At 43.5% G+C, this 72089-nt stretch overlaps 2 non-coding genes across 2 annotated transcripts; both read left to right on the top strand.

Moving 5' to 3' along the window:
• The first annotated feature begins 2547 nt into the window (after positions 1-2547).
• LOC114811898 lies at positions 2548-2685 on the top strand. The gene has a single exon (XR_003759594.1). It is a non-coding gene; the product is annotated as a small nucleolar RNA SNORA7 (small nucleolar RNA).
• A 36591-nt stretch (positions 2686-39276) lies between these two features.
• LOC114811553 lies at positions 39277-39414 on the top strand. The gene has a single exon (XR_003759249.1). It is a non-coding gene; the product is annotated as a small nucleolar RNA SNORA7 (small nucleolar RNA).
• The last annotated feature ends 32675 nt before the right edge of the window (positions 39415-72089 follow it).

Here is a 72089-nt window from a genome sequence, read left to right on the forward strand (position 1 = left end):
GCGTTTACTGTGCAGAGCACTGTACTAAGCCCTTGGGAGAGTACTCTAGGCTGAAAGCGCACTGTGGGTTGGGAAGATGCTTGCCAGCTCAACTGTGTCATACTCTCCCAAATGCTTAGTACAGCGCTCTACACATAGTAAGGGCTCGGTAAATCCCATCGATTGATTGATTGACGGATGACAATATGATAGAGTTGGTAGGTACATTCTCTGTCCACAACGAGCTTACAGTCTAGGGTAAAATAGGAAAAGGTTTCCACTCTGTTGTCCGGGAAGTGAACAGACCATGGGTATGCAAGTAAGAACTGTCCTACTTTCATGGGTCAGTGTGCAACAGGAACTGAGCTGAATGTGATGATTATCAGACCTACTTTTGCTAACTTTCTGTGCTCAACCTTATCAATCAATCAGAAGTACCTGGTTTATGCAGAGCACTGGACTAATGCCCTGGGGAAGTCTAACAGAGGTAAAATACACAATCCCTGTCCTAAAAGAATTTCCAATTCAATGGGGGAGACAGACACAAAAAGATTTACAGTTGGGAGGGAAAATAGCCTGGAAAGATGGGCAAGTGAATAAGTGCTTCAGAAAGAAAGTATGTAAATTGATATGTACATGGTGATGATGATGGTATTTGTTAAGTGCTTACTATGTGCCAAGCACTGTTTTAAGCGCTGGGGTAAATACAAGGTAATCAAGTTGTCCCACTTGGGGCTCACAGTCTTAATCTCCATTTGACAGATGAGGGAACTGAGACACAGAGAATTTAAATGACTTGCCCAAAGTCACATAGCTGACAAGGGGGGGAGCTGGGATTAGAACCCAGGTCCTTCTGACTCCAAGGCTCATGTTCTATCCACTGGGGAAGCCTGCTTCTGGGAGCAAGAGTACAAGTCCCAACAGCATGGGCCGGGCGGGGGGACAGAAGCCCCAGGAGACAGAAGTGGGAACTCCACAGTCGTGGTGTGGGTAGAGGCAACGGCAGAGATGACGGAAGTAGATCTGAGCAGTGTGTCTGTTCCACATCTCTCTGTTCAGGAGGTTTCATGCAGAAATGCCAGCACAAGTTGGAAATCCACCAGAAAAGAGTGATTAGCTGACTAAACATCTGATGGTAAACCTGTTCCAATCCTGATCGGGAGGTACAAATGGGATAAACTGAACATCGATGGGCTATGCAGGGGGGTCGATCAGATATACGTCTAGTGTCCATTTTATTCAAGGATGACATTGCTGAGTGTGGTCAATCAATCAAACGTTCAGTGATATTTACTCAGTGCTTACTGTTGCTAAGAACCTGGGAGAGTACAATCCAATGGAGTTGGTAAACACAATTCTTTCCCATAAAGAGCTTACACTCAATAGGAGGGAGACAGACATTAAAATAAATTGCACACAGGGGAAATAGTAGAATATAATAATAATGATGGCATTTGTTAAGCGCTTACTATGTGCAAAGCACTGTTCTAAGCTTTGGGGAGGATACAAGGTGATCTGGTTGTCCCAAGTGGGGCTCACAGTCTTAATCCCCATTTTACAGGTGAGGTAACTGAGGCACAGAGAACTTAGGTGACTTGCCCAAAGTCACACAGCTGACAAGTGGAGAAGCTGGGATTTGAACCCATTACCTCTGACTCCCAGGTTGGTGGTTTTTTCACTGAGCCATGCTGCTTCTCTATATCTTACTACCTATATATCCTACCTATATAATGTTCTCTAGAATATCCTTCTCTATGGGTATCATCTTATCCATATGTTGTTAATACAGAGAATAGAGCCTTGCTGTGTTAATGGGCTTGACCCTGAGCAGAATCTATCTCTGTTTCTACCCTGCCTATTGGCATCTCAATCCTTGCCAAACCTTTGCTCTGCAAGAACAAGCCTCTCCCAATTATTGTCTTTTCAGATGGTCTGCCCACCAGAGTGGCCTTTCCAGTGTCCACCAATCTGTCTCACTGCTTGAGACCATTCTATACTAAGTCTTGAAATCAAGTATTTTGTCTCACTGTATATAATCCAACCAGTTCCCTACATAATAATAAGAATAATGTTGGTATTTGTTAAGCGCTTACTATGTGCCAAGCACTGTTCTAAGCACTGGGGTAGATACAGGGTAATCAGGTTGTCCCACGTGAAGCTCACAGTCTCAATTTCCATTTTACAGATGAGGTAACTAAGGCACCGAGAAGTTAAATGACTTGCCCAAAGTCACACAGCTGACAGGTGGTGGAGCCGCGATTAGAGCCCATGACCCCCAACTTCTAAACCCGTGCTCTTTCCCCTGAGCCAGGCTAGTTCTCCATATGCCAACTGCTTGGGTACCCTGCTGTCATCCATTCTCCCCTCCACTCCTTGAATCTTGTTTAGTCATTGATTTTCTTTGTGTTAGTGAACCAGAAGATTGAGGTCCATCAGGTGTAGTCTTCTTCTGGTGAGACGATGATTCATGTGCCTTACTAGATTGTTCCCGCATTAAATGGGGCAGATATTGTGCCACCACTCCACTGCATTACTTGAAACTGTATTATATTATACTAAGTCTTTAAACTCCTCCCAGGGTCGTACCTGGAGAGTTTCCAGTATTCCACCAGTCTCAGCTATTGGAGGGAGAGTCAAGCAAAGGCCTACCCATTCCATTCCTAGTTTGGGAATTGGCTAGCGAGTGCAAGACAATCTGCTACAAGGCAAAACTCACCTTTCCTGGGCAGCAGCAGCATGGGAGAGAATCAAGGGTGGAGATTCAAGTTGACTGTGTGGAAGGAGGAAATGGTAAACCACTTCTGTATTTTTACCAAGAAAACTTAATGGATACACTACTAGAATGACTGCAGACACATTTCTGGGAAAGATATGTCCATGGCGTCACTATGGGTTGGAGACAACTCAATAGCATAAGACAAGAAGTCTTTAATTCATTTATTCTGTCCCACTGTATACATCTCATTCATTTCCCTGTACAGTGGCTGCTTGGGCATCCCACTCTCATCCATTCTCCCCTCTTCCCCCCAAATCTTGTTTAGTCACTGATTTTCTTTGTCTTGTCTTATGCTGTCGAGTCATCTCCGACCCATAGTGACGCCATGGACACATCTCTTCCAGAACACTCCACCTCCAATGGCAACAACCATTCTGGCAGTGTCTCCATAGAGTTTTCTTGGTAAAAATATGGAAGTGGTTTACCATTGCCTTGTTCCACGCAGTCAGTTTGAGTCTCTGTCCTTGACTCTCTTCTTTGCTGCTGCTGCCCAGCCCAGGTGAGTTTTGGCTTGTAGCAGATTGCCTTCCACTTGCTAGCCACTGCCCACCCTAAGAATGGAATGGGTAGGCCTCTGCTTGACTCTTCCTCCCATAATCGAGACTGGTAGAGGACTGGGAACTCTCCGGTTGTGACCCTGAGAGGGGCTTGCGTTACAGTACCAGAAGATTAAAGTCCATCAGGTGCAGTCTTCTGCTGATGAGACGATGATTTGTACATCTATATGCACAAACGCTATGCAGATTGCCTCCCTACTAAATTGTTTCCCTCATTAAACTATTAACTCCTTGAGGGCAGGGATTATGACCACCAATTCTGTTGCATTGTACTCTTTCAAATGCTTAGTCCAGTGCTCAGCACACACAGTAAACTCTCAACGAATCCTAATGATTGACCGACACCTTTAGGACCTCTTCAAACAGCATAGGGAATTTCCTGTGATTCTGCTGGAATCATCCGGTATCGTAAAGCCCAGTTTATTCCTCCTATGTATTAGTCACCATAAAGATGTTCATTTATCTGTATCTGCAATGCAGGAATTAATGGGATCAAAATTCTTTGAAAAGTATGTTTTAAAATGCCATCTTCTGTCAACACCTATTTTCAGACATGATTGTTCAGGCTTGACAGAGGGATTAAACAAAATTGCAAAGGTAATTTGATCCTACTGCAGAAAATAAATTTTCTTCCTGGATGGGGTACTTCCACAGTCAAACCAGGATAATAATTTACAATCAGTGCTATAGTTATTCTTCCAGTTTTGACATAACTGCAATGTTATTTCGTTCCCATATTCTTCTATTTCGGTAGCCAAAAGACATATTTCACAGCATTCATTTACCTCTGAAATGATAGGTTTTCTCACCACCACCAGCACCTGGGCCTTTCCTCTAAGATACGTTCTAGAAAGGGCTCTAATGTGATTCATCTATTTTATGATCCAATATGATTGAATCTGAGGTTTTAAAAGATAGTATTTGGGATTTGGATCTACTGCAGAAAGTATGGGGAAAGCAACAGATGTCAGGTTCCTTTGAAGAACAACATTTTGGAGTTCAGATCTCTGATGCTTGGACAGATGAGATAATTCCATGGGACAGATGATCAAGAGAACTAGTGTCTCTAGCTGATTTGTGGGGTGACCTTGAGAGAAGTCAGTATTGTTGCTTTCCAACTGCACAGGAGAGATAATGCCTTCCCTTTCATCATAGGAGCCTCTCTCAAGAAGCTAAAGAGAATGGACCTAGGAGTCAGGGAACCTGGAATAGGAACTGTGCCCAAACTTATTATCTTTCATCTCCCCCAGAGCTCTGTACAATGCCCGGCACATACTAAACACTTAACAGATACTATTAAAAAGATTAAAATTAAAAATGGGTTTTATTGTCATCTCCTTGAAAGCAGCAACCATGTCCACTAGTTTTATGGCACTTTCCCACCCTCCCTCTGCACATGTTTTTGTATTGGTATTTGTTAAGTGCTTATAATAATAGTAATAATAATGGTATTTGTTGAGCACTTACTATGTGCCAGGCACTGTATTAAGCGCTGTGGAGGATACAAGCCAATCGAGTTGGACACAATCCTTGTCCCACGTGGGGCTCACAGTCTCAATCCCCAATTTACAGATGAGGTAACTGAGGCATAGAGAAATGAAGTAATTTCCCCAAGGTCACACGGCAGATAAGTGACAGAGCCAGGATCAGATTTGCTGTTCAAATTCCAGCTTACTCACTGTGCCTCTCTCTCACCTCTCTCTTTTTTATGGTATCCATTAAAGCGCTTGCTATATGTCAAGCCCTCTTAGCACTGGAGTAGATACAAGTTCATAAGGCCAGATACAGTCCCTGTCCCCATGGGCCGCACAGCCTAAGTTTGAAGTAGAACAGATATTGAATCCCCATTTTGCAGTTGAGGAAACTTAGTTCCAGAGATGTTCAATGACCTGACCAAGGTCACATAGCAGGCAAGTGGTGGAGCCAGGATAATAATAATAATAATAATGTTGGCATTTGTTAAGCGCTTACTATGTGCAGAGCACTGTTCTAAGAGCTGGGGTAGACACAAGGGAATCAGGTTGTCCCACCTGGGGCTCACAGTCTTAATCCCCATTTTACAGATGAGGTAACTGAGGCACAGAGAAGTTAAGTGACTTGCCCACAGTCACACAGCTGACAAGTGACAGAGTCGGGATTCGAACTCATGACCTATCACTCTCAAGCCCGGGCTCTTTCCACTAAGCCAAGCTTCTTCTCAGGATTCGAACCCAGGTCCTCTGGCTCCCAGGACAATGCTCTTTTCCCTAGGCCACACTGCTTACTGATCTCTGGCTCACATCCTCCTTCCTGCCTGAAACGCCTTCCCCTTTCACATCTGGCAGACCATTACTGTCCTCATCTTCCAAGGCCTACTAAAATCACATCTCCTCCAGGAAGTCCTCCTTGACTAACCTTTTATCTCACCATCCTATTCCTCCCCAAATTATTCCATCTATGAACTTGAGTCCATTATCATTTAGATATTCACCCTGTCCCCTCTTCCCAAAACACTCAGGTATGACCTTCAAACTTGATCGCTTACCACCACAAATAATGTTGGCATTTGTTAAGTGCTTACTATGTGCAGAGCACTATTCTAATCGCTGGGGAAGATATAGGGTAATCAGGTTGTCCCACGTGAGGATCCCAGTCTTAATCCCCATTTTACAGATGAGGGAACTGAGGCACAGAGAGGTTAAGTGATAATGTCTCTCTCTTCCCCCACTAGTTGATACAATCATGTTTATTAAAGCTATTGAACTCTCCCCAGTGCTTAGTGGAGTGATCTGAACAGAGTGAGCCCTCAATAAATATTATTGATCGATTGGTGATTTCCTGACATTTCCGGTTGAAGACAGAAAGTACAGACAGTCTTCCCCGTGACTCCTGGCTACCAGTAGTCTCTGGGGAAGTTGTGAAGATTGGGATGAGATCTCAGACACTCATCCCTGACTCTTGTACCTGTTCTCATCAAAGGTATCACTCTAGGTCTGGGTTTCATCTCAGGTTTCATCCCCAGAAGGAAGGGGAGCATGTGAAGACAGGAAGTGATACAGGAGGAAGCCTTGGGATAATTACTGCAGCTGGGAAGCAAATTTTGTGAATGCAACATCCTGAAAATGTAGTCGTGGTTGACTACTCATGCTTGATATAATTAGCAAAATTATAGCACGTTTGTTCTCTCTCTCTCGCTCTCCCTTTCAACCTCCTCCTCCCACTCCTTCTCCCTACCTTCTCGCCTGTAAAAAGATTGATTCCAATTATCACAGTCCAAGTTTATGAACTTTTCTCTCCAGACTTAAACAGGAAAATCACATGATCGATTTCATAATTTGGGGGATATTAGAAAAGGGCTGTGATCAGGGACTTGTGCTGATCCTTTTGAAGACTTCTCAAAACCATTCTTGAAAATTCCAGGTGATCTGGAATTGTGCTTTCCCCAATGAGAAGGGATGGCTCCTGCAATAATTCCGAGACAACAGGAGGACTCAGAATGCGGCTTTTCCGAGAGGGAGGGGTTGGGCAGTCAATATACTGTTGCCCCTAAGAATATATTGATTTATGGTTTGCACAAATTGCAATAAATGGTATTTTTGTAATGTGCTGGGTAATAGATTGCCTGGAGTGAATACAAGACTATAATTTACAAGAGGCACAGTGCTGACGCTATGAACTGAGAACATGCAACTTAAGCAGTTGCTGTTGAGAGTGGATTTGGAGATTGCATTCAGTCTGGGGACCATCTATTTTACTGATTAAAAAGAATTAACTTGAGAAATAGAAATAGGATGAAGTGAGAGATTTTAGGGACCTACTCCCCAGATCTTGAGAGAGACTCACTGGTGTATGTAGGACCTGGCAGCTCACGGGGATTGGGCAGGCCCCTTTGATCTATGTCTGACCAGCACCGGCACCCGAGTTTTGGGGAGAGAGTTAAAAATTCTCCTTAATGCCTCATAGTAGTCATTCATCTTTCTCCTGTTTTCAATTAATCCATTAACTAATAGTATTTATTGAACCTCTACTGAATGTGAAGCCCTCTATGAAGCACTTGGGAGAAACAAAGACCAACTCCCTGTCTTCAAGGAACTTACAGTCTAATCAGGGAGACAGGCAAAAGTTGCTTAAAAATAGAGAGAATAGGAGGATGAACAAAGATAAAGCAGGAAATAGTATAACTATATCAGGATGAACTCATTTAATGCGTGACTGAATATCATTTGATATATAAATGAATATGTAAAATAAAATTATATGCACCGTAATTTAAAATATATGTATTTCCTTCTACCTGCAAGGCTGATGCCATCTTCATTTACTCCCTCCTCTCCGGGCAGGAAGCAGCAGACACCCTCATTATTATAATTATCACATTATAATAATAATAATCATGGCATTTGTTAAGCGCTTACTCTGTGTCAAGCACTGTTCACAGCACTGGGGTAGATAATGATAATAATTAGGATATTTGTTAAGCACTTACAAGGTGCCCAGCACACAACTAAGAACTGGAGTGGATACAAGCAAATCAGGTTGGACAGAGCTCTCCCCCATATGGGGCTCATAGTCTTAATCCCCATTTTACAGATGAGGTAACTGGGATACAGAGAAGTGAAGTGACTTACCCCAGGTCACACAGCAGACCAGTGGTGGATCTGGAATTAGAACCCAGATCCTCCTGACCCCTAGGCCTATGCTCTATCCACTAGGACACGCTGCTTCTCGTGATTAATTACTAATTACCAAACTCACTCAACCCCAGGAGGGAGAGGTTTCAGGAGGGACAACGCGTTTTGAGCATTCTGGAAGGGCCAAGAACAAGGTGGCTGCTCAAGAAATGTTAAATGAATCAAAGCTATTGGGAGTTACAGATATTGATAGCAAAAGCCAAATACGATCAAGCACTAGGCTTGCGCTCTACACGGTGTGTGGGATGGCCTTCTTTTTATTAGATTCCATTCCCAGATGGATCCGTTAAGTTGAATTATGTGTCTGCAAATGGCAGTCTGTGTACTTGGGGAGAGATTTTAAATGGGACCCAGGGATTTCTTTTTGAACAGGAGGCATAGAGAAATGGAGCAAGCTTAGTGGTAAAAGGTACCTCAGAAAACCTGGGCTCTGGCCACCTCCAGGGGAAGTTAAGTCCTGAACCTTTCAAGTCCAAGAGTTGCTGAACAGGCAGGCCTGAAAGGACTTTTTCTTCCTATCCTCTGGTTGTAGTGGATAGAGCAAGGGCCTGGGAGTCAGAAGGTCATGGGTTCTAATTCCCGTTCCGCCACTTGTCTGCTGTGTGACCTTGGGAAATTCACTTCACATCCCTATATCTCAGTTACCTCATCTGTAAAAGGGGGATTGAGACTGTGAGCCTGAGACAGGGACTGTGTCCATTTTGATTAGCTTGTATCCACCTCAGCGATTAGTACAGTACCTGGCACATACTAAACACTTATTACTGTTATTATTATTTTATTCAATCTAAAGAAAACTAGAGCCTTAAAGAAGATGAAGGTCACAGAAATCCACAAATAGAAAGACATACATCCAGCAGACACGCTTACTTCAAAGACATTCTTCACTATTTTGGACATCCTATCTTCATCCTCTGATTTCATCTAACCTATTTAAGAAGGGGCTCGTCCACTACAGAAGAGCCTGTCTTTCTTGCCAATGCTAGAGAGGGAAGCTTGGGAAGTCAGCTAAGGTTCCTTCAGTGGAGGGATTCTTTCTGATCCTTTCAGGGCAATTTTTTTCAGAACAAGGTGCCAGAGATCTTGGATACAGGGGTTTTCATCTCCTGGCTAAATTCAATTCTTTTCCACACTTGTAGGTCAAGATGCCCCTTCTGGAAAACACAGAGGAAATACTCTGGTGTCTTCCCCGAGTTTCCCCCCAAACAGCCAGCAGTTATTTCTGCCAGACTGAGCAGGCAGGTGTGAATGATGGCCAGACATGGATTTGTAACAAGAAGCTCTACTGTTCCTGCCCTGAAATACTATATGAGGCCCCCAGAGGAAAATAAACACAGGTAGGGAGCAGGGTTTCCCTTGAAACCTAAGATTATGTAGACCTTTAAGCAGAAATCAGGGCATTCCTGGCCCTTTTGCAGCAAATGATCCCGAGAGATTGGGGAAACTGTGAGCAGATGATTTGGGAATAGGCCATCCCATTATGCACTGTGAAGGGCTCTCTGACCAGTGCTGTCTCATCCCAAACTCTCAAATTCAGCAGGCAGGTGTCACAAATAATTGACACCTTGTTTCTTCATCCTGTCTTAGAGCTTTCTCCTGAGGGCTGAGATCCAAATTTCATAACTCAAAGGAATCCCAGAAAGAACTAATGACCACGGGGTTAATACGTTTAGCACATTATTCTCATCTCTGTGTCTCTATTTTCTCAATGGGAAAATGAGGGTGATGCCTCTTTTCCCTTTCTCTTAGACCAGGAGCCATGTGGGACAAGGTCTGGTTCCATGCTGTTCACACTGCATCTACCCAAGTGCTTAGTACAGCGTGGGCAGAGGATGTTGTTTCTATTCTCCCAAGAGCTTAATACAGTGCTCTGCACAAAGTAAGTGTTCAATAAATAACAGTGATTGATAGATAAAGAGCTTAACACATTTCCCAACTATTATCATTCCCTTCTACTATATCTCTTAATCTTCTAGGCAACTCTCTCCCTCAGTTGAACTGAATTCTCATTTTTTTCTTCACTCATCCAAGTCCTTCACCCTTTCCTAAGCTTCAGGGATGTCAAGATGTCGATCCTAGTTCTGGAAAAGGCACAATCCTTTAGTGAGAAGCAGAGAAAAAGTGTGACCTAGCGGATAGGACATGGACCAGGGAGTCAGAAGGATCTGGGCTCTAATCCCAGCTCCACTTATCTGTGTGTAATCTTGGGCAAGTCACTTCACTTCTCTGGGCCTCAGTTACTGCATCTGTAAAATAGGGATGTAGACAGAGTGCCCCATGTGGCACATGGACTGTGTCCAACCTGATTCACTTGCATCTACCCCAGCATTTAGTTCAGTGTCTGGCACACATAGTAAGCCCTTAACAAATACCTCCCTCAAACTCTCTCTGGGTCCAGTGCTTTCAGGATGGAGCCTCCAGACTTGTGACATCGATCCATCAATAAATCAATCAAAGTTGTTTATTGAGCACTTATCTTATGCAGAGCAGAGTACTCAGCACTTGGAAAAGTACAGTAGAGTAGGTAGGCATGAGCCCTGCCCTAAAGGAACTTAAAATTTCACTGGGGAAACAGACATTGAAATAAATAACATGTTAAGGGAAGCAATAGAGTATAAGGATATTTACTAAATGCTGTTAGGTAGAGGGGGAGAGGTGAGTATCAAAGTGCTGAGGGTGTTTGGATTTAAGTGTGTAAGTGACACAGAAAGGAGCATGAGTAGGATGTGGAGATGAGAGATTAGTCATAGGTGATCCAGAACAAGAGAGTAGAGTAAGGAGTTGCGACGTTAGTTGGAGAAACCTCGCTGGAGGAGATATGATTTTGGTAAAAAAAAAATGGGGAGAGTAAAAATGGGGAGAGTAGAGGACTGTCCAATACGGGGGGGGAGAGTTTTCCAAGCGGGAGGGAGGATGTGAATAAGAGGTTGATGGCAAGAGCCCACTGTGGGCAGGGATTGTCTCTATCTGTTGTTGAATTATACATTCCAAGTGCTTAGAACAGTGCTCTGCCCATAGTAAGTGCTCAATAAATACGATTGAATGAATGAATACAATGCTTGGCACAAAATAAGTGCTTAACAAATACCGTTATTATTACTATTATCATTATCTTTATTACTATTATGGAGAAGTAGCATGGCCTAGGGGGTAGAGCATGGGTCTGAGAGTCAGAAGGACCTGGGTTCCAATCCTGACTCCACTACTTCTGTTTGACCTTGGGCTAGTAGGCACTTGGCTTCTCTGTGCCTCAGTTACCTCAGCTGTAAAAGGGAAATCAAGACTATGAGCCCCATGTGAGACATGGACTGTGTCCAACCTGATCAGCTTGTATCCACTCTACAGCTTAGAACAGTGCCTGGCACATGGTAAGTGCATAACAAATGCCAGAATTATTATTATTATTATAGACTGGACTTGGGATCAGCTTCCCTCCCCTTTTCCTGTGTAAACTTCATCTCCCCATACCAGTACTCAGTTCTGATGAGTTGTTTTTGCATTTGCTAAATAGATATTACCCCTCTCAGAGTCACACCTGGAGACTTTACAGTACTCTACCAGTCTCGGCTATGGGAAGGAGAGTCAAGCAGAGACCTACACACTCCATTCCTAGCTTGGCCAGTGGCTAGCGAGTGGAAGGCAAACTGCTACAAGGCAAAACTCACCTGTGCTGGGCAGCAGCAGGCATGGAAAAACGTCGAGGGTGAAGATTCAAGCTGACTGGATGGAAGGAGGCAATGGTAAACCACTTCTATATTTTTATCAAAAAAATCATTTGGATACACTACAAGAACAATTGCCGATGGAGAGCGGGGCGCTCTGGGAGAGATGTGCCCATGGTGTCGCTATGGGTCGGAAACAACTAGACAGCATAAGACAAGACAAATAGATATTGCTTGTGCGGCATTGATGCACGTATTTATGTGCCTTTGGCAAGCAGAATTATAGCTTTACTTTTCTGCGTCTGTACTCTCGATTCCTCAGACGGTATTTGTCTTTTCTACCTCTTTCTTCTATAATGTCCTTTTCTCTTTTGTTCTTTTGATTTGCAATGTGTTTACCACCCACTAGAAAGCAAGGGACATATTCAGTTAGGAGTGTAATCACAGTTTCAATTATTTACATACGTAAAAAGAAATGTCAGTCAGCTCTGAGGGTTATTTACTCTGCTGTTTTCTTCTGTATGAAGTGCTAAAATATTAGAGCTATTCATTACAAGCTGATTTTGTTAACATGAGCTCTCCTCCCAACTCTCAGTGTCTGAACTCCAATTTATAGCCCGCTAAAGGCCTCATAAGCCTTTTTATGGATTATTTCCTGAAATCTCATTAATCTGGCTCCTTGTTACTTTACACAAATTCTACATAACCACAGAAGAGAGTAACTCAATTCGATCTCTAAGGAATGACTCCACAGAGACTAATGAGGCTAAGTCAACGTCAAACCAACCGCATCTAAGTCAGTCCATCAGTCATTCAGTGGTATTTATTGAACACTTACTGTGTGCCAAAGCACTGTACTGAAGTGCTTGGGAGAGTACAATATAACAGAGTTGGTAGTCATATTTCCTGCCAACAAGGAGCTTAAAGTCTTGAGACTGCTGCCTCATTCAATCGTATTTATTGAGCACTTACTGAATTCAGAGCACTGTACTAAGCACTTAGGAAAGTACAATTCAGTAATAAAGAGGCCTCCTGTCTCCAATTCTCCCAAACAGAGATAGGAGCAGATGGCAGACAGTTTTTGATCCTTGAGTGTTAAGTAGCAATGATAACTAGAGAAGCAATGTGGCTCAGTGGAAAGAGCGCCGGCTTGGGAGTCAGAGGCCATGGGTTCTAATTCTGGCTCCGCCACTTGTCAGCTGTGTAACTTTGGGCAGGTCACTTCACTTCTCACTTCACTTCAAGCAGGATTAGAAGCCATGACCTCTGACTCCCAAGCCCGGGCTCTTGCCACTAAGCCATGCTGCTTCTCCCCCCACCAACACTGTAAGCTCGTTATGGTCAGGGAATATGTTTATCATTCTATGGTACTCTCCTGAGAGCTTGGTACAGTGCTCTGCACACAGTAAGCACTCAATAAATATGATTGAATGAACTGAATGAACAAAGGACCCGCCCTCCTGGACTGTTCCTTGCGCTTTGGGCTGGCGTAGCGCCCTCCTTCCCTCCATTCACCAAGGATCCCTACTCCTGGCGTGCTCCACGTGCTCTGGGCTGGGGTTATAAGCTTCTCTCACATGCACAGACAGCATGAGTCCTCCACAAAACTCTGGGGAGACTAGTGGCTGTGCCTGGGCCCTGAACTCTTAGCCCTGAGGAGCCTGAACTTCTGCTCCTCTAGCTACAGCATCCTGCTGATTGTACTTTTATTTGGGATATTTGCCTGGGTTGGATTTTAATGTACCATCATTACTAATGGATCTTTATCCAGTCCCTTCTCTCCACCTATACACTGAGAGGGTGAGCCACCACAGGGACAGACAAGATCCATGTCTAATTCCCACCTGTGTTTTCTCTCCCAGCTTAGTACAGTGCTCTGCACACAGTAAGCACTTCATAAATATACATGTGGCTTACAGTCTAAGGAGAGAAAATGGGGATTTAATCATTTCCTCATTTACAGATGAGGAAATCGAAGCACTGAGAATTGTGACTTACCCAAGGTCACACGGCAGGAGCACGGCAGAGTCAGAATTAGAACCCAGGCCCACTGACTCTCAGGCCTGTACTCTTGCCACTAGGCCACACGGCTTCTTAGTTAGCTGACACTGCCCGCTTGTTGCTATTTGCAATGGATCGTTACCATTGTCTTTATCTCTCCTTCCCCCACATAGGGCAGGGTTAATTTGTATCCAACCCAGTGCACAGCACAGAGCAAGCACTTCATAAATATCACTGCTAATAAGTAACCGCACTTCACCAGTAACCCAGTGTAAAGCATCTGAGCTATCCGAGGTCTTGGACGGGGGTGAGCCATTGCGGAGAGATCACAGGATGTAGAAGTTGTGCTGAGGCAGCCCCTCTGACAACAGAGTCCGCTGTGATGTATTGCTGCTTCTTGGCACTTGACATTTGTATTTTAAAACTAGAGTCTTTCCCTTGCCAAGAAGCTTCATCCCAAAGAGGACTTGATGTGGTGCCAAATACACTAAGGAGACTCTTACTTAACTTATCAATCAAAGAAGATCAATTTGCTAATCAATGGGGGCGGGGAGAGGGTTTAGAGGCAGGAAGGGTAGCCACCGCCAGGAGGAAAGAAAAGTTGGGTATTGGAGATCAGGCCCAAAGGACAGGAGCATTCACGGAAGCAGTGTAGACTCTCTGCCATTTCTGTGGTTTGCTCAGACATCAGTTTCACAGCAAGAGGCCTCTGACCAAGGCCAATTAATAAATCACAGTGTAAATCAGAGCAACGAGCTCACACACAAAACAAAGGCTGACAAGTATCTGGGGGCAGAACTTCAGGGGTGTTCTTTTAGCAGTTTTTTTTAGAATTAAAAGACAATTATTCGTTCATTCATTCATTCCATAGTATTTATTGAGCACTCACTATGGGCAGAGCACTGTACTAAGCACTGGGAATGTACAATTCGGTAACATATAGAGACGATCCCTGCCCAGTAACGGGCTCACAGTCTAAACGGGGGAGAAAGACAGCAAAGCAAAACAACAAAACAAAATTATAAGTCACAGGAGCTTCTGTCCTTTCTCATGCATTCTGGATAACTCAATTATTCATTCAATCATATTTATTGAGCGCTTACTGTTTGTGGAGCACTGTACTAAGAGTTTGGGAAAGTACAGTTAGTTAAATGTACCTCACTCTAACCATACATTCTGCTCCAGTTATGTCTCAATCATTCTAGTTAGGTCATTCATTGGCACTTACTGAACACCTGGGTACTGAGCACTGTGCTGGGCATCTCCCAAGCACTTAGTACAGTACTCTGTACACAATAAGCATTTAATAAATACGATTGAATAAATGAATCTGCTGTGGGCAGACCACTATACTGGATACCTACTTCGTACGGAACGTGGGCATCTATTGTATACAAAACATGGTGCTGGGCAAGCTATTGTGGGCAGAGCACTTTTGTGGTAACAACTGTATGGAAAACATTATGCCTAGGCCTCCTGTGAGCAAAATGCTATACTAGGAGCTTGGTCACAAACAACAGAAATGGAAGAACCATCTTTTCACCCATGAATTTGCAAATGCAAGGTCATTAAGCTTACCCAGGTAATAGGCGATGGAGGATAATTCTAGGTATAAATGGTAGCAATAAAAGTTTTGGAAAGATAAATAAGTGGAATAAATCAACCCCAGTGAACATAACAAGTAAGGGCAGTTTGACAAAAACTGGGTTAGAGGGAATGAACTGGGGAATGCTTTTTGAGGGAGGATAGATCTTGAGATGAACTTGAGATGGGGGGGTGGGTGTGGACTGGCAGATCAATTAGACTGTGAGCCCATCATTGGGCAGGGACTGGCTCTATCTGTTGCCGAATTGTCCATTCCAAGTGCTTAGTATAGTGCTCTGCACATAGTAAGCGCTCAATAAATACTATTGAATGAATTTGAAGGGGAATGGGATTCCAGACAGTGGCAACCATGCTTGCTTCCCATGACCCTTTGCTTGCCAAAGTTCATGGCAGTCATGCGTTTCTCATATACCTTCCCTTTTCCTCATTCTGAATCCTCAAAGTCTACAATCTTAGGCCTCCCCTAAAGCACAGCCTACTTCACTTACCTGTGAGTTTGGTAACTCATGAGTATAAAGCCCTCTTCTTGTGGAAAATCAGCCTGCTCCTTGAAACACACTCTTCAGCTGAGAAGGCCTTCATTCTAGAAACATCCCAGGACTGTCAAGGAATCTGAACTATTCTTTTCAACATTAGTGGGCTTTCACATCCATAGGGACATCTGTCCCTGTGGGGTGGTCAACAAGAACTTCTTCTGAGTCCCCTCCCACAGCACTTATGTACATGTCTATAGTGCATTTATTTATATTAATGCCTGTCTCCCCCTACCCTCTAGACCATAAATTCGTTGTGGGCAGGGACTGTGTCCATTTACTGTTATATTGTTCTCTCCCAAGCACTTAATACAGTGCTCTGCACACAGTAAGCACTCAATAAATATGATTGACTGGGTGAGGATCATCAACCTCCATGTGACCCGACTCTCTTAATGTACTGAACCCAAACCCTTTGCAGGCCTGGGCTCTCTCCCTGGACTGGCAGATCAATCAATCAGTAAGTAATCATATTTACTGAGCACTTACTGGGTGCAAGCGCTGTACTAGGCACTTGGGAGAGTACAATATAACAGAGTTGGAAGACATGTTCCCTGCCCACAGTGAGCTTACAATCTAAATGGGGCCTACCTCATTCTCCATGACTCCAAGGTACCCTTCCCTTCTGCTATCTGCTTCCTTCAGACCCTGGCATCTGAGTCTCCACTTCCATGGCAAAGGTCGGCTCCTCTTCCAGGGAGTCATTCATTCATTCAATAGTATTTATAGAGCGCTTACTATATGCAGAGCACTGTACTAAGCACTTGGAATGTACAATTTGGCAACAGATAGAGACAATCCCTGCCCATTGACAGGCTTACAGTCTAAGCTGTGTGACTGTGGGCAAGTCACTTCATTTCTCTGTGCCTCAGTTACCTCATCTGGAAAATGGACATTTAGATTGTGAGCCTCACGTGGGACAACCTGATGACCCTGTATCTACCCCAGGGTTTAGAACAGTGCTCTGCACATAGTAAGTGCTTAACAAATACCAACATTATTATTATTATTATTATTATTAATCGGGGGAGACAGATGGACAAAAACAAGACAACTTAATCACAATAAATAGAATCAAAGGGATGTACACTTCATTAACCAAATAAACAGGGATGGCATCACCCTGGCTCGGCCAGTCAGAGAAAGAATGGGTGGCTCCATCAGTAACCACCAGCTAGTCCCGATTAATGTTCCTGACCCAAGGAAATCCCAATAAAAACATTAGTAATTATGGTTTTGTGTTAAGTGTTTAGTGGGGGCTAACCACCACATTAAGTGCTGGAGTAGATACAAGTTAGTCAGATTGGACGCAGTCTTTGTCCCACATGGGGATCACAGTCTAGTTAGGCTGGAGAATGTGCCTGTTTACTGTTATACTGTACTCTCCCAAGTACTTAGCATCATGGCTTAGTAAAAAAAATCTCGGGCTTGGGAGTCAGAGGACGTGGGTTCTAATCCCGGCTCTGCCACTTGTCTGCTGTGTGACCTTGGGCAATCCACTTAACTTCTCTGTGCCTCAGTTACCTCATCAGTAAAATGGAGATTAAGACTGTGAGCCCAAATGGACAACTTGATTACCTTGTATCTACCCCAGCGCTTAGAATAGTGCTTGGCACATTGTAAGCACTTAACAAATACCAACATTATTATTATTATTATTATTAATACAGTAAGTGCTTAATAAATATGATTGTATGAATGAGTGAATGAGAACAGGTAACGAATCTCCAATTTACAGAGGAGGAAACTGAGGCACAGAGAAGTTAAGTGACATGTCCAAGACTTGGATTACAAAGAAGGTGACCTGTCATTGTGGGAAGGAGTTTTAGGAAATGGAAAGGGGTCTGTGGGGGTGTCCGTGTTCTTCCCGTGAATTAGAGCTCTCTATGGAGCGAAAACTGAATCCCAGTAGCATCCTTGAGAGCCCTATCACATCTGCACAGAAACTGGCTGCCCTAGAAAGGAAATCATTTGCATGTTGAATTACTCGTCAGCAAAGCCCTCGGTGTGTGTTTCAGACACAACTGACATAACTATTTTTAGTAAGATGTGCTTGTGGTGTTTGATGTTCTCTTTAATTTCACCTACAGCTCACCTCCCCAGGAAATTTTCAGGACAAAATGAAAAGACAAAATTGTTTGCCAGAGGGTTTTTTTCCCCACGTGCCCAGAAATTTGAAGTTGTCAAGTTATCATCCATTAAACTAATCAAAACATTTCTAATATGAGAAAAGACTATGAGATTGCCTGAAGGATTTGGTGGCAACCAGTTTATTCTAGAGACACCGTGTTTCTTCTAATAGAATGATCTGCGGTTTATCTCGAAATGTGTTAAAAGGATCATCTACAGAGAAGGATTATTGACAGGCTGAGATACTGAGGAGGGGAAACTGAGGTAAATGACTCACCCATAATGAGTCTATTAGCTGAATTAAGGACTGAACTTCAGTCTACTTTCTACAGAGGAGAATAGAAGGTATTTATCCCCAAAACCTGGATTGAATCACAGTGTGATCTGATTCACATATCAGTGGAGTTAAGGATTCCTAAAGTTTCATTCTCCAGGGAACATTCCATCCATCCCATCTCCCCTTACTGATGGCTTCATTCCTCACATTGGCTCTGTGTGCTGCCTTTTTAGTGTTGGCAGTGGGCAAGCTAGTAAAAGTGGCAAAGAGCATCATCTAATAACTGAAAACAGGGCAAATTTATGTCTCTAAAAATGATGAAATATAGTCTAGGAATTTTCAGTAGTTCCTGCAGTAAACAAGGGAGTATCATATCTACTTACACTTTAGCCAGATAATGAATGTTTCCTACACATACTTTCTCTTAGACTCCTTCACCCCACCACACCCAGCTTCCTGTGACTGGCTCCAGGGAGCCGCACCAGCCGATGAAAGAAGACATTTCTGCAGCTTTTTGCCCCCTCAAGATTCATACAGAGGTGGCCGTTGTCCAGCAGATAATACATTTCGTCACCTTGGACCACCGGCCTGCTTCAGTGACTAAATATCCCAGAGAGAAACAATGTCACCCAGGCAGCTGGGAATGAGAGCATCCAGCCAACATTTCAGCAACCTCTGAGAGATTGAGGCCCCTCCCCTGGAATGCTGAATCACCTCCTGATCCAGTCATTTAATCGCTTGGACCAGGGTCAGTGAGAACAAGACCAGTGATGATTATTAACTCGGACTGGTCTCTCGGCCTCTTTTCTTCGCCTTCGAGGATGCCAATCCCAGCCCAACTTTGGGCGTCAACAGGAAGTGAGGACAGCAATCCAAATTTGACACCACCTTACTACCTTGGCATAGACTCCAGCCTTCAATTCTCCACCCAACAACCCAGACAATGTCGCTTTGGATTTCAGCTCTTTCGACTTGGACACATAAATTAGACATTAAAAAGGAAACATGTTTGGATTCTGTAGGGTTCCACCATTTTCTCTTTCCATGGTCTTTTTTTGTTGTTTTAGTTCTGTTTTCTCACGGGGTAAAAAATAACATTTATTTTTAAAAAAACACAGCAAACACCATAGCCAAAAAAAAAAAAAGATAAGAAAAAGATTGAGGCAAATGCATCGTCTACTTTTCAGATGTTTTTTCTCATTACATTGCATTCAGGTGGAAGCCAAATTGAACCTTGGGAGGGCCACGTAGAGAATGATGCAAATAGATTTTGTTTGTAAATTTTCTACCTCTGATTATAATTACAGTCCCATTGATGGATTTATGTTTGGCTATTTCCAATTACTATCATAGTTACAGGAAAAAGATTTTAGAATTGGAAGTTTCCAAATGGAGGGCTTTGCGATGGGCAATAAGAGCTTGCATGTGCTCTTGGGATTCACCAACTGGATTCAACTCGCTCTCTCTCTCTCACCCTTTTGTACCACCCCCCCAAATCCTGCCTATAATCTCCATCTCCCAACCCTAAATGTAGTACAAAGATGTAAAATTTTGGTCATCTGGCCTAGCACTTATCCTACCAATTAGACCTATCCCCAGATAAGTCCAACACACACAAGACAACGCACGTCCCACAACTCTCCAAGTGTGAGACTAAGCAGGACAGTGTGGCTATTCATCTACAAGGAATGCTGGAACTGATTTAGCAAGAATGATAAGGCAAAGGGCTGGGTGACAGAAAGGATTCAATATATTTTTTCCAAATGCAAGTTCCTACTCCTAGTTTTTCCTGAGCCTCAGCATCTCCTCAGTACTCAACCAGGTGCTGGAATGGAAGAACTGAATAACGACCTTTCTCTTTTCTTCAGAGGAAAGGTCTGACACGATCCCTATAATGTGAGAGGTCCAGTCGTGGACATCCTGAATGTCCCCACCCTTGGGGTGGTTCTGAACCTTCCAGGAGATCTGGGCCATCATTCCATGGCTTAAAACCATCAATATCTGGACTTATTCAGTCCTCTAAATCAAAAATCACCTCAATTTTCTGAAGCGTTGCCAGGTCTCCATGAACATTTGAGTACTACAAAGGATAGTCAGGACCAATCAATCACTCAATGATATTTTTTGAGCTCTTACTGTGGACACAGCACTGTATAAGTGTTTCAGGACCTAATAATAATTATGGTACTTGTTAAGTGCTTACTATGTGCCAAGTACTGTACTTAACTCTGGAGTAGATACAAGATCATCAGGTTCCACATGGGGCTCACAGTCAAACTAAGAGGAAGAAGAGTACTGAATACCCATTTTGCAATTGAGGGAACTGAGTCATAGAGAAGGTAAGTGACTTGTCCAAGATCACCCAGCAGGTAAGTGGAGTCAGAAATGGAATCCAGGTCGTTGGACTCCCATTCCCATGCTCTTTCCTCCAGCAACAGAAGAACTGGCAGAGGGATGTAGAGTTCACAAGACAGTCCATGGCCACAACTAGAAAAACAAAACCCAAACTCATATCCTGCAGCCAGGCCCAAACCAAAAAATATCAGATTACGCACTCAGTCACGGAACCACCAGCACAGTCTGACTGGGTTCTAAGTCCATGAGGCGACAGTTACACTTGCAGTCACACTAGGCAGGGAATGTGTCTGCTTATGCTATATTGTACTCTCCCAAGTGCTTAGTACACTGTTCTGCACACAGTAAGCGCTCAATAAGTATGATTGAATGAATCCCCAACTAGACTATAAACTCACTGTGGGAAAGGATGTGTCTATTTTTATATTGTACTCTTCTAAGAGCTTACTACAGTGTTCTGCACAGTAAGTGCTCAATCAATATGTGACTGACTGATCTTCAAATGTAAAGGTAAATGGATTACCTTGATCCTTCCCCAATCTTCTATCTGACTTTCTCCTGACCTGACCTCATGTGGCCACCCTGTTTCTACTCATTCATTCATTCATTCATTCATTCAATCATATTTATTGAGCGCTTACTGTGTGGAGAGCACATTATTAAGCAGTTGGAAAGTACAATTCAGCAATAAAGAGAGACAATCTCTGCCCACATCTCCCTAAAGCAGCACATCAGTTGAGTAGCAAAGGCTATTCTTGGTTGCCGTGCTGAACGAGGATCAGTTCCGGTTCCGCTGCTTGTCTGCTGTGTTACTATGGGCAAGCCACTTAACTTTTCTGTGCCTCAGTTACCTCATCTGTAAAATGGGGATTAAGACTGGGAGCCCATGTGGGACAACCAGGTTACCTTGTATTTAGCCCAGTGCTTAGAACAGTGCTTGACACATAGTAAGCACTTAATAAGTACCTTTCTATTTTCCTTCTCAGGGAACTTTCCCCATTCACACTACAGTTTTTTGCACAAATTCTCACCAAAATTTATTCACTCACTCATTCATTCGTATTTGTTGAGCCCTTGCTGTGTGCAGAGCACTGTATTAAGTGCTTGGAAAGTACAATTCAGCAATAAAGACAGACAATCCCTGGCCACACTGGGTTTACACTTGAACCGTCATTCTGAACCAAAGGTGCATTCAAGGAGATCCACCCTGGAGTAGATTGGAAGCCTTTTAATAATAATAATAATGTTGGTATTTGTTAAGCGCTTAGTATGTGCTGAGCACTGTTCTAAGCGCTGGGGTAGACACGGGGGAATCAGGTAGTCCCACGTGGGGCTCACAGTCTTAATCCCCATTTTACAGATGAGGTAACTGAGGCACCGAGAAGTGAAGTGACTTGCCCAAAGTCACACAGCTGACAAGTGGCCGAGCCAGGATTCGAACCCATGACCTCTAACTCCAAAGCCCAGGCTCTTTCCACTGAGCCACGCTGCTTTTTAAGGGCAGGGATTACGTCTACTTTCTCTAATGTAATGTGCCAAGCATTTAGTACAGCATTTAACATTAAGCGCTCAAAAAAATACCACTGATTGATAATGAGGCATATTGTTTGCATCTGACCCAAAACTGCAGTTGTTGTTTTCTCTCAGTAGCATTTAATGAGCCCCTACTGAATTCAAAGTCCTGTACTGAGGGCTTGGGAGAACACAATTCAGGCATTAATCGATGGCATTTAAGGAGCATTTACTGTGTGCAGAGTATTTGTTAAGTGCTTACTATGTGCCAAGCACTGGATAGATACAAGGTAATCAGGTTGTCCCACCTGGGGCTCACAGTCTTAATCCCCATTTTACAGATGAGGGAACTGAGGCACTGAAAAATGACTTGCCCAAAGTCACACAGCTGATAAGTGGTGGGCTGGGATTAGAACCCACCACCTCTGACTCCTAAACCCAGGCTTTTTCCACTGAGCCACGCTCCTTCTCTAAATAAGTATTAAGACTGTGAGCCCCTTGTGGGACAGGGGCTGTGTCCATCCTGACTACCTTGTATCTACCCCAGCACTTAGAACAGTGCTTGGCACATAGTAAGTGCTTAACCAATACCATAATTATTAATTATTATTCATCATTATAATTTCCCTGGAGACGCTTCACTTTCCACCAAACCTTTGCTGTGCTGCACAGTTACCTGATTTCTCCCAAAGCTCATTGTAATCTGACATTAGATTTCCTTTGAAAAGGCCCAAAGACCTGCATGTGATTCAGCTGGCTTGGAGTTGCAGTATGACTTTCACCTACTTTTACTGAAATGGCGAGTTGTTGAATTGTTTTGTGACACCTATCCAATTTGTGCCAGTCTGCATCACAGATATTGAAACTATAATTGGATTCTTTTTTCATGAAAACTGAATTTGGTGACATGAAAAATGGCTGACATCATGTGAGCCACTTCAGAAACCAGCTAGTTAGAAGCAACTTGGCTCCCTTCGGATCTAACGTATTTCTTCCTTATTAAAGACATATGTGGAGAAACAAGATCCTTGCATTGTCGAAGTTCATCTTTTCCTGCTGTTTGTGCCCCAGCTGAAGGCATTATCCCCTTTTGTCACATCAGAATTGGTTACCCTGCAGATGATTGCACCATCTCAAGTGAAGGATTATGTTGACAATACCACCATTCTCCCTGTCTCAAGAGCCCGCCACCTTGTCACTATCCTCGACTCATCTTTCTTTCAACCCCCGTATCCAAATCTTAATGGTTCCCCCTTCAAAACATCTCCAAAATCTGCCCCTTCCTCAACTCATTCCTAGCACTCCAAATTATTATCATGTTATTTGTTAAGCGCTTACTATGTGCCGAGCGCTGTTCTAAGCACCGGGGTAGACACAAGGCAATCAGGTTGTCCCACGTGGAGCTCACAGTCTTAATCCCCATTTTACAGATGAGGTCACTGAGGCACAGAGAAGTTAAGTGACTTGCCCAAGGTCACACAGCAGACAAATGGTGGATCGGGATTAGAACTCTTGACCCCTGACCCCCAAGCCCATGCTCTTTCTACCGAGCCACGCTCCAAATCATACAAGCCCATCAGAAAACTCACGCAGTGTGCACTTACCCATTTGGAGTACTTTTGCACAAATGCCGCTCGGGTGTAATTTGTACACAGACTTATCTCTGTCTCTCTTATTAGAACGTAAGCTCCTTGTGGGCAGGGAATGTGCTACTTCTGTTTTACACTTAAGAGTAAGAATTGTGTTATTTGCTAAGTGTTTCCTATGTGCTGAGCACTGTATGAAGTGCTGGGGTAGACTCAAGATGATCAGGTCCCACATAAGGTTCACGATCTAAACGATGGGGAGAACAGGCATTTAGCAGAAGAGAAAACTGAGGCACAGAGAAGATAAGTGACCTGTCCAAGGTCACACAGCAGATAAGTGGCAAAGCTGGGATTAGAATCCAGGTCCTCTGACTTCCAGGCCCGTGCTCTTCCCACTGGGCCGCGCTGCTTCCCAAACGTTTAGTTCACTGCACCCAGTGAGAGCTCAATAACTATCATGCTGTGAATACTACCACCGAATGTTCCCATCACTCCTTTCCAGTGCCCCAGCGTAACTCATTCTGAGAACAACACTTCTGCAGCCAACACTTGAAAATGAGAAGGATGTAGGCAATAAACATCCAGAGTTAATGAATCAATCACTGGTATTTACTGAGCACTTACTACGTGCAGAACACTGTATTAGGCCCTTGGGAATAGAGCAGGAAGACACGAACCCTGCCCATAAGGATCTTATTGACTAGAGGAGGAGGCAGACGTTAAAATGTATTGCAGATGAACATGTCCACGTATGTTCCTTTTTCTCAGGTGACTTTCTGAGTCAGTAGTTGAAAGACTGAGGTGGAATCCTTAATGTCTATGATTGTCTTGCTGGGTTGAGGCACACTTGCGTGACCTCAATATGAAAAATGATTCCATGATTTGTCATGTATCACATATGGAAAGGAAGAGGGGAGTCTCTGTCATAATGTTCTCATTGTATCAGTCAATCAAACAATTGCATTTATCGAGCATTACTGTGTGCTTGGGAGAGGACAATATAACAGAGTTGGTAAACTCATTCCCTGTCCACAAGGCGCTTATAGACTAGAGTGGGGAGCCAGATATTAAAATAAATTATGGATACGGACATAAGTGCCGGAGGCTGAGGGGAGGGATGAATACAATCGTATATAATAATATGCATACATAATAACGTTGGTGTTTGTTAAGCGCTTACTATGTGCCGAGCACTGTTCTAAGCACTGGAGTAGATACAGGGTAATCAGGTGGTCCCACATGAGCCTCACAGTCTTAATCCCCATTTTACAGATGAGGTGACTGAGGCACCGAGAAGTGAAGTGACTTGCCCAAAGTCACACACCTGACAGGTGGCAGAGCCGGGATTAGAATTCATGACCTCTGACTACTAAATCTATGCTCTTGCCACTGAGCCATGCTGCTTTATGAATTGTACATATGCAATTCATGGTTGCTTACTTCCCCCAGTTGCTGGACAACTCTTAGAGGCTGGGGATGGATCTTTTATTTTCATTGTTTGCCCCCAAATGCCTAGTTCAGTTCTCAGCACACAGCTGCTCAATAAATATTCATGATGATTACGATGATCCAGGAAGGACATCTGGATGGATGTGACTGCCTGCTTCCCTGAAGCATAGGTACTTAGAAAGCTTGAGAGACACAGAGCATCAGCTGTGCCTCAACTGAAAATTGGCATGGAGCCTTTTTTCTGTCAATACACCTCACTGATCAGTAGTACTTTCTGAGTGCCTCTCAGGTGCAGAGCTTTGTGCTGGGCGCCTCCTAGCTGGAGAGCTCTGTTCCAGGGGCTGAGCTCTGTACTGAGCACCTACTGGGTGCAGAGCACAGTACTTAGTGCTCTAGACTATAAGCTTGTTATGGGCAGGGAATGTGTCTGTTATATTGTTATATGGTACTCCAGAATATTTAGTATAGTGCTCTGCACACAGTAAGTGCTCAATAAATACTGTCTGACTGACTGAGTGCTAGGGAAAGGTATGTGGATGATAATAATAATGGTATTAAGCATTGTGTGCCAAGTTCTGTCCTAACCACTGGGGTAGATACAGGATAATCAAGTTGTTCATAGACTAAAAAGGAAGAAGACCAAGTATTGAATCCCCATTTGACAGATGAGGAAACTGAGGCACAGAGAAATGAAGTGACTTGCTCAAGGTCACACAGCAAAACAAATGGCACAGGCAGGATTAGAACCCAAGACCTCCGACTCCCAAGCTCGTGCTCTTTCCACTACACACAGTGTTCGACACATAGGGAGCACCTAAAAAATACCATAAAAAATTGTCTACGCAGTTGTCCTTTGTATATAAAGAAGGCATCACTGATGGTGAAATTCACTTCTGATTATGTGTGTGGCTGGAGAGACCGAAGGCAGGACCACAGATCCAGCTCACTGGTGCACAAGGAAACACCTCATCGTGTTGTTACGTTTAATGTCTGGAGCAACTGGTGCTGTTTTCTCTTTTTCCTTCTTATTTCTCATTGCTCTAGAAGCTTTTGCTCAGAAGAGCCCGTCCTTTAGTATAGTCTATCCAGTGCACATTAGGGAGAAAGAATGGGAACCTGGTCTTTTATTTTTATGTTATTTGTTAAGCTCTTACTATGGGCCAGGCACTGTTCTAAGTCCCGGGGTAGACACAAGCTAATCAGGTTGGACGTAGTCTATGTTCCACATGAGGGCTCACAATCATTTATTCATTCAATCATTTTTATGGAGCACTTACTGTGCGCAGAGCACTATACTAAGCGCTTGGAACAAATAGAGACAATCCCTACCCAACAACAGGCTCTTAATCCCCATTCTACAGATGAGGTAACCAAGGCCCAGAGAAGTGAAGTGATTCGCCCGAAGCAACAGAGCAGACAGGTGGCGGAGCCAAGATTAGAACCGAGACCTTCTGACTCCCAGGACCGTGCTCTATCCACTCAGCAGAAACGCAGTGGGTAGTACAAAATCCGTACCGTGTTTCCAAAAGGACAATTTGGTCCCTCTATCAGAAGTTGAAGTCCTCAGATTTTCCAGTGTCTGAGAGGAACCAAATGCACAAAGACAATTAAGACATTTTGATCTCCAATAATGAGAAACATGGGATGGCATTCCGACCTGAAACTATTTAACGCAAGTTAATCCTTGAAACAAATCTGGAATGAAACGAGTAAGAAAAAAAAAAAGCCTTATTATGGTCGGCATCAACTAATGGGTTGCATTTCTTTTGTTTCAATTAGAAATGGCAGAGGGATTTTAATTATTTTTCCTTAGCAAGCACATCAAAAAATATCTACACAAAACCAAGTAAATATGTTATAAACTTATTTAAGCCAAAGAGCTCGTCAACACTGTTTGCAATTATGAAATCATTTGGGGATATGGTATTTTTTGGAAAGAATTGTTTTGTTCCTTGATGGAAACCACATCATAACCCATCAGACATAAATCTTTTATTGTATCTTCAAGAGCAAAAATGGGAATTTTGCAACAAGGCGCCATTGATAAAATGTCAGTATCCCCTCAGAGGAATCTGGTTGATTTCATCATTTGTGGAAGATAACAGGGCATGTCATGGTAGGCAGAGCCTCATTTTCTTTTTAAACTGCAGCAGAGAAATGTTATGCATGAATCTTTATAGAAGGAATTATTGGCAATTCTTGGTAGAATGCAGATCATCATAGCCAGAAAAGGAAAAACAAAAACAAACCTTGCTTCTAAACTATATCTTTAGTTCTAAGCTTGACCGTCTCAAACTGAAATTCACAGTTCACCAGATATCTTCCTCCAGTCCTCTCTTTCTTAAGATTCCTTAAAAGGAATAGCTTTTTCTAGCTCTCGGATTATTTACCGTAAGCAGCATGATGTAGTGGGTAGAGCATGGACCTGGGAGTCAGAAGGTCATAGGTTCTAATCCCGACTCCACCACTTGTCTACTAAGTGACCTTGGACAAGTCACATTACTTCCCTGTGCCTCATTTACCTCATTGGTAAAATGGGGATTGCGACTGTGAGCCCCTCGAGCGACAGGGACTGTGTTGAACCCAATTTACTTGTATCCAATCCATTGCTTAGTTCAGTGCCTGGCACATAGTAAGTGCTAAACAAATACCATAATTATTATTATTATGAGGCTTTAAGAAAGTGGATCAGTTATCACCTAATTCAGGTAAACTTAACCTGGGCTTGTGCTATTACTGTGGGTGGGAGAGTCATATATTTGCATATATCTCCATCTATAGACAAGAGAAAGAGGGAGACAAAGAATAATAATAATAATAGAGAAGCAGCGTGGCTCAGTGGAAAGAGCACGGGTTTGGGAGTCAGAGGTCATGGGTTTGACTCTGCCCCTTGTCAGCTGTGTGACTGTGGGAAAGTCACTTCACTTCTCTGTGCCTCAGTTCCCTCATCTGTAAAATGGGGATGAAGATTGTGAGCCTCACGTCAAACAGCCTCATTCCCCTGTATCTACCCAAGCCCTTAGAACAGTGCTCTGCATGTAGTAAGTGCTTAACATATACCAACATTATAATAATGAGGGGAAGAGAGCAAGATAAGGGGGAGAGAGGGACAAAAAGGATAAGGGAAAGAAAGAGAGGGGAAAAAGGAAAAGGGACAGAAAGAAAAAGGGAGAAAGGAAAGAGTGAGGGAGAGAGAAATCAATCAAAGCACTTACTGAGCACCTACTTTGTGCAGAACTCTAATAAGGGATTGAAAGAGTTATTATTAATTATTAAGAGATATTAAAATAATTTACAAACAAAAGAAAGAAGGAGAGGGACTATGTACATGAGCTAATGCCTAAGTAAGAGGGCAAGTAAAATTACTCAGGTGGTACAGAAGTGCTGAAGAGGCTGTTAGGGCCTCTTAGAGGAGATACAATTATAGAACAGCTTTGAAGACAGACATAGCAATGGTCAGTCTGATTTGGAGTAGGGAAGAATTCCAGACAGGGAGAAAGATGTGAGCTAGAGATCAGTAGTGGGAGAAGTGAAGGTGAAGGTGAAGGTGAGGCTAGTTTGAGAGGAACAAGGATTTGCTATTTGGAGAGCAATGGGAGACGAATGGAAAGGTAGCAGGGAGAGACAGCTCAATTAGCTCCTTAAAGTCAATAGACCTGGAGAAGGATGGACAACTATTGGTGATTTTTGAGATGGGGTTGGGTGCAAAATGATGTTTTAGGAAAGTGATCCAGGCAGGAGTGAGGTATAGGTCAGAGAGGGGAGACAGAGAGATTAATAGGCGGCTGGTGCAGTAGTCAAGCTGGCTTTTGATAAATGCTTAAATAATGTGTTGAATGTTTGGATGGAGAGGGAAAGGCAGATTCTGAAAATTTTAAGGGAAAGAAACATAAAGGATTTGGCAACGGACTCAATATAAAGTCAAAGATAACGGGTGGTGAGGTCAACTGTGATGGGAAAGTTAGGTGAAGAAGAGAATTTGGGAGAGAAGATAAAGTGTTCAATTTGGGACATATGGATGCAGATGAGCCAATCATATAGAGGTGTCCTGAAAGCAGGATGAAATGCAAAGTAGCAAGGGGGAGAGATTGGGGCTAACAAGGAAGATTTGGAAGTCATCCAATTAGAAGTTATAGTTGAAGCCCAGGAAGAGACGAACTCACAAAGGTAATTAGTATAAAGTAGGAAGAGAAAGAAACCCAGAAGTGAGCTCTGGAGGAAGTGCCAGCAAAGATAAGAAAAATAAGCCAGAGAGAAAGGAGGAAAACGCAAAGAACACTCTTGTCAGTTGAATTAAGGCTGGATATCACCTGAAGAAGGGGACTCCGGGGGCTGAAGCAGGAGGATGCTAAAGGTCTGGAATAATTGGTGGGGGTAGTGGATGAGGGAGTCAGTGATTGAGAAGTAAAGTTGAATGGAAAAGAGGGCAGAGTTGTAGCAAACAAGGATGGATTTGAAATGACTAAAGTTGGCCTGGGCCCTGGATTTCCACCAATAGCATCTGCATTTTGAGTGCAGAAGCAGAAAAGACACACTTTGCCAAGACTGGGGGTTGGCTGTGACAGACCGACAGAGGAACAATCAGGGTGAAGGAATTAGGTTTGGCACAATTTGAGAGAGACAAAGAGAGAGCAAGAGAGAGATGAGGTGTCATTAGACTGTAAGCTCATTAGGGCAGGGAACATGACTGCCAACTCTGTTGAATTGTAGTCTCCCAAGCACTTAGGACCATGTTCTGCACTTATTAATAACAATAATAGTAATAATGCTATTGTTAAGCACTTACCATGTGCTAGGCTGGGGAGGTTACAAGCAAAAGCAGGTTGGACACAGTCCCTGTCCCACATGGGGCTCACAATCTCAATCCCCATTTTACAGATGAGGTAACTGAGTCACAGAGAAGTGAATTGACTTGCCCAAGGTCACACAGCAGACAAGTGGTGGAGCCAGGATTAGAACCCATGACTTCCTGACTCCCAGGCTTATGCTCCATTCATTACGCCATGCTCCTTTTCATTAGTAAGCGCTCAATAAACACCTCTGATTGACTGATCATGTGTACTTGAAGTTAATTCCACTGACTTTCCAACCAGGTGACTGAGAATGAACTCAGTCTGTATATATTCTCATTACCCTATTTATTTTGTTAATGAATTGTACATCGCCTTGATTCTATTTAGTTGCCATTGTTTTTACGAGATGTTCTTCCCCTTGACTCTATTGCCATTGTTCTTGTCTGTCCATCTCCCCCGATTAGACTGTAAGCCCGTCAAACGGCAGGGACTGTCTCTATCTGTTGCCGACTTGTTCATCCCAAGCGCTTAGTACAGTGCTCTGCACATAGTAAGCGCTCAATAAATACTATTGAATGAATGAATGAATGAATGAATGAAGAGATCTATTTGCACTAGATAATTCTTTCATAGCAAAAAGATTGATTGAATCCCTGTTGTGAGCCAAGCAAATGAAAATGAAAAGACATCATTATTGTTATTATTATTATTACTATTATTATTCTCATATTTGTTAAGCACTTACTATGTGCCAGGCACTGTACTAAGTACTGGGGTGGATACAAGCTAATCACACTTAATACAGTGCTCTGCACACAGTAAGCACTCGATAAATACAATTGAATGAATGAATGAATGAATGAATGAATGTTCAACACAGTCCCTGTCCCACATGGGGCTCACAGTCTCAATCCCCATTTTACAGATGAGGCATAAAGAAGTGAAGTGACTTGCCCAAGGTCACACAGCAGACCAGTGGTGGAGCCAAGAATAGAACTCTGACTCCTAGGTTCTTGCTCTATCCACTCTGCCATGCTGCTTCTACTCAGTGGAAAGAGCCCGGGCTTGGGAGTCAGAGATCATGGGTTCTAATCCCGGCTTCGCCGTTTGTTAGCTGTGTGACTTTGGGCAAGTCACTTAACTTCTCTGTGCCCCAGTTACCTCATCTGCAAAATGGAGATTTAGACTGAGAGCCCCACATGGGACAACTTGATCACCTTTATCCCCCCCAGCGATTAGAACAGTGCTTTGCACATAGTAAGCGTTTAACAGATACCATCATCATTATTACTATTATTATTCCAACCTCGGTACGCCTAAAGACTGTCCTCCATTGTCATGTAGATATTGTCACTTGCAAGTGTCTGTCACTGTTTCTGAAACACTTACGTGATGATGTTTGGGGATGCAGCAAGTAGGGATGGCTTCAGAGGGTCAGCCACTGCTTTCTGGTGCAGTGCCAGAGAGGGCAGTAGGACATACCTCCCCCACACACACAAATTTGGTGGAAGCAGGGACAATATCGCACAATAAAAATTGTGGCATTTGTCAAGCAATTACTATGGGCCAAGATAATCAGGTCCCACATTGGACTCACATTCTAGTAGGAGGGAGCACAAGTATTGAATCCCCATCATGCAGATGAGGAAACTGAGGCACAGAGAAGTAAAGTGACTTGCTCAAGATCACACAGCAAGGAAGTGGCAGAAACAGGATTAGCATCCAGGTCCTCTGTCGTCCTGGCCCGTGCTCTTTCCTCTAGGCCACGTTACTTCCCAAAGCAGCACTTCACAAAGATGGTGGCCTGATGGAGGTAGTCCACTGTCAGAGTCTGAGGCAGGGTTGGAGGGTGTTCAGCTGAGAGGCAACCCTAGGGTGAATGAAATGCTTATCCATAAAAATCTGCATACGACACTGGCATTTTGGTTGAGCACTTACGATGTGCTAGGGACTGTACTAATCATAGGGGTGGATACAAGCAAATCGGGTTAAGACACAGTCCCTGTTCCATGTGAGGCTCACAGTCTCAATCCCTATTTTACAGATGAGGTAAATGAGGCCCAGGGAAGGGCCCAAGGTCACACAGCAGACAAGCGGAGGAGCCGGGATTAAGTATTATTATGTTTCGTCGCTTGAGTGTGTGGTGTAACATACTGACATCACACAGATAGGGGGTCGGGCTGGGTGGGCAGGCTGGCAGTAAGGGACCTGGAAAATCATCTCTACCAACTCAACGGGTTATCACAGAATTAGTCAGTCCAAAACCATAATTTGATGTAATCGTCACCTTCTCTCCAGAACACATGGCTTCACTGATAATCCCTGCTACCTGCCAATTTCCATTTTAAGTTGGATCACATAGACACGGCCATATGTGGAAAAAGACAGAAGAAAGATTCAGTTTCAGAAGGCCTTTTTCCCCCTTCGACTCTCCAGAGGAGATTCCAGAACGTCCCCTGGAGATGTGGAACAGAGCCATCATTTTCAGCACCGAGCTCTTACTGCCCGGATCTCCCCCAGAGGGAATGTGGGAAGAAGATTTTCCTACTGGGAAAATTCCTATTGATCCTTATCTACACAGGAAAACAAAAGCCTTATGCGGATGGCAGTACTGTCATTGAAGTCCTCTGCCTTTTTTTTTAATGGCATTGAAGTACTTACTATGTGCCAGGCACTGTAATAAGCACTGTGGTAGATACAAAATAATCAAATTGGACACAGTCCATGTCCCACATGAAGGTCACTGCTTTAATCCCCATTTTACAAATGAGGTAACTGAGACCCAGAGAAGTAAAAAGACTTGCCCACGGTCAGGTAGCAGACAAGTGGCAGAGTTGGGATTAGAGCCCAGATCCTCTGACTCCCAGGCCCATGCTCTATCCATTAGGCCATGCTGCTTCCCCAAGTACTTCTAAGTACTCCTCCAAGTACCTCTACTTCCTCTCCAGAACTCTCTCAAAGACCCCTGCCATCAGCCTGTCTGGGTGTACTTGGGCAACTTTCAATCAATCAATAATAATTCATTGATTTCCTTGCCCTGCCTTTGGCTCTCGCATTTCTCTCCAGGCCTGCTAGTTTGGCTGGGGGCCTTTCATGTTTTCATAGTTGGTTCTTAACCCATGTTTCTCCTTTTCCACCAGTCCATCTGATGGAAATGAGCTGCAGCAGTAGGAAACACCGAGTTTCGAAATGTGTTTGGGGGGAAACTGATTTTGGTTTCACCCCACGTAGATGCAACAACCAAGGCCCCACTGGGTGGGGAAACAAAAACAGACAAGTTTTTACAGACAAGAATAAATTGGATGTGAGGGTCTCAGGGACGAGAGACCTTACAGCTTTCATAGGGCGAGTCAGGGACAAAAGGTCATGGGAGAGAGGAAAGGTGGAGAAGTCTTGTTGCTAAGACCTCAGGACCGAGAAGTTACAAGGAAGAATTGGTTGCACAGTGCCACACGCTCTCCCTCATCTATGCCAGCAGTGGTTCCACAGGGGCACAGATCGCAATGAGCAAGTAGGTAGTCAGGAATGTAACACATTGCCAAGTTCTATCCATCTCCATATCAAACAAAAACTCCTCACTATTGGCTTGAAAGCTGTTCATTACCTAGCTCCCTCCTACCTCACCTCCCTTCTCTCCTACAACTTAGCCCGCACACTCCGCTCTTCTGATGCTAACCTTCTCACTGTGCCTCGATCTCACCTGACTCGCCACCAACCCCCGGCCAACATCCTTCCTCTGGCCTGGAACACCCTCCTTCCTCAAATCTGCCAGACAATCACTCTCCCCCACCTTCAAAGCCCTGCTGAAGATGCATCTCCTCCAAGAGGCCTTCCCAGACTAAGGCCCACTTTTCTTTATCTCCCACTTCTTTCTGCATCATCCTGACTCACTTCCTTTGCTCTTCCCCCTTCTCCCCACCCCCAACACTTATGTTTATATCTGTAATTTTATTTATTTTTACTGATGCCTGTTTTCTGTATTGATGTCTGTCTCCCCCTCTAGACTGTAAGCTCATTGTGGGCAGGAATTGTCTCTCTTTATTGCTGTATTGTACTTTCCCAATTGCTTAGTACAGTGCTCTGCACACAGTAAGTGCTCAATAAATATGATTGAATGAATGAGGCTACATTAAATATATATATATACATATATATATGTGTAATAATAATAATAATGGTATTTGTTAAGCTTCCTATGTGCCAAACACTGCTCTAAGCGCTGAGGTAGATACAGGATAATCTGGTTGTCCCATGTACGGCTCACAGTCTTAATCCCCATTTTATAGATGAGGTTACTGAGACACAGAGAGGTTAAGTGACTTGCCCAAAGTCACATAGCTGATAAATGGCAGATCTGGGATTAGAAACCACGACCTCTGACTCCCAAGCCCAGATTCTTTCCACTAAGCCAAGCTGCTTCTCACATCTATGCACATCTGTGTCTAAACAGACTAGTTAAAGCAGGACAGTTAGTTAGAGAATAGGCAGAAAAGGCTTCCCAAAGCAAGAGGGGACTTAGCTGAAACAAATGTAAAGATGGCATTATGGAATTTGTTAAGGACTATTACATGCAAACACTGTAGTAGGCACTGGGGTCGATACAAGATGATCAGGTCAGATAGTATCCCTGTGCAACATGGAACTCACAGTCTAAGGGAGAGGGAGAACAGATATTTAATGTTCGTTTTACAGATGAGGCCCAGGAAAGTTAAATGACTTGCCCAAAGTCACACAGCAGGCAAGTGGCAGATCTGGGAGTCGAACCCAGGCCCCCTTATTTCAGGATGCACGTTCTTCTCACTAGGCCATGCTGCTTCCCCTGGATCCTTTCCAATCACTAACAATAGCAAAGTAGAGGTGTGGGTGGAGGGCGGTGTTTGTTTGTTTGAGAGATAGAGAGAGAAAATGAGAATCATATTTCAAGGTAATAAGGTGCTTTCCTAATTCAGTCTTGAAAAGAACAGAAGTCAAAGCAGCCTTAAAACAAATGGATAAATGATAAATCACTTGTATGTGACACAGATTTCACTGAAGTCTAAGTACAGGGAGAGAGAGAGATGAACAGTATTTTAATTCACTCTGTCAGTTTGCTCTGGTTTCAGCTTCTGAAGTGCCCATTCAAAATACACAAGAGGTCTCTCTCTTCTTTGAACCATCCTGCAATCAAACCAGGTTGATCTTGAGTTCATGAAAATGTTTCATTTTCAAACCACTGAAGTTTTATGGGTTTTTTTTTTCTCTACCACATTTTACTGGAGTCTTATAAATCTTGTGAAATACTGGAATGTCTAGACCATAAAATGCTGCCACTTTTACATGTTTTCTAAGGGGGACGGCTCACCGACACAGGGCTTGCTTCCCCTGCAGAGTTTGGAGACAAAGTCTCACTGGCTTGATCCTTCGCTCAGATTCTGTGAAAGAACTTTCTTTCAGTTGGCTAGGATTTCACAGATAACAATTATACCTCTTTAGCACTTCCCCAAGGACTAAGCCTTTTGCGCAACTCCCAACATCCCTCTCATTCTTCACATCTGGGAGTCAACCACTTCAAAGCCTCATTGAAGGCACATCTCCTCCGAGAGGCCTTCCCAGAGTATGCCCCACTTTTCCTCATCCCCCACTCCCTTCTGAGTCACCCTGGCTTGCTCCCTTTGCTCTTCCTCCCTATCCAGCCCCAGAGCACTTATGTACTTAACTGTAATTGTATTTACTTGAATTGATGTCCACCTCTCCCACTCTAGACTATGAGCTCGTTGAGGGAATGCCATGATTTATTGTTGTATTGTACTTTCCTAAGCACTCAGTCCAGTGCTCTGCACGCAGTAAGCACTCAATAAATACAATTGAATGAATGAATGAATGAATGAATGAATGGGTTCAAATTCTGACATCTCTACTTGTCTGCTGTGTGACCTTGTGCAAGTCACTTAACTTCTCCGGGCCTTAGTTCCCTCATCTGTAAAATAGGGATGAAGACTATGAGTCCCACATGGGACAACCTGATTACACTGTATCTACATCAGGGCTTAGAACAATGCTTGGCACATAGTAAGTACCTAACAAATATCATATTATTAATTATTATTATTACAAGTGGTGGAGGCAGGATTAGAAGCCAGGTCCTAGGCCTGTGCTCTATCCACAAGGCCATGCTGCTTCTCAATTTTAATAATTCTTAATATATCTTAATTTTTAAGATTTTTTATGGCATTTGTGAAGTGCTTACTTGTGCCAGGCACTTTTTTAAGTGCTAGGGTAGTTACGAGCTAGTCAAGTTGGACACAGTCTCTGTCCCACATGGGGCTCCTGGTCTTAAGCTCCATTTTACAGAAGAGAGAACTGAGACACAGAGAAGTGAAATGACTTGCCCAAAGTTACGCAGCAGACAAGTGATGGAGCTGGGATTAAAGCATGGTTCTTCTGACTCCTGGGCCCATGCAAGATATCTAACGGGCAATTTTCACAATGAAAAGCTTAAAATGGGACAGACCAGGTTATAGTCAAAGGAGAAAGTTTCTTAGTGACAAGGAGCATGGCTTAGTGGATAGAGCGCAGACCTGGAAGCCAGAAGGATCTGGCTTCTCCATCTTGGTAGCCAACAAACGATTACTCTCCCCACCTTCACAGCCTTATTTAAGGCACATCTCCTCCAAGAGGCCTTCCCTGATTAAGCTCTCATCTCCTCTTCTCCAACTCCCTTCTGCATCCCACTTGGATTTGCTCCCTTTTTCACCCCTCCCTCGGACCCGCAGCATTTTTTTACATAACCAAAATTTATTTATATTAATGTCTGTCTCCCCCTCTAGACCATAAGCTCATTGTGGGCAGAAAACATGTCTACCAACTCTGTTAGATTGTTTTATTGTGCTTTCCTAAGCTCTTAGTACAGTGTTCTGCACATAGTGTTCAATAAATATGATTGATTGTTTAATTGACTGAGAAACAGTGTAGCCTAGTGGAAAGAGCATGGGCCTGGGAGTCAGAAGATCTGGCCTGTAATCCCAGCTTTTCCACTCATCTGCTGCATAAACTTGGGCAATCACTTAACCTCTCTATCTCAGTCGCCTGTTTTGTAAAACAGGGATTAAGACCGTGAAATTTATGTGGGTCACAGACTGTGTCCATCCAATTATCTTGTCTCTACCCCAGTTCTTAGTACAGTCCCTGGCAGAGAGAGTAAGCACTTAGCCAATACCATTAAAAAAAAAAGTGTGGCCAAAAGATCCATATGCAACCAATATACCATTCTATGGTGTGTGCATGAAAAGATTGTCCTTTGACAGGCTGATCACTTGCAGGACCTGTTTCTGTCTTTCAGCCTCTTCTTGAAAAGTCTCTGCTCAAAGAGAGTAACCCCTCACCTGATTACTGCCATGAAAGCCCAGTCCATCTGAGGCAAATGTCTCCCAGCATTCAGCTACTGTACCAATTTGTTTGAGGTTCTGATTGTTGTAAACTAAACTGGGAACAACAATATTCACAGTGTTGTGCACCGATATCAAGTTTCATTCAGTTCATTTAATCTCATGTATTGAGTGCTTACTGTGTGCAGACCACTATACTAAGTGCTTGGGAGAGTACAATAGAACAATAAGCAGACACATTCCCTGTCCACAGTGAGCTCTCAGACTAGAGCTGCAGAACTACAGTTTTTGAAGCAAATGAATAAAAAATAGAATCAGTTTCAATGCCTGCATGACTGCTGATGTCATAATGCCATCTCCATAAAAGTAAAGACCCTTTTATTGTTCCTCATATGTTTTTCCTAATGTAAGGCTGTTCCCTCTAAACCCCACAGACGTAATTTAAAGAAAGTCCGTTATTAGCAGATGCACCATTTGGAAGCCATTGCTTCAGTGGAAAATAGAACGCATTCCAAACCCTCCGCCAAACTCCCATTGCCTCCTTACATAGATTTCCCCATTCTGAGGGTCAGTAAGGTTTGCAAAATGGGCTGGGGCACAGTCATCTCTGCTGTTGATAAGGTCTTGGAGATAGTCTGTTTCCCAACCACAAGCTGCAGTCATTATCCCACCAGCTGCTTTGCAACGTGGGCCCCTGGGCACCAAGTGAATGTATGTGGATGGTTCAGGCCAAGTTAACATCATTACTACAAAAAGCAACTTTTAAGTGCACGTCCCACTTAAGCATTTGTTTCTGAGCAATTCACTCCCTGAATGGTGATGGGTCCGAAAAGCTACACTAGCAAAAATAATAATAATTGTGCTTATTTGTTAAGTGCTTACTATGTGCTAAGTACCATACTAAGCACTGGGGTGGATAAGCAAATCGGTTTGGACACAGTCCCTGTCCCACGTAGAGCTCATAGTCTTGATCCCCATTTTACATATGAGGTAACTGAGGCACTGAGAAGTGAAGTGACTTGTCTAAGGTCAACAGGTAAAGGCTGGAGCCAGGGTTAGAACCCATGACTCTCTTACGTCCACGCCTGTGGTCTATCTGCTACACCATGAGACCTCTCTACCATATTCCATGTGTCGAGATTCTCCCCAACCACATACGCATCCATGGATACAAATTCACCATCAGTTTCCATCTTTGAACTGTAGGAAATCTAGTGTATATATATGTATATATACATATATACACACTAAAATATACACTAGAAAAATACTATATATAATATATAATAATATATATCTCACGCTGATTTTAGAGTGCCTTTTGCCAAAATTCAACACTGTACAGCAAAATCAATCTCCCAGAGCCCACAAACACCCTCCAAACACCTTGGGTTTCTGGTGAGTTCACATTTCATGATGATGATGATGATTTAACCACAGACATTAAGCTGTCTTTCCTAAGAAGTAGAATCATTATCAGAAACCACATATAATAGCCCCTGTCTAATGCAGCTTAACTACATGATGTGCCTGGTCACAGTATCACAGTTTTCTTGCTTCTCATTCTTTTGATTTTCAAATCTATTCCTGCGTGACTCCTCCCTTCGTAGTTTTGAACTTTTTGGTGGTGGAAAATAAGTCTTTCAAGTGTGAAACTGACAATATAGAAACTGCATTTTGCAAGTGGCTGCCCTAAAGGAATCCAAAAATGAAATCTCTTTCCAAAAGACCATTACATTTCTGCAACCTAATCCAAAATATTCTCCATCTTGGTTATTTAATGAGGCCCCTTCACTCACCTCCTCATATTTTTCCGGGGAAAAAAATTCAGGAGAATATTTGCTGGGGTTTTGTTTTTGGATTCCTTTATGGTAGCAACAGTGGGTCAACCAAAAAATGGTGTCTTCTCAATTGAACCAAGGAAGTTGATTATCAAGATGAATTTCTACCACTCCAAGTTACATGTAAACACAGTTACCCTTAACATTTATGTGTGCAGCAATTCACTCACTCCACTTAGTAATTCCCCCCTCTCAAGATTGCACCTGGAGAGTTTCCAGTACTCTACCAGTCTCGACTATGGGAGGGACAGTCAAGCAGAGGCCTGCCCATTCCATTCCTAGCTTGGGCAGTGGCTAGCGAGTGGAAGGCAATCTCCTACAAGTCAACACTCTCCTGTGCTGGGCAGCAGCAGCATGGGAGAGAGTCGAGGCAGGAAGCTCAAGTTTATTGGGTGGAAGGAGGCAGTGGTGAACCACTTTCGTATTTTTATCAAGAAAACTCTGTGGATCCACTACCTAAACGATTGTAGGTGGAGGTGGGGTATTCTGGGCGAGATGTGTCCGTGGTGTCACTATAGGTCGGAAATAACTCAACAGCATAAGACAAGACTTAGTAATTCGGTGATTGGTTTTTCCATACTCTTGCTAATACCAGCTGCATCTATTTCTTCCTTTTTTTGTGAAGGATTCATGTTTGCCTGCCTCCCACAGTCATCCATTCATTAATTCATTCAATTGTATTTATTGAGCACTTACTGTTTGCAGAGCACTGTACTAAGAGTTCGGGAGAGGACAGTACCACAGTAATAATCAGACACATTCCTTGCTCAAAACGAGCTTACAGTACAGAGAGGCGGAGACAGACATTAATATAAAAAATAAATTACAGATATGTGCATAAGTGCTGTGAGGCTAGGAGAGGGGAAGAATAGAGGGTGCAAGTCAGGTCAACATAGAAGGGAGTGGAAGAAGAGAAAAGGGAGGGCTTAGTTTGGGAAGGCCTCCTGGAGGAGATGTGCCTTCAGTAAGACTCTGAAAGGGGGAAGAGTAACCGTCATTGGATTTGAGGAGGGAGAGTCTTCCAGGCCAGAAGCAAGACGTGGGCAAGAGGTTGGCGGTGAGACAGGAGAGATCGAGGCCCACTGAGAAGGTTAGCATTAGAGGAGTGCAGTGTATGGGCTGAGTTGTAGTAGGAGAGTAATGAGGTGAAGTAGGAGGGGGCAAGGTGATGGAGTGCTTTAAAGCCAATAGTGAGGAGTTTTTGTTTGATGCAGAGATATATGGGCAACCACTGGCAGTTTTTGAGGAGTGAGGTGACATGTCCTGAGCATTTATGTAGAAAAATGATCCCGGTAGCATCTAAAAACTCCTAGAGGAAAACAGTTGTGTCTTTTTCTTTTATTGGACTATCCCAAATGTTCAACACAACCCCCTGAACACAATAAAAACCCAGAAAATATTAATGATGATGATAATTTTATTAGAGCCAAAGAAAATCCACATAAAAGGATCAACCACTCTGTGGGATGGTGCAGACTGATGCTTTGGGGTTTTTTGGAAGGATGGATCAACTGCTTTGGAAGTACCTATACTGAGCCAAAGGAAGAGAGAGGGAGAGAGAGACAGAGAGACAGAGAGAGCCCATCTTCCCCAAATCCAAAGAATTGGGCAGAAGACTCCATCAGAGTGATTCCAGTCCGTGTGGGGGATAGATGGCTGAGATAAGCATTAAGAAGAGAGGGTGGACAGTGAAGTGAGGAAGGTATGAGTAGATCCTCAGGTGCCAATGCATACCTGTGCCCAAATGTTTCCATGCGATCCCCCTTGCCCACAGTGACCTGATACTTTAAAACAATCCAGGCATTCTTAGAGATGAAGACACCCCGACTCTCTCTGCTCTCTGTCTTTTCTTCCAGAAAACGGGAGCCCAGCCTCCTCGGCTGAATAGTCATGGTCTGGTGAGGGTGTAGAGGCAGGATAACACTCGCCAAGCACAGATCTTGCAGCTCACTGCTGGCACTGACCTCATCCTTCTGTTCAAACCAATGGGAGCCTCTCATCCTGTCTCCTCTCACAAAGCCTCACAGGCCTACATGAAAATGCACATGTGTGTGCTCGCACCCAAACACACACTTCAGCACCGTTCAGCTCAGTGGAGGCAGCAGCTCAGAGCTACAAATGCCAACAGTGTGAGGAAAGCACACCCGGTGGCTGGCTGCCAGCTCTCGACGTATCGGGGCCCACCAGAAAGATTGTGTCATATGTTGGAAGCCCGTCTGCTCTTGCTGGGCACCCAGACCACCCAAGCTGAAGCAGAGACCTGGAGAAAAGCATGAACAATGGGGAACTGCTCCATCCCTCATTTTCAGAGGCTTCCCTCTCCCTTGGGTTTTAACTAGGCCTCAGGGGAACACCTAATGAGGCCACCATTCCTCGGTAACTAATGGGGGAATGAGCGGACAAGAACAAGCTATCTGTCCTGACCATTAAAACACTGTCACGGGTCAGTAGCGGAGTGCCAAGATGGAAAAAATATGATTTCAGTAGGAAATATTCCAGCCTCGAGTATTTATGGGTTTGATTTTCATCTGGCGTTGGCCTCCCACCCAGCAGGACTAATTTCTCACCTGTGGGTGGCTGGAGAGGATTGCTTTGCTCTTCTCTCATTGGGGCAGCACCTAATACTTCCTGAGACACTTTGTCCCAACACCTAATGAAGGTTACTTCCAGAGGAAGCCCATTGGTTTAGCTTTTCTGTTAAACTCGCCCCTCCCCCCAACAAAGCGGTACTTTCAGCCAATCCATTTGGAATTAGGAAAACACACTCCTTTCCTTATGAGCTTCCCTCGCATATCAGCAGTGCCAAATATGTGCAATTACAATGATCTGCAATATCCTAGAGGGGGAAAGGCCTGATTAATGAGCAGGGTCATAGGTGCCAGCTTCACATTATGAGACTGGGGGTGAACCTGAGGCAGGCTCAAAGGAGGAAGAAGAGGAGCACTGGGGAAAGGGTGAGAGATAAACCCTCACATAGAAGCTGGCTGGGGGCAGGAGGGAGGAAATTCGACACCACAGGGGCTGTGGAACCAGGCACATCTTCTCCAAGAGGCCTTCCCAGACTAAGCCCCATTCTCCTTCATCTACCACTCCCTTCTATGTCACCCTGACTTGCTCCCTTTGCTCTCCTTCCACCCAAGCCCCACAGCACTTATGTAGCTATCTGTGATTTTATTTATTATATTGATATTTATTTGTATTGATGTTTGTCTCCCTCCTGAGACTGCGAGCTCATTGTGGGTAGGGATTGTCACTGTTTATTGTCGCATTGTACTTTCCCAAGCACTTAGTACAGTGCTCTGCACACAGTAAGTGTTCAATTAATATGACTGATTGAATGAATGAATGAATGAATGAATGACTGGAGACCTGGCCTACCATTTTGAACATCAGTCCAACCACCTCTACGCGGATGATGTCCAAGTGTCCAACTCCGGCCCTGATCTCTCTCCCTCTCTGCAGTCTCGCATTTCCTTCTGCCTTCAAGACATCTATGCTTGGATGTCCTCCCTTCACCTCAAGCTTAACATGCATAGACCAGAACTCATCATCTTCCCACCCAAACCCTATCCTTCCCCTGACTTTCCCATCTATGTAGATAGCAAAACCATCCTTCCTATCTTAGAAGCCCATAACCTTGGCATTATCCTTAACTCTTCTCTCTCATTCAACCCCCATATTCAATTCATCACTAAATCCTGTGGGTCCCACCTTCATGACATCATTAAAATATCCTTTTCATTCATTCATTCAATAGTATTTATTGAGCACTTACTATGTGCAGCTCTCCATCCAAACTGCTACCATGTTAAACCAAGCACTTATCTTACCTCACCTTGATTACTGCATCAGCCTCCTTGGCAACCTCCCAACCTCCTGTCCCTCCCCAGTCCATTCCATACTTTACTCTGCTGCCCGGATCATTTTTCTAGAAAAACATTCAGGCCATGTTTCCCCAGTCCCCAAGAAACTCCAGTGGTTGCCCATCCACCTCTGCATCAAACAGAAACTCCTCACCATTGCCTATAAAGCACTCAATCACCTTATCCCCTCCTACCTCACCTCACTACTCTCCTACTAAAACCCAAACTCACTTTGGTCCTCTAATGCTCACCTTCTCATTGTACCCCAAAATCGTCTACCGCACTGCTGACCTCTCTCCCACACCCTGCCTCTTAATTGGAACGCCCTCTCTCTTCATGTCCAACAGACCAATTACTCTGCCCTCCTTCAAAGCCTTATTGAAGATACATCTCCTCCAAGAGGCCTTCCCTGACTATGCCCTCTTTTCCTTTTCTTCCACTCCCTTCTATGTTGCCCTGACTTGCTCCCTTTATTTATCCCCCACATAGCCCCACAGAACCTATTTACACACCTATAATTTATTTATATTAATGCCTTTCTCATGCTTTAGACTGTAAGGTCCTTGTGGGTAGGGAATGTGTCTGTTATATTGTACTCTCCCAAGGACTCTCCCTCTGAGAATCTCACCTAGAGAGTTTACAGTACTCAACCAGTTTCGGCTATGGGAGGGAGAGTCAGAGGCCTACCCATTCCATTCCCAGTTTAGCCCATGGCTAGCTAGTTGAAGATAATCTGCTACAAGTCAAAACTCACCTGTGCTGGGCAGCAGCGGCATGGGAGAGAGACAAGGGTGGAGTCTCAATTTTACCGTGTGAAAGAAGGCAGTGGTAAGCCCCTTTCCATATTTTTACCAAGAAAACTCTATGGATGCACCGTCAAAGGATTGCAGATGGAGGTGGGGTGGACAAATGTGTCCATAGAGTCACTATGGGTCAGAGACGACTCAGCATAAGAGAAGACTGTCCGAAGCACTTAGTATAGTGCTCTGCACATAGTATAGGACTCCGCTCAATAAATATGATTGACCGAATGGCAGATTGACTGATGTGGGTGAGAGGTCGGCAGCAAGATAGATAAGATCGAGGTACAGTGAGAAGGTTGGCATTAGAGAAGAGAATTGTGCAGGCAGGTTTGTAGTAGGACAGTACCGAGGCAAATTAGGAGGTGGCAAGGCTATTGATTGAGGGCTTTGAAGCCGGTGGAAAGGAGTTTCTTTTTGATGCGAAGCCGGAGGTTACAACGAGCTTAGTCTAGAGGGATCAGAATCAGGATGAATCAAGGTGAAGAGGCCCTAGAATTCACTGGAAATTTTCAGTACCAGGTCCGGGAATTTCCATGAGCACTCTAAATTTTCTCTCAAAAAATAGTGAGGAGGATGATGGTGGTTCGTCTTGGGAGACCTAATGGATTTAGCTCCGAGAAGGACTACCAGTCAACATAGAATCGACTCGGAATGAAAAATTCAACCAGCCTCTCCATGTCTGATTCTCAGGATGGAAATTACAGATAGGTGAGGGGGAAATTCACGGAAAATAAACAATATGGCCCATTTGCCTCTTGCATTGTTGAACTGATTCATTTCCCATTTAATGTTCTCTGGGAGTTATGGAATAGAAGAACCTCTCCAGCACCACCGAGGGGGAGGAAAATATGCCATCTCTACCTATTGTTGTGCGGAATAGAAGCCCTTTTATGATTGATTGAAAAAGACAGTTAAAAAGGAAACTGCTTGAGTCTATTGAATCAAAAACAAACAGCAAGGCATTCAATGAATAGCAGATCTGATGGATTAAAGCGCACAGAGGAAAGACAGCAGAGAATTGCTGGAGATACTGAATAGTCAAAGTTGGGATGAAAAGAAATTTGACCTCCAGTTTTCAATCAAGGGAAAACTGGCAAAGCAGCAAAATTTTAGGCTCTCAGATTTACACTCGATCTGCTAATTAGCATTAACATGCGTGGTGGAGCTATCTCACCAGCTTGTAGTACAATAAAAAACTGAACGTGTTATCACCACAGAATATGTAATTACTTTAAGCACTGGCTGGAAATTGCAGGGTAACTGTGCTTCAGAATGTGTATATATTTATTGTTCGAGATAAACTTGTTGAAGTATATCTAATCTAATTTCATGTTATAATTCCTGTTTAAGATAATTTCAGTGTCAACAAGCCAAGTATTGAAGTAAATACTGCAGTAAATTGTAATACATTAAAATACCAGAGCAATATAACCATTCAGCCATGCATACCTCCATTTATTGTTTGAAGACCAAAAAAAAAAAATCTCCGATTACATCAAAACTGGAAATATATCCTGCTGGGTCGCATATACCACACAGCATATCTGATCAAGGACGTTAACATTGCTAGAAACTGAACCCCTTTTCAGTCCTTAGGAAAAGCATATCGTTAAAAACCATACATTTCCGTTTCTCTTAGGTGGAATTTATTATTTTTGCAAAATCTCTTCAAATTGCCCAGTACCTCCCGACAAGGGAAATGCATTAGGACAGATTATTTGGTTTAAATCATAACTAAATAAATATTTGTTTTAAGTTGGAATTAAGACCTGGTTTAAATGCCTTTTAAATTGTTAAATAGAACAATTTTGTGCTAGGGAAAGGAAATGATACCATGTTTCTTAGTAATAGGATATTATGGCAGAGGCTACCAAATCATGCAAAAGCTATTTCTTGTTTTCTTTCTAAAAGGGGATTAGAGCTAGAACACCATCTGAATACAGATTGCTCATTTTTGAATAGAGCTCTGTCAAAGTGGAAAGGTCGAGAGGGGCACGGCAGAGGATCAAGGAGCCTAGATCCCACCTCGGAGTGGATCCCAACGTTGGGCAAGACCAGCACCTTTGGGGGTCAAAGGTATTTGAGCGCTTGTCTGAGCACTGTACTAAACACTTGGGAAAGCAACAATACAACAGAGTTAGCAGTCAGGTCCCCTGCTCATAATAATAATAATAATAATGTTGGTATTTGTTAAGCGCTTACTATGTGCAGAGCACCGTTCTAAGCGCTGGGGTAGATACAGAGTAATCAGGTTGTCCCACGTGAGGCGCACGGTTAATCCCCATTTTACAGAGGAGGGAACTGAGGCACAGAGAAGTTAAGTGACTTACCCACAGTCACACAGCTGACAGGTGGCAGAATCGGGATTCGAACCCATGACCTCTGACTCCCAAGCCCGGGCTCTTTCCACTGAGCCACGCAGTCTAGAGGAACTTGGCACTTCCACTTCTTTGGATGGAGTCAATCAATCAAGGATATTTATTGAGCGCTTGCTATGTGCAGAGCACTATACTACGTGGTTGGGAGAGTAGGATTCAACAGGGTTAGGACACACTCTCTGCCCATATCGAATGCAGTGTGAGGAAAGGAAGAGTTGTGAAAGCCTTCCTCAGGAAAGGGTTCGTCAAAAGATTCACATTTGTTTAATACTTAATAATAATGTTGGTATTTGTTAAGCGCTTACTATGTGCAGAGCACTGTTCTAAGCGCTGGGGTAGACACAGGGGAATCAGGTTGTCCCACGTGGGGCTCACAGTCTTAATCCCCATTTTACAGATGAGGGAACTGAGGCACAGAGAAGTTAAGTGACTTGCCCACAGTCACACAGCTGACAAGTGGCAGAGCCGGGCTTTGAACCCATGCCCTCTGACTCCAAAGGCCGTGCTCTTTCCACTGAGCCACGCTTGCACTGTTCTAAACCAAGCTAATCAGGTTGAAAACCATCCCCTTCCCACATGGGGCTCACAGTCTTAATCCCCCTTTTACAGATGAGGTAACTGAGGCTCAGAGAAATTAGGTGACTTACCCAAGGTCACAGAACAGACATCTGGCAGAGCTGGAATTAGAACCCAGGTCCTTCTGACTCCCAGAAGCAGAGATTAGAAGTGCATTCCCTACACACATATGCACACATATCTTTGTAATATAGAAATCTCACACACACACACACACACACACACAAACATGTAGACTGTGAGCCCCCTTGAGGACAAGGACAGTATCCCTCCTGATTAATTTATATCTACCCCAGTACTTAGAACAGTGAGCAGCATGACTTTGTGGAAAGATCCCAGGCTTGGGAGTCAGAGGTCATGGGTTCTAATCCCTGCTCAGCAGTGTGACTTTGGGCAAGTCACTTAACTTCTCTGGACCTGAGTTACCTCATCTATAAAATGGGGATGAAGACTGTGAGTCCCACATGGGACAACCTGATTCCCCAGTGCTTGGAAGAGTGCTTGGCACAGAGTAAACACTTAACAAATATCATCATCATTATTATCATATAGTAACTGATTAAAAAATACTATGTGTCAGACACTGTGCTAAGTACCTGGGCAGATAGATATACATAGATAGGTAGATAGATAGATAGATAGATAGATAGATAGATAGATAGATAGATATTCTGGATCTTTCATTCTGACAGCTCTTTCAAGGATCTTAATATTTCATTAATCCTCCCAAAATGTCTTTGAGGTAGACAGTTGGCAATACTACAGTATGACATATCATATACAGGAGAAGAACTAAATGCTATTAGAGCTGCTTTGAAAAGCATCCTGGGATTTTAATGTCTGCTGGCAGTCTGGACCTCATCTTTGCTTCTCTTATGAAAGACGGCATGGACTAATGAAGGCTTGAATGGCCTGAGCCATCTTATAATGCTGATGTATTGGTTCTCTTAGATCCTTCCTGCATGTTGCAATAATTAAACCATATAGATTAAAGTCCTGAAACTTTGAAATTCTTTGCCTAGGGGGAAACTACTTTACTCAGCACATTCAAAGCCTAACCGAATTTTCACTTTTACTGTTGCCTTTTAACATGGGAAATTGATATTCTATATTTAATGATTCCTAATGATAGTTTTGCACTGAGCTTTGCATCTCAGAGGTGCTACTGGCATGTAAAGAAGAATTGCCTTGCCCAGCGTTGGAATTGTACCGTCCCCAGGGGGGCTGATGGCCTGCAGGAAGGGGCAGTGGAAACAATTACTAACGTGGTTGGTCACGCAGGCCAAAGGCTTTGAACGGAGGTGTTACTCCTTGTGCCTTGGACATATACCAGTTTAGGTATTTATATGATGCTGCCTCACATTCCCCCGGTGGCTTCAGAGAAGTGGAGGATTTTCCTTCATTTCCTCTTCCCAAATAGTTACTCGATGTTGCTTTGGCCTAAATAAGCAGCTGCCTAGGCCACACACCAGAAGTAGCTGCACTTCAAAGAGAGTGATTTCCTGATTATAAGATTTTGCCTTTCTTTGGGTAAATTTGGGAAAACCCTGCCAAGTGAACAGGGCTAAATGAACAGGAGATGGCTTCTGTAATATACTCTCCTCTTCACATTTACCAGCCCTGCCCCAACCCACACACCTTGCCCACCCAGGCTCTGACCCATGATGATGGGTTAATCACAGAGTGGCAGAGCCCCAACACACAACTTGAGCCTTTTTACATCCTGTCTCAGACTGTGTCCAGGGGAAGAGCCTACCCAAGGTTTGGGCCCAGAGACAGTAAGGAAAAAGCCCGGGTCTGGGGAGCCAGGAGGCCTGGGTTCTGGGGAGCCAGGGGGCCTGGATTCTAGCCTTAACTCTACTTCCAGTCCACAGTGGGACCTTTGGCAAGTCACTTTGTCTTGACCTTAGTTTTTCCATGTGTAAAATGGTAACTTAATAATAATAATTGTGGTATTTGTTAAGCACTTACTATGTGCCAGACACTGTACAAGTGATGAGGTGGATACAAGCAAATCTGGTTGGACACAGTCCCTGTCCCACACCGGACTTAAGTCTCAATCCCCATTTTGCAGATGAGGTAACTGGGGCACAGAGAAATGAGGTGACTTGCCCAAGGTTACACAACCGACAAGCAGGGATTAGAACACATGATTTTCTGACTCCCAGGACTGTGCTCTTTCCACTGAGCCACGATGCTTCTCTAAGAGCCGCCTTTTCCAAGGGACGGGGCTGTTTGAGGATAAGGCGGAAGAATTGATATGAAAGCATGTTAGAACACTGAAAGTGATTCACAGTTTTATTTTTGAAATGTGAATTCTCAAGGCATTACTCTCCACTAGACTAAGCTCCTTGTGCACAACGACTGTCTGCCAACTGAATTGTATCCTCCCAAGAGCTCAGTAAAATGTTCTGCACACAGTAAGTGCTCAGCAAACACCACTGATTGATTGATTAAAGTTTACTTATGAAGTTTTTTTTGTTTTTCTTTGTTTTAGATGGTATTTGTAAGTGCTTACTACGTGCCAGGCAATGTTCTAAGCTCTCAGTAGAATACAAGGTAATCAGATGAACACAGCCCATGTCCCATATGGGGCTCAAGGTATTAATCCCCGTTTTACAGATGAGGTAACTGAGACACTGAGAAGTTAAGTGGTTTGCCCAAGGTCACACTGCAGAAAAGTGGCAGAGACAGAATTAGAACCCAGGTCCTTCTCACTCCCAGGCCCATGTTCTGTCCACGAGGCCACACTGCTTCTGATCTGCTTCAGTGACAGCTGAGAAACCCTCTATCCTCTGTGAGCTTGCAGTGGGTAGAGAACATAATGATAATAATGTTGGTATTTGTTAAACACTTACTCTGTGCAGAGCACTGTTCTAAGTGCTGGGATAGATACAAGGCAATCAGGTTGTCCCATGTGAGGCTCACAGTCTTCATCCCCATTTTACAGATGAGGTAACTGAGGCACAGAGAAGTTAAGTGACTTGCCCACAGTCACACAGCTGACAAGTGGCAGATCTGGGATTCGAACCCATGACCTCTGACTCCCAAGCCCAGGCTCTTTCCACTGAGCCACACTGCTGTGGTATTGTACTCTCCCAAGTTCTTAGTATAATGCTCTGCACACAATAAAAGCTCAAATACTGTAGACTGACTGAATGTCCGTGCCTGAGAATATACCCCGTTTCCAGTAGCCGTCTGAATTTCCACTTCACCCCGTAGAAGAGGTGGCTGTTGGTGGGAAGATCACCTGCTTATTTCCATTTCCCAGAAGGAGGAACTGAACTCCTCCTCTTCTATCCTTCCCAAAGCTCTCCACCCTTTTAACCTTGTCGAGTCGTCTCTAACCCATAGCGATTCTCTGGACAAATCTCTCTCAGAACACTCCACCTCCATCTGCAGTTGTTCTGGTAGTGTATCAGTAGAATTTTCTTGGTAAAATTATAGAAGTGGCTTATCATTGCCTTCTTCTGTGCAGTAAAATTGAGTCTCCGCCCTCGACTCTCTCCCATGCCGAAGCTGCCCAGCACAGGTGAGTTTTGACTTGTAGCAGATTATTTTCCACTCGGTAGCCACTGGCCAAGCTAGGAATGGGATGGGTAGGCCTCTGCTTGACTCTCCCTCCCGTAGCCAAGACTGGTGTGGTACCGGAAACTCTCCAGCTGCAATCCTGAGAGGGGCCTTTCAACCTACCCCATGATGACTGACACCATCGCCATCCTTCCTGACCCTTAAGCCTGCAACTTTTACAACATCTTCCAACCTCCATATTCTGTCTTTCACCATATCCTCTCATTTCTTCCTGCACAACATTTCCCTGATCCGTCCCTTCCTCTCTATTCGAACAGCCACTGTGCCGGAACCAGAAACTTGTCATATCAAGGCTTGACTGTTGTATTAGCTTTCTCGTTGGTTTCCCTCTCTCCAATCTTTTCCCTCTCGGGTCCATGCCTGTCCAGAATATTTTTCTAAAACTTAGTTAGGTGCATATGGTCCCATTCTTCAAGAACCTCCAACGGTTACCCATTCCCCTCTACATGAGCAGAAACTCCTGACTCCTAGCTTTAAGGCACTAAGTCAGCTCTCTCACCTCTCTAGCTCCAAGATTCTTGCTCTGGCGTTTCTCTGGCCTGTAACTTCCTGTGTTTTCACATCCTACGACACTCCCTATCTTCAGTCATTCTGAAATCATATTTCCTCCAGGAGGCCTTCCCTGATTAATTTATAATCATCCCCAGCTGCCACTTCAACGCTTCCAAGCTATTGGAGCCAACTGTCAACCTTTTCACTGTAGCTCGATCTCTTCTATCTCACCGCCGACCTCTCACCCACACCCTGCCTCTGGCCTGGAACACCCTCTCTTTTTATATCCAACAGACAATTACTTTCCACACTTTCAAAACCTTATTGAAATCTCATCTCCTCCAAGAGGCCATCCCTGACAAAACACTCCTTTCCTTTTCTCCCACTCCCTTCTACATCGCCTTGACTTACTCCCTTTATTTATCCCCCCTCCAGGCCCCGCAGCACTTGTGTACATATCTGTAATTTTATTTATTTGTATTAATGTCTGTCTCCCTCTCTAGACTGTAAGCTTGCTGTGGGCAGGGAGTGTGTCTGTTTTACTGTCATTTTTAGTCTCCCCAGCAGCTTAACGGAAAGAGCAAGGGCTCGGGAGTCAGAGATGATGGGTTCTAATCCTGTCTCTGCCCTTTGTCAGCTGTGTGACTCTGGGCAAGTGACTTCACTTCTCTGTGCCTCAGTTCCCTCATCTGGAAAGTGGGGATTTAAACTGTGAGTCCCACGTGGGACAACCTGATAACCTTGTATCTAACCCAGTGCTTAGAACAGTGCTTGGCACATAGTAAGCACTTAACAAATACCATCATAAATTATTATATTAATATATTAATCCCTGTTAATCCCTGTTTACTTGTTTTAACGTGTATATATCTACATTTCCATTTATTTATACTGATGCTATTGATGCCTTTTTACTTGTACTGATGTCTGCCTCCCCCCTTCTAGATTGTGAGCCCATTGTGGGCAGCGATTGTCTCTTTATTGCTGAACTGTACTTTCCAAGTGCTTAGTACAGTGCTCTGCACAGTAGCCACTCAATAAATATGTCTGAATGAATGAACTTAATACAGAGCTCTGCGCACAGTAAGCATTCAATCAGTACAATTAACTAAGCCACATAAGCACTTTAACTCCTTGTGGACAGGGAAAGTGTCTACCGATTCTGTTGTACTGTACTGTGCTAAAGGTTTAGTACAGTTCTTAGCACATAGTAAATGTTCAAATAGCAATGATTGATTAAATATTCTCAACTCTCCACAGGATTTATGTATGCATCTTAAATACCCTATTACTGATTGAGCACAAAATGTGTGCTGAGCACTGCTCTCTCCCAAGTGCTCAGTACAGTGCTCTAAACATAGTAGATGCTCAGTAAATTCTGTTGATTAACTCTTACCTCAACAGTGAGACAACAACCAAAAACCTTTCAAGGGGCCATAGAGGTGGGCAGGGATCATGTCTACCAACTCTCTTATATCGAACTGTCCCAAGCCCTTGGTACAGTGTTCTGCACTTAGAATAAGCACTCAATAAATATTACTGATTGATTGATAGAGGGTGCAGGTGGAAAAAGGCAGATTCTCAGGTCAAAGATGCTAAAAAAAAAAAAGCCTTTCTTTCTTCCTCTCAGGGATGGGCTTTCCTTCATCTTTGCTTTCCCTGAAGGTTGTCACCCTAGAGACTCCACTCTGTTTGCTCAGTCACAATCCCATACATTTTCATCTCCCCATCACCACTATCATTAGTTAAGATTAATTTATTCTATCCTTAGGATTCCTGCATTTACAAAAACTTGACAAGTGGCTGTAAGCCAACCATTTTAGCAATGCCCTATGGGACACTGGACTAATGCAATCCCCATTTTATCCAGGAGGTTAAGTGACTGGCCACAGTTACAAAGCTCATCAGAGTTAGCATTTTGATTAGCAGCACAGTTCATGAGTTTATTAATCCAGGTGTATCCCCACCCCTCTATTTTTTTACCGTGATTACGAGGCATTGGAGCATCTTGGCCGATTTTCTTAGGACTGCTTACAGGAATACCATTTTCTCATTTGCCTTTTGCAGGTTCCTCCTCTTCCTCCCACCCTTGAGGGGTTCTTCTAGGCCTGGTTCTGGGTCCCCATCTATTCTCCATCTACACCCACTTCCTTGAAGAACTCATTTGCTCTCAAGGCTTCAGTTATCATCTCTATTCCCAAATCTACCTCTCCTGCCCTGATCTCTCTCCTTTTCAGCTGTCTCGTATTTCCTCCTGTCTTCAGGACATCTCTACTTGGTTGTCCCATAGACACTTCAAACATAACATGTCTAAGACAGAACTCCTCATCTTCTCACCCAAACCCTGTCCTTCCCATGACTTGCCCATGCATTGTTATATTGTACTCTCCCAAGCACTTAGTACAGTTAGAGAAGTGGTGGGGAATAGTGGAAAGAGCACATATTTGGGAGTCAGAGGATGTGGGTTCTAATCCCGGCTCTGCGACTTGTTTGCTGTATGACCTTGGGCAAGCCACTTAACTTCTCTGTGCCTCAGTTCCCTCATCTGTAAAATGGGGATTAAGACTGATAACCCCACATGGGACAACCTGATTTCCTTGATTCTAGCCCAGGGCTTAGAACAGTACTTGGCACATAGTAAGTGCTTAACAAATACCATAAATACTATTGTTATTACAATGCCTTGCATACTGTAAGTGCTCACTAAATGCATTTGAATTGAAGACAACACCAACATCCTGTCTCACAAGCCTGTAACCTTGACAATGACCTCTCCTCATGTCTTTCACTCAACCTCCATATTCAAACTTTCACAACAACCAGTCAGTTCAACCTTCCCAAGAGCAATAAACTCTGCCCTTTCCTCTCCATCCAAATTGCTTCTATACTTATCCTACCCTGCCTTGAATACTGCATCAGCTTCCTTGCTGACATCCCTGCTTCCTGTCTCTCTCCACTCCAGTCCATACTTCACTCTGCTGCCCGGATCATTTTCCTAAAAAAAAAATTCAGTCCACATTTTCCCACTCCTCAGGAACCTCCAGTGGTTTCTCATTCACTTCTGCATCAAACAGAAACTCCTTACCAACGGCTTTAAAGCTTTCAATCGACTTACCCCTTCCTGTCTCACCTTGTTGATCTTTTACTATGACTCAGCACGTTCGCTGTGCTCCTTTAACACCGCAGTACCTCAATCTCATCTATTTCACCATCACTCCTCACCTGTAAAGCCTTATTAAAATCTCATCTCCAAGAAGACATTCCCTACATTCTCTCCCTTCTGTATCACGCTGGCATTTGGATTTGTTCCCTTTACTCATCCTACCCTCAACCCCCAAACCCTCAAGTGCATATCCATAATTTATTTTCACGTCTGTCTCCCCTTGTGGGCAAAGAACACATCTCTGTTGCATTGTGCTCTCTCAAGTGCTTAATACAGTGCTCTGCAGACAGTACACATGTATGATTGGTTGACTGATTAAAGTCAAGTGGACTAAGGTGTTCCTGACATGTCTTGATCAAGTAATTTTTGTCAAGAGCTCAATCACTTCCCAGTTGTCTAGATTTCTGGGTGCTATCCATTAATCGTCTTATGAAACGCATATTAAAGAGAAGGCCTGTATCTTTGAGCTCTCAGCTGTCATTAATTTAATCAGCTTACTCAATTTATTCAGGGGCTCTCTTTCAAGGATTTCTTTTCCAGCTAATATATGTTGAGAGCCTTCTTTACTCCCCTTTCTGCACTTGCCTGTGGCATCAAGTCTCTCTTCTCCAGATAATCAGAACTAGAGCCTGACTCCTCCCTATCCCTCCGCTGCTTAGCATCTTCACCTGCAGAGCTCCCTTTGAAGTCTAAAAAGCTAATGAAACAGAGGAGATATGCATCTGGGAAGACAGATCAGAACCAGATGTGTAGGATTTGATTCCCTCCTCCAGTTTCAAGCCAAAGGCACTGGGTTTGAGGAACAGAAAAAGGATTTTTCTCTTTATTTTTCCAGTTCTTCTAAGCAATTCCTTATGAACTGAGGCTCTAGAGGAGATTGTGGGCTGCTTTGCAAAATCTAAACTGCACTTAGAAATAATGATTAGTCTGAAAAGGGACAGGTCATAGACTAATCTGCTATGGAGAAAACAAGATTTTTGAAGCGCAAAGATTTGGCCACCTGATCAACAGTATCTGGATATGGAGAAGCAGCATGGCCTAGTGGAAAGAGCAGGGTCTTGGGAGTCAGATGACCTGGGTTCTAATCCTGCCTCTGCCGCTTGTTTTCTGTGTGACCTTGGACAAGTCACTTCACTTCTCTGTACCTCATTTCCTTCATCTGTAAAATGGGGCTTAAATCCTGCACTCTTCTACTTGGACCGTGAGACCCATATTGGTCAGTGACTGTATTTTACCTGATTGTTATATCTAAAAAAATCAATCAATAGTATTTATTGAGTGCTTACTGTGTGCAGAGCACTGTACTGTCACTCCCCTTCTTAAACAACTCCAGTGGTTGCCTATCAACCTCCGCTCCAAACAAAAACTCCTCACTCTAGGCTTCAAGGCTCTCCATCACCTTGCCCCTTCCTACCTCTCCTCCCTTCTCTCTTTCTACTGCCCACCCCGCACGCTCCGCTCCTCTGCCGCCCACCTCCTCACTGTCCCCCCTCCTCGCCTATCCCGCCATCGACCCCTGGGCCACGTCCTCCCGCGGTCCCGGAACGCCCTCCCTCCTCACCTCCGCCAAACTGATTCTCTTCCCCTCTTCAAAACCCTTCTTAAAACTCACCTCCTCCAAGAGGCCTTCCCAGACTGAACTCCTCTTCTCCCTCTACTCCCTCTACCACCCCCCATTCACCGCTCCGCAGCTAAACCCTCTTTTTCCCCCTTTCCCTCTGCTCCTCCCCCTCTCCCTTCCCATCCGCTCAGCACTGTACTCGTCTGCTCGACTGTATATATTTTCATTACCCTATTTATTTTGTTAATGAAATGTACATCGCCTTGATTCTATTTAGTTGCCATTGTTTTTACAAGATGTTCTTCCCCTCGACTCTATTTATTGCCATTGTTCTTGTCTGTCCGTCTCCCCCGATTAGACTGTAAGCCCGTCAGATGGCAGGGACTGTCTCTATCTGTTGCCGACTTGTTCATTCCAAGCGCTTAGTACAGTGCTCTGCACATAGTAAGTGCTCAATAAATACGAATGAATGAATGAATGAATACTAAGTCCTTGAGAGAGTGCAATACTCTCCAAGTGCTTAGTAATAATAATAATAATAATAATGGTATTTGTTAAGCACTTACTATCTGTCAAGCACTGTTCTAAGAGCAAGGTAATCAGATTGTCTCATGTGGGGCTCACAGTCTCAAGCCCCATTTTACAGATGAGATAACTGAGGCACAGAGAAGTTAAGTGACTGCCCAAGGTAACACAGCAGACAAGAGGCAAAACCAGAATTAGAACCCACAACCTCTGACTCCCAAGCCTGTGTTATTGCCACTAGGCCATGCCACTCCTCTAGTACAGTGCTCTGCACACAGTAAGCACTCAATAAATATGATTGAATTGAATGAATGAATATAACAGAGTTGGTAGACACATTCCCAGCCTGCAAGGATCTACTCCAATTAATCAATCAGTCGTACTTATTTAGCACTTACTGTGTTTGGAGCAATGTACTAACTCTTCGGAGGGTATAATGTGACAGAGGTTGTTCAAGATTCCCTTTGTGACCTAACTCATCTCCCGTGGAACCGTTCCAGCCAAGTAATTCACTCAGTTTATCAATCAGTGGTATTTGCTGAGCACTTACAAGGTACGGAGAAATTTATTTTGCTCTTGGGAGAGTACAATAGAAGCACTAGACATGGTCTCTGTCCTCGAAAACCATTCCACAAGTGCCTCAGCAATTCTCCAGACACAGAAGGGTGAGTTAGCCCTTCCCCACCTGACCAAGAACCTTCACATTTTTCACAGAGGCAAGAATATGGCCTTGTTAGGAATAAGGTTTCATTTTGCCCCATTAGCCGGCATTCCTTTTTTGCTTTCACTGACTGTTTTTCTAGTGACTCTGAAAGACCTGGATTATGAACAATGCATCCACTGAGTGTTCATTCTGTGCACAGCACTATTCTTAGTGCTTGGGATACTACAATACAACAGATTTGGTAGATGCCATCCCTACCCACAAGGAGGCTACAATCCACTGGAGGAGGTTTACAGTCTACAGATTATCTTGGGCAGATTACCATTTAGTTCTTCATAGAATTAAGTCATTCTGGTAAAGTTTTAGAGTTGTTTTCAAGGAATAACTTGGCTCTGCTTCCTCCTCTGACACAGTAAATATTCAATTAATGCCACTAATTGATCAACATATTGTGTAGACAGAGACTTCATTCCCTTATTGACCCACACAGATATTTTCAATCAATGGTATTTACTAAGTGCTGTTCAGCCACTCAATCGTACTTACTGAGCACTTACTATGCGCAGAGCACACTCCTAAAAGGGTGGGAGAGTACAGTACAGTAATAAATGGACATATTCCCTGCCCACAGTGAGCTTCCCATCTAGAGGGGGAGAAAGACAGACATTAATATAAATAAATAAATTGCAGATATGTACATAAGTACTGTGGGGCTGGAAGGAGGATGAATAAAAGGAGGAAGTCAGGGTGATGCAGAAGGAAGTGGGAGAAGAGGAAAGGAGGGCTTCATCAGGGAAGGCCTCTTGGAGGAGGTTTGCCTTCAAAAAGGCTTTGAAAGGGGGAGTGCTATTGTGGGCAGAAGTACTAAGCACTTAGGGTAGTACAATAGAGTCAGAAGATATGTTTGATTCCTGCCTTCAGGGAATATCTGCATATTCACAGATAGACACACAAGTTGCTTGGTTATATATCAAACCTATATCATCATATTTGATAAAATGATAATAACCACAATTATATCAAATAAAATTAATCAACTATATTTATTGAATGTTTACTGTTTGCAGAACACTGTACTAAGCACTTTAAATAAAAAAGAAGTTAATTCCAAATAAGATTTATCCCGGAATCCAAATTAAATTAAAATGTCCAGAAATGAAATAAGTAACTCTGGAATGTGTTCATGTATCTCTCTTCTCCTCTATACTGTGAGCCTCATGTGGGACAGGGACTGTATCCAACCTGATTATCTTACATTGATTCCAACCCTTAAAACAGTCTTTATACATAACAAATGCTTAACAAACACCATCATCCATCCATCTATCCATTAATCAATGTATTTATTGAGTACTTACTATGTGCAGACCACTGCATTAAGCACTTGAGAGAGTACATATAACAATGTTGTAGACACAGTACCTGCCCAAGAAGAGCTTACAGTCTACATCATCATCATTATTATAGTTATTATTATTGTGAAATTTTGTTAAATGCTTACTATATGTCAAGCACTGTTCCAAATGCTGGGATAGATACAAGTTAATCAGGCTGGACATAGTCCTACAGGTATTGAATTTTACAGCCGAGGAAACTGAGGCACAAATAAGTTAAGTGACTTGCTCACACAGAGGCAAGTGGCAAAAGAGGGATTAGAATCCATGTCCTCTGACTCCCAGGCACGTTCTGTTCTGACTAGGTCAAGCTGTTTCCCAGCGGGTATCAAATATTGATCAAATACAGTTGGAATGATCACACCTCAGTTGAAGAATTAAGGAAAGAATATGGAAGTGAATGAGCCGATGTGATCTGTTAAAGTTTATCAATCAAATAATCGACAGTATTTCTTGAACACTTACTGTAGGCAGAACACTGAACTAAGCACTTGGGACAGTACAATACAATAGAGTCGGTCAACTCGGCTCCTGCCCACAGAAGCTTACAGACTAGTCGGGAAGCCAGACGTTAAAATAAGTTACTGATAGTGGAAGCAGCAGAGTATCAGGATATTCATTCATTCAATAATATTTACTGAGTGCTGACTGTGTGCAGAGCACTGTACTAAGTGCTTGGGAAATAACAATACAGGAATAAAGAGTAAGAATCCCTGCCCCCAACGAACTCACAGTCTAGAGGATGTGTACGTAAGTATTGTGGAGTTGGGGATGGGGTGTCATTTAAAGTACCTATCCCTCTGGAGAGAACTGATTTAATACCAATATTAATAATAATTTGTTTTGTTTAGTGCTTTCTATGTGCCAAGTACTGTATTAAGCACTGGGGTAGATACAAGATCATCAGGTTCCATATGGGGCTCATGGTCTAAGTAGGAAGGAGACCAGCTATTAAATTCTCATTTTGCAGATGAAGGAACTGAGGCACAGAGAAATGAAGTGACTTGCCCAAGGTCACACAGCAGGTAAGTGACAGAGTTGGGATTAGAATCAAGGTGCTTGGAATCCCAGGCCCGTGATCTTTCCCCTAGGCCACACTGCTTCTCGGAGAACTTGGAAAGGAAGCAGCCGGTTGTCTTCTAACTCTATTCCATAGGTAAAAGGTGAAGGCACTTTTACTTAATCTATTGCTCTCTAGGGACTCAACTATAGCTGCAGTTGATCTAATCCTTACAGAACATTCCCTATTCATAGAGTAAAGCAAACAGTGTAGAGGACACTATTCCCCAAGTAATGCTCTTGGTAAATGTTACCACAATTTTTTAATCATTTTCGGGCAACTTCACTAATTCTTTTCAACACAATCTTGTCACTGGAACCAAGGTCATGTTTCACACCTGAAAACAGAACAAATATAAAGTGAAGAGCAGTCAAGCATGAAATAGAACAGCTAGCCTAATTATTTTTCAGGCAAGGATCTTTTTCTTTGGGTTTTCTTAAAATAGTAATAGCATTTTGATTTTTTTTTACCATTCCTTATCTCATTTTCTCCTCACAATATTCCTGTAAAACAAAGCGAGGCAAGGATTATTAGCTAGATTTCTACAAGTGAGAAAACCAAGGCCCAGAGTAGTTAAGTGACTTGTCCAAGGTCACACAGCATTCCAGAGGCTAGAGCTGAGACAAGAACTCCTTGAGCCATGCTCTTCCCAATAGACCAGGCTGCCTCTCTGAACAATAGGTGGCTAAGAAAGAGAACGGGAATTAGACTAGGAATGACACTATGGTGAACCCGGGGAATGAGCTCTTTCTGGGTCTGTCACGGGGCAGAACCAGCCAGTGAGTAACTTGTGAGCTCATGGATTGGAGGGTTGGAAATGGATTCACAGATGTGAGGGCTATGGATTATGGGTGATGGAAGAGGGTTTATTAAGATGATAGCCCAAAGAACATATGATAAATAACCCTCAGAATCAAAGCTATTCCTAGGCTAATAAGCAATAATTCATACAATCATATTTATTGAGCACTTACTGTGTGCAGAGCACTGTACTAAGCACTTGGGAGAGTAGAATATAACAATAAACAGACACATTCCCTCCCCACAGGTTTACGTTCTAGAGAGGTTCTGGGAAGGTGCTTAAGGATGGGGCCCGGCCACAGTCCCCCAGCCCAAAGCGCTGGTCTACTGTAAATTGGGAATAAGAAGATTGACCAGAACAAGTTTGGTGTTTGGTGTTTTTTTTAGATGAGGGCCTGTGCCTTTAGCCAGGTCAGAGTTGGGCGGCAGGTCCGTACACATTCCTGTGAGGGACGGCCTAGGCCTGCAGGCACTTCAGGCGAGCCCAAACCTAGTATGGAACTCCTGTTCCTTGAGTCTGACTGGCCTAAGCTCAGAGCTTAACATGGGACAGGGAGACTGGTTTCCCAGGGATGGGCATTTAATGGGGTTTCAGAAAACTAGGCCAGAGCGGCAGAAAAGACAAAGCTGGAAATACAAAGAGAGAGAGACAGAGAGACAGAGAAAGAGAAAGGGAAAAAGGAGGAAAAAAAGTAAAGGAGAAGACAGTTTAGTGGTAATTCTGTGACTTTGGGCTGAGCCACAGCAAGCTTGAAATCCTGTCCCTCTCCCCATAATGACTTAATGTCTTTACATCTATCATAGACCTTGTCTTTTATATTAACTATGTACTGTTGAAGTTCCATCATTCCTTAAGTTCCTGTCAACAACCACCCCACTCTTCTTAAATCACGAGCCCCTTGGGTCCCAGGACCTGGGACTAATTCCCCCCAGTATATTTTTTCTCAACCTTTAATTACATGGCACTGCATACAGTAGGTACTTACTAAATATTACTACTATTATTCCTTACTACTACTATTATCATTATTTTACTATTACTACTACTACTATTCTGAAGAGGAGGAGGAGAAAGAACAGGGAGAAGAAAGAAACACTGGAGAAAGAGTGAGCGCTAGTGACCGGAGCTTCTGAACAGCAAAACCTGGGTCATTTGGGCCATCCTGTGGCTTGGCAGATACCCATTCGACACCTTCGGGATTGAAAGGTCTTTGCGACTCTGGGTCATCTCAAGTCTTCCCCAGGCCTTTAGTCATCTGGTTAGAAGGAAAGTGGAGAGGGGGAGAGAAAGGAGACAGTGGGGAAGGACAGGCTAAAAGACACGACCACTGGGCCAGCCAGATCCTTCCGGCTCAAAAGCTCCCGCCATGGTCCACGCCAGAAAGTCAGAAAGATAGAGAAAGAAGCTGGCTCAGGTGAGTGGGTGGCGACAAACTCCCCTTTAGCAAGTATGGATTAATGCTAGGAGTAAAAGTGAGTTTATAGTCCCTGTTCATGCCAGACCATGAAAACCAAAATGGGCTGTCAATCAAGGGATCGATGGCGTTGGAGATAGCGAAATAAAGTGGCTCATAATGCGTGTTGTGTTCCAGTTTGTGTTTATATTTCAACTCTTGTACGTCACCAGCCATTAATTCTGCACAGTGGAGAGTAATTAAGGGATAATGGGAATGGTGGAGGAGTCTATGAGGCAATAAAAGACTTTCCAGGGTGATTCACTGCCAAAAGTGAAGCTCGATAACTGCACGAACTGTATGAGATTTTACACTTGGATTCCATCAATGGCTAGTCTTCTAACTCTCTGGCAAGAGGCAGCATGCCATTGTCCCAGGGAAAGAGAATGAGTTGTCTTGTACTTGACATCTAAGTGAACTGAGAGCTTAGCATTGCGGATCCTTAGCACTGGGAGTCAGAAGACCCAAATTCCTAACCCAGTTCCACCATTTGTCTGCCGTGTAACCTTGGGTGAGTCAGTTACCTTCTTTGTGCCTCAGTTCCTCGTCTTTAAAATGACAATTTGACACCTGTTAGCTGTACTACCATAGACTTTGAGCCTCATGTGCAACAGGAACTGGATCTGATCTGATTTTACTATATCTACCTCTGTGCCCTCCTCTCTCAGGATCGCATCTGGAGAGTTTCCAGGACTCAGATACAGGAGGGACAGTCAGGCAGAGGCCAACCAATTCCATTTCTAGCTTGGAGTGGCTAGCGGAGTGGAAGGCCATCTGCTACAAGTCAAAACTCACCTCTGCTGGGCAGCAGTGGCATGGGAGAGAGTCGAGGGTGGAGAAACATGAGTGCTGCATGGAAGAAGGCAAAGGTAAACCACTTCCATATTTTTACCAAAAAAACTCTATGGATACACTAGCAGAATGACTGCAGATGGAGAATGGGGCATCCTGGAAGAGATGTGTACAATGGAGTCGCTATGGGCCAGAAATGACTCAAAGACATAAGACAAAACAAGATCCCTGTACCCATTACAGGGGTTAACACAGAGTAAACATTTAATAAAAGACCTTTTTAATTATTATTATCATAATTACTGAGTAATTTTAAAGTTGCAAGATCAACCCTATTACAGAGTCATCAAAATGTTGTTGACTTCTCTTGCCTGTTGCGTGATCTTGGACAAGTCACTTATCTTATCTATGCTTTGGTTCCTCATCTTTAAAATGAGAATTTGACACCTCATCTCTCTCCTACTTACACTGTGAGTCCCCCAGGGACTGAGTCCAACCTGATTATACTCTAGCTGCTTAGTACAGTGTTTGGAAAATACTAAGCACTCAACGATCTCTCTTCTCAGTCTCTTTTGCCTGTTGTGTAAGTGAAACCAATTTCTACTCTTCAGGGATGCTGGGGGTGTGTGTGTATGAAATCCTCTAGTTGTTCTTCTGAGAGAGCTTGAGGTCTTTGGTTTGGTTTTGGTCTTCATAGCCTTGGACTCCTGGCCCTTGTCACGCATGCTAACTCCCTCGCTCCGTGTTGTTCGAGACCCAGGCTTGACCCAGGCAAGACGCAGGTCCGCAGGGGGCCACTGGACGGTCATTAGAGGAACACCCCGGTTTTGAGGGAGGCAGCCCCTGAGGCTGACTGAAGTCCTAGGGAAATGGGAAAGGATGCTGGGAAATGTAGGTCCGGAACCTCTGGGGATCCAGCAATTTGCAAATCCTTTAAAACAGTGCATGACACATAGTAAGTGCTTAACAAATACCATAATTATTATTTATATTGATGATCTATGGGAAGTAGTCCCAGAATCTGCAATTTCCATTCCACCCATGAAGAAAGAGGAGATGGAACTTGGAATAGGAAGAAATATCCCCAAGCGGGTATCAAACTCCCTCCACCTTCAAAGTCTTATTATAAATCACATCTCCTCCAAGTGGCCTTTTCCACCTAAGATCTCTTTTCCCTTACTCCTTCCCACTTCTCCATCACCCTTGCACTCAGATCTGGGCCAGATCATTTAAGTCTTCTGTGCCTCAGCTTCTGCATCTGTAAAATAGGAATTCAGTACCTGTCCTCCTTGTTACTTAGATTATGAGCTCAGCGTGAGACAGGAACTGGTTATAACCTGATTCTGCTTGTATCTACCCCAGTGCTTAGTATGGTGCTTGGCACATAGTAAGTGCTTAACAAATATCACCATTACCATTAGTTTGGCCGTGATACCTGTCCCACACAGGATTCACAGTCTAAGTGGAGAGGACAGAATTACAAACAACAATTAATCACAAATTCAGCAGCCCAGGATAACAGTGTTAAAATAAGTGACTAAAACAGTCCATGGAAAGATCAGTCTTCAGAGTCTGTTCCACTCAAGCTAAATCCAAAGGGCTTGCATTCCATTTCCATGGAAAACCTTTGATAAAGCATACCTTAGGCAGAAGGGCAATCCATCAGTCAATCAGTCAATGGTATTTATTGAGCCCTTACTGTGAGCATTGTACTAACCATGTGAGAGAGTACAAATGTTTCTTGACCTTGAGCAGCACACAATCTAGTGGTGGAAGAAGACATTAAAATAAATTACTGGCAAGGGAAATAACAGCATATAGGGATATATACTTGCTTGCTGTAAGGGTTGGGGGAAGTCAACTTTCAAAGTGCTGTAGACTGTCAGTTCCTTGTGAGCAGGGATATTACCTACCAACTCTATTATATTTCACTTTCCCAAGCATTGAGTATAGTGTTCTGCATACAGTAAGCCCTCAAAAAGTACCAATTGGTTGGCTTATTTGAGGATTTGTATTTAAGTGCATAGGTGATGCAGAAGGGAGGGAGAAAAGGGTAAGGAAATGAAAGGCTAATCAGGAAAGGGTTCCTGGCAGTGATATGATGTTAGTAGGACTTCTGAAGATGGGGGGAGTGGTTGTCTGGCAGATAAAAAGAGGGAACAAGTTCCAGGATAGAGGGATGAAGTGTGAGCCCGTCATTGGGCAGGGATTGTCTCTATCTGTTGCCAAATTGTATATTCCAAGCACTTAGTACAGTGCTCTGCACATAGTAAGCACTCAATAAATACTATTGAATGAAAAGTGATCAAGGGGTTGACAGCAGAAGACGAGATTGAGGTACAGAAAGTAGGCTGGTTTAAGAGGAGTGGACTGTGAGGTCTGGATTGCAGTGGGAGATTAATGAGGTTAAGTAGAAGGGGAAGAGCTAATTGAATGCCTTAAATCTGATGGTGAGGAATTTCTGTTTGACCCAGAGATGGATGAGTAATCACTGGAGAATTTTCAGATTTCAGGGATATGTGCATAGAATGATTTTTTAGAAAAGCAATCTGGACAGCAGGGTGAAGTATGGACTGGAGTTGGGAGAGACTGGAGGCAGAGATGTCAGTGAGGAGGCTGATGTAATCAAGGTGGGATGTGATGAGTGCTTGGACCAGCGTGGTAGCTGTTTGCCTGAGGGGAAGGGGAAGATCCTGGTGGTGTTGTGAAGATAGACAGCAACCTTCTAACTACCCCAACCCTTCATCCTTTAATGCAATTCAGCGATACTTCTCAGCGATACTTCAAATTCAGGGCTTAAGCTCAGGAGCTGGAAGCATGGAAACCATTAGGGTTTAACATTATCCCTGAATGGTAGCACTGGCTCATCAAAGGAAGGAGAACAAAGATGCGTGCATTTTTTAATTTATCTCAGGAGCTTGGACCAAATGTGGTCAGATTTAATTATTTTTACACGAAAGAATTTTGCCTTGTGTTGCCTGACAAGTGAAAATTAATAGGGGGAAAATACATATCTTGCACACATTAAAAATAAATGCGAGCAGTTTGCATTTATTAGCACCTTTCAGGCTAAAACCTCAACGGGCTTTATAAAAATGAATTAAACCCCCCTCTAAGCAAGGGAGGCATATTTTTTTTTACAAATGGAAGTAGGCGCTCCATAACAGCTGTCCCCTGAGGGATATAGGAAACAACGGAGCTATTTTGTCAGAGGAGTAGGACCGGTCTCCTTCGAGCAGACCTGTCTGTCTTTGCTGCCTTCTGGAGTTTTCTTTGCACCCCAGACTAGGACTCTAGAGAAATAATTGCCTCTTTGGGAACTACAGATGGGCCAAGGCCCACTTGAATTTCCAGAAATCACCACCGTTTCTCCTCCATAACCCAAGTCTCATTGGTCACCTCAATCAATCAATCAATCAGTTGCATTTATTGAACTCTTACTGTGTTCAGAGCACTGTACTAAGCACTTGGGAGAGTACAATATAACAACATTACAGAGTTGGTACACATATTCCCTTCCCACAATGAGCTTACCTCATTCTGGGGACAGATTACCTGAGAGGGTAAGGAGAATGCCAGGCAGGACATACCTCTTTTGTCTGGCTCAGGACTGATAAGTGTGTTTTCTCCAACAACAATGTGCATTAGTCTAGTCAAAGCCAATATACCCCAATAGAAGGGCTTGCTTGAAGGATGGGGCTAAGAGTCAGAAACCCTGGATTCTAGTCCCAGCTCGGCCATTGGCTGCTGTGTGTCCTCAGGCAAATCAGTGAACTTCTCTGGGCCCCAATTTCCTCATCCTTAAATGAGGATGTAATATCCACTCCCTCTACTTCTAAGGCTGTGAGCCCTGTGCGGGACAGGGGTGATCTCTGTCAGTCTCTTTTGTTGGCTCTTCCTCTGCCTCCCACCCCTTAACTGTCAGGGTCCCTCAGGTTCCAAATCCAGGTCTTCTATTCTCCATCTTCACCCATTCCGAGGGAGAACTCATTCACTGCCGCGGCTTCAAGTGCCATCTCATGAAGATGACTCCCAAATCTACCTCACTAATCCCAACCCCTCTCTTTCTCTGTAATTACACATTTCCTCCTCTCTCAAGGAGATCTGAGCATGGACATCCTGTGGGCACATCAAGTTTAACATGTCCAAAATGAACTTCATGGTTCGGAAGCAGCACGGACAAGTGGAAAGAACCCAGGCCTGGTAGTCAATCGTCAACTCCACCACTTCCTGTGTGAGTTTTGGCAAGTCACATAACTTCTCTGTGCCTCAGTTCTTCAACAGTAAAATGGGGATTCAATACATGTTTTTCCTTTTTTTAATGGTATTTAAGAACTTACTATGTACCAAGCATTGTACTAAGCACTGGGGGTGGGTAAATGTTAATCACCTTGGACACAGTCTTTATCCCACATGGGGCTCGTAGTCTTAATCCCCATTTTACAGATGAGTGAACTGAGGCACAGAGAATTTAATGATTTGTCCAAGGTTACAGAGCAGACAAGTGGTGAGACGGGATTAGAATTCAGGTTTTCTGACTCCCAGGTGCATGCTCTTTCCACTAGGCCTCCCTGCTTCTCTTCAAAGCTCTTCCATTTATAACTAATCTCTCATCTCTGAACCTTATTTCATTCAATAAATCAATCAAACAATCAATGGTATTTATTGAGCACTTATGTGCAGAACACTGAACTAAGCGCTTGGGAGAGTATAATGCAACAGAATTAGCAGATAAGTTCTCAGCCCTTAATGAGTTTATAGTCTAGAGTCTACAGTCTATTTCTTCCATTATTGCCATTTCAATGCTTCCGCCTCCCATAAGCACTTGGGAACTTGTATCTCTGCTATGCTGATGTATTGCACCTACGTGCATATCTTTATACTCTTTCATTGCTTTTTACTTTTAATTTATTTTTGTATCCACTTTCCCAGGATACACTGTAAACTCTTTGAGGACAGGAATTCCATCTACTAACTCTATCAAACTCCCTCGAATGCCCAGAGAAAATGTTCACTAAATATTATTGATGAATTGAGCTGATTATCTTACATTTACCTCAGGGCTTAATACAGTGCTTCTTATATAGTACTCTCTTAATTACTTCCATGGCTATTACTATTACATACCCCATTAAGAAGTGAGTAAAACAAAACCCAGAAATTACTTGGAAATACAATGAAAGATCCCAGATTCGTAAACTTCACCCCTGTATTCTTCCATTCCATTCAATGCACTATTCATATTTTTATTGTTATTAATAGTAATAATGATAAAGGATCATAATACCTTGAATTTAGATAGTTCCTTTACATTTTTCAAAAACATATTACTTATCTAATTTAAACCTCCTGGTAAAAGGTAGGAAGAGGCAGGTCTTTTTAATCCCAATTTTACATTGAGGAAACTAAGGCTCACTGAGGTTAAATGAATTGTCCAAGGTCACACAGCAAGCCAAGAGCCAGCTGGACACGAACCAGTTCTTTTTGACTCCCAAACCTAAGGTCTTTCCACTAGGCCACATTACTTCTCCATCATTTATTATTATTGATGGCATTTGTTTCCTGCCCTGTCATTAGGAGGATGATCATTTATTTTATTGTGTATAGAAAAGAGACTATCATCAACTGTTGATTCCTTAAATAATCAGGTAATAAAATTAAGCTGCTGTATTCCCAATTGCCAAGTGAGTCTGGTAGATTTTTAAAAAAATTGTTTTTAAAATAACATTGTCATGAAAAGGGAAAGGACACAATATCTAACACCACTCACCGTTAATGTGGAAATTAAATGAGAAAAAGAAATGTGACCAGTGTATTCATTATTATCAACTATCACCATGGAAACTGATACTGGAAGAGAAACAGAATGAACAAATGTCAAAAATAAATGAAACACTTATCCTTTAAGATGTTGTCCAATAAAATGCTATAGAGATTTCATTGGAAGCCAGCAAAACTATATGTCAGAGAAACATCAGAAGGCAAAAGATGTTGGAGATAAAAAAAACTTTGTGCTACTAGCTAGCCTCTCAGAAGAGATCTATGTCCAAAGTTTAAATAGGATGAGTGGATCTGTCAGCTTTACTTCTTTATCAGGATCAAGAATCAACTTTCATTTTCTCAAACATTGTGACTTCCTCATCTTGTAGCATGTGTTGCCTCTGCTCATCAATGACCAAAGAGATTTCCGCAATATTCCCAGTATGAGCCAAGTCCTGCAGTGTTTTTAAATCTGTTTTCCGTAAGGTCATAAGAAATGAGAAGCGGCATTGATTAGTGGATAAACAGGTCTGAGAGTGAGGTCCTGGATTCTAATTCCGGTTCTGCCGCTTGTCTGCTGTGTGTGACCTTAGGCGAGTTACTAAACTTCTCTTTGCCTCAGTTTCCTCATCTGTAAAGTGGGAATTAAGACTGTGACCCCCAAGTGGACAGGGACTATGTCCAGCTTGATGACCTTGTGTCTACCATGGCAAGTAGTAAGCACTCAACAAATCTCAATTTTAAAAAAATGCCATCCTGGTTCAGACCCCATGGTCCATCCTGTCCATTGAAAACCCTGTCTCAAGGTGACAAAGCAAGCTTGAAGGAACTACTTAATGGCTGCCCTCCACTGTGAGCTGGGAATGTTTCTACCAACTCCACTGTACTCTCCCAAGTGCTTAGTTTAGTGCTCTGCTCTCAATAATTGCTCAATCAATATCACTGATTGATCAAATGATATCATCTACTCCCCATAGCTGTGCATGTACCTTCTCCCATCCCTAACTTTTCCCTCTAATTTCCCATTAAGGGACCTCTTTTCCATGAATGAGTCCCAGCGTTTTTTGAACCTCTTGATATTTTCTGCCTGCATAACTTCCTGTGGTAACAAATTCCAGATGCTTACCACCCACTAGTGACGCTTAACTTATTGAAGTTGAACACCCCCAAGCCAACGTATCAGGCCCTAATTCCTCCGGTTTATTAAAAATTCTATTTAAAGAACTAGTAAGAGCTCTAAGCCACATGTTGAGAGCTAACTAGGTCTTTAAATAGAAGAGAATGTAGAAACTGTAAATTATGTCAAAGGGTACAGCTCAATGGAAACAGTAGAAAGTGTCTAATCAGTACCACTGTCACCAACAAACAAAAGAGATCCCTTTGGCCACTCTTCAGTGGCCAGAGGAGGGTCATAAGATAGAATGCTATGGGTCTTAACACCCAGGATTGGCACCGGATATTAAGAATTTTGAGTTTAATTCCTTCCCTTTCCCCTGCCACCTTTCATGGGAAGGAGGGATTAAAAGCAATGACGGTGGAAAACAGGAAAAAACGAGTGTCTGGATAAATGGTAAATAAGCTGAAAAATAAAGATGCAACCTGCAGATGCTGTGGATTTATTATAGGCTCCTTAAAGGCAGGGATCATGCTTTTTTACTTATATGGTCAGCCCCTAGTCTTAGTACTGTGCTCTGCACATGGTAGGCACTCAAAAGAAAACGATTAATGATGGAGCAAATGATAAATTCAATGGCTTTTTGAGGGCAGAAACTGGGTTATTATTTTCTTGAATGCCACCCAAGGGCCCAGGACAGTGCTGCACACACTGCGATGGAGGGTCCCAAAGGGAATGACAGACAAGAATCAGTCAGCGTGGAAGAATGGATTCTAGAGCTAGTGGTTTATGCAGCACTATACGCACACTCTCCCCCGGCCGGTCCTATTCCCCTGGGGCAAGAACGTAGGGAGGGATGCAGCAGATGTCCTCGCACTTACCCCTACTGCTCTCAGAATTGGCCTTCCCTAACATGGTTGTAACCAGCAAGCCCTGGGGTAAGCAAAGTCCCCAAACTCGGAATAAGAAGCTACATCCTCACAGCAACAATGAGTAGTCTGAGTGACGTGAATCACTTCAAGATGGAGCTGTATTATCCAGAGCTGGGATTCATTAGATTATAAATTCTTGGCAGGAAGGGACATTGCCTCTGACTGTACTTTGCTCTCCCAAGTATCTAGTAGGTAGCTCTGCACCCAATAGGCAATTAGCACAGCACTCTGCATGCAAGTGGCATCCAGCACAATGAGCTGGGCACCATGGACACTCAGCAAATACTACCGCTGGGCCGGGGTTAGGGTTGGAGAAGGCAGTGAGGCTGGGAGGCACTTGGTGGAGACCCTGAAAGCTGATGACAAGGGTAGTGCTAAACTTTGAGGAGAAGGGATTTGGGGCACTTAAATAGATTTTAGAGAACACAAAAATTACTAAAGAATGGAAAAAGTCATATCTCATGGATTTATGGAATACAGATTATTGAGGCCAGAGACAAGAATGAGAGAGGGTAAGATAGGAGCCTTAAGAAAGGGATCTCACATTGGAGATGGTCATTATCTGTTCCCGATCTCCATTAAAGACATGGAAGAAGGCAATCTCGCATTTCCTCCTGCCTTCAAGATAACTCTACTTGGATGTTCTCCAGTCACCTTATACTTAACATGTCGGAAACAAAACTTATCTTCTCAACCAAATTCTGTACTCCCCCTTAATTTCCCATCATGGTAGATGAAACTACCATTCTACCTGTCTCACAAGCCCATAACCTGGGCATTGCCATTGATTCCTCTCTCTCATTCAACTCACATATTTAATCCACCACTAAGACTTGTTGGTTCAACCTTCACAACATTGCTAAAATGAGAAGCAGTGTGGCTCAGTGGAAAGAGCACGGGCTTTGGAGTCAGAGGTCATGAGTTCGAATCGCAGCTCCACTGCTTGCCAGCTGTGTGACTTTGGGCAAGTCATTTAACTTCTCTGTGCCTCAGTTACCTCATCTGTATAATGGGGATTAAGACTGTGAGCCCCACGTGGGACAACCTGATTCCCCTGTTTCTACCCCAGCACTTAAAACAGTGTTCTGCACATAGTAAGGGCTTAACAAATACCAACATTATTATTAAAATGGAGATTAAAACTGTGAGCCCCACGTGGGATGACCTGATCACCTTGTATCCCCCCAGCGCTTAGAACAGTGCTTTGCACATAGTAAGCGCTTAACAAATACCACCATTATTATTATTATTATTAAAATGAACCCTTTCCTCTCCATCCTAACAGCTACCATGTTAATCCAATCGCTTATCCTATTCCTCCTTGATTACCGCATCAGCCTTCTTGCTAACATCCCCACTTCCTGTCTCTCCCCACTCCAGCCCATACTTCACTCTGCTGCCAGGATCCTTTTTCTACAGAAATGTTCAGGACATGTTTCCCCACTCCTCAAGAAACTCCAGAGGTTGCCCATCCACCTCGGCATCAAACAGAAACTCCTTGCCGTTAGCTTTAAAGCAGTTAATCCCTTTGCCCCTTCCTACCTCACCTCGCTACTCTCCTACTATAATCCAGCCTGCACACTTCTCTCCTCTAATGCTAACCTTCTCACTGCTCCTCAATCTCACCTATTTCACTGACGACCTCTCTTCCACATCCTGGATTTGGCCTGGAATGCCCTCTTTCCTCATATCTGACAAACAATGACTCTTCCCACCTTCAAAGTCTTATTGAAGGCACATCTCCTCCAAGAGGCCTTCCCTGACTGAGTCCTCCTTTCTTCTTCTCCCACTCCCTTCTGCATCACCCTGACTTGCTCCCCTTATTCACCACTCGCCCACCCCAGCCCCACAGCATTTATTTTCCCATCTATAATTTATTTATTTATATTATTTACCCCTTCTAGACTATAAGCTCGCTGTGGGAAGGGACCATCTATTTATTATTATATTATTATATTGTACTCTCCCAAGCACTTAGTACAGTGCTCTGCACACAGTAAGTCCTGCAAAAATGCTCTGGGCAAGGGTTGCCTGTCAACCTCCGCATGAAGCAAAAACTTCTCACTCTAGGCTTCA

Source organism: Ornithorhynchus anatinus, chromosome 4 (genome assembly GCF_004115215.2).
Source record: "Ornithorhynchus anatinus isolate Pmale09 chromosome 4, mOrnAna1.pri.v4, whole genome shotgun sequence".
In the NCBI taxonomy this organism is placed as follows: domain Eukaryota; kingdom Metazoa; phylum Chordata; class Mammalia; order Monotremata; family Ornithorhynchidae; genus Ornithorhynchus; species Ornithorhynchus anatinus.